Source organism: Perca flavescens, chromosome 4 (genome assembly GCF_004354835.1).
Source record: "Perca flavescens isolate YP-PL-M2 chromosome 4, PFLA_1.0, whole genome shotgun sequence".
Classification (NCBI taxonomy): domain Eukaryota; kingdom Metazoa; phylum Chordata; class Actinopteri; order Perciformes; family Percidae; genus Perca; species Perca flavescens.
The window spans coordinates 39,069,462-39,130,409 of NC_041334.1; the positions used below are offsets into that span (position 1 = coordinate 39,069,462).

Consider the following 60,948-nt stretch of genomic DNA (forward strand, 5'->3'; position numbering starts at 1 on the left):
AGTAGAAGTTACAGTGACAGCTTATTCGCAGTCCTTTTCAATGTTCTGGCAAGTGTTGTCAAGTTTCCCGCAGTTGCATGCAACAAGCAAAACATCATCAAAGTGGACAGGCAGATTCTACAAAGGCTCATCACAGCTTACAGAGCAGGTCGCAAGGTAGACCTGGAAAATATTCTCCAGCATGAACTCATGCCCATCCTGCCATCTCTGGCCGCAACTAACGGCAGTCTACATTCCACCAACAAATCTGTTTTAGCTAATATACTGACAAAACATATCCAACTCGGCAACTATGCCAACAAGTTTGCTGACACAGTGTTGAAGATGTACCAGAGGGTTGATGTAGTCTTCGACAGGTACCATGACGAATCCATCAAAACAGGCACAAGAAAGAAGCATAAACAGCGCCACCGACCAATACGCAGAGAGATCGTGAATGACTCTGTTCCACTTCCAGCAGACTGGTCGAGCTTCATGGCACTGGAAGAGAACAAAGCAGATCTCGCTCGACTACTTTCAAACCATCTGATAGAACACAGCCCAGAATATGAGCCAGTGGTTGTAGTGTCAGGTGGATTTGCTGAAGCGACCACTGTCAAGTCATCAGATCCAGAACTTGAAATCTCCTCTATGAGTGCTGACCATGAGGAGGCTGATACACGACTGATTTTGCACTGCATCCAGGCCCCTATGGACACAATAGTCGTGTCAGCGCGTGACACAGACATGCTTCTTCTACTTCTAGCACATCATGACAGAATTGGATGTACCCATGTCTACATGAAAGCTGGGACATCAAAGGATCCAAAGTATTTTCCAGTACATGACATTTGCAAGTTACTCTCTGATCATCATGTGGACACACTCCTTGCCTTCCATGCCATCACCGGCTGTGATAGTGTGTCTCAGTTTAGCAGTCACGGAAAGAAAACAGCCTGGCAGGTGTTCGAGCAACATCACACCAATCTTACTGGCCTTGGGAAGGGCCCTCTCACAGAAGATATTGTGAATTCAACAGAGAAATTCATCTGTAAGATGTATGGTGTGCCCAAGGTTGATACATGCAACAAAGCAAGAGTGAAGTTGTTTTGCAAAGGTTGTCCACAAGAGACTCTGCCTCCAACCTCAGATACAGTGACGTTTCATATCATGCGTTCACACTATCAAGCGACAATCTGGAACCAAGCTCACCTGCCACATCCTGATCTTCCTCCAGTGGATGAAATGGGATGGATGCACAAGGAAGGTCAATTAGTGCCACGGCTAACGTCTCTGCCACCTATGCCTAAAGCCTGCAGGGAGTTCACTTCATGTGGGTGTACCAAAGGATGCCTCAGCCAACGCTGCAGCTGCAGGTACACTACTGGTCAAATGTTTTAGAACACCCCAATTTTTTTTGTTTTTTATTGAAATGTTAGCAGTTCAAGTCCAATGAATGGCTTGAAATGGTACAAAGGCAAGTGGTGAACTGCCTGAGGTTTAAAAAAAAAGTAAGGTTACCCAAAACTGAAAAATAATGTACATTTCAGTATTTTACAAAAAGGCCTTTTTCAGGGAACAAGAAATGGGTGAACAACGTAAAGCTGTTCTGCAGCAATGGAGGTTGATCAAGCTTTGGAAGTTGGTGCTACCAATTGGTGTTCCAACTGGTCTGGATTACTTCCAACCCCCTCTGTTTGTATAAAAGTATTGTTGGAACACACTGTGGTACAGTACCCTCGTGAGCATTATTTGAACAGTATTGTACTGCAGAAAGTAATGTGGTGCCATAAAAATGGCGGGAAAAAGGCAATTAACAATGGAAGAGAGACAGACCATCATAACACTTAAGAATGTTGGTCTTTCCTACAGAGAAATTGCGAAGAAAGTCAAGGTGTCAGTGAGTACAGTATTCTTCACCATCAAAAGGCACTTAGAAACTGGGGGAGACTCTGACAGGAAGAGGTCTGGCAGACCCAAAGCCACAACAGAATCAGAAGACAAGTTTCTGAGAGTCAACAGCTTGCGTGATAGGCGGCTCACAGGACAACAGCTTAAAGCACAGCTTAATAGTGGTCGTAATAAGCAAGTCTCAGTTTCAACTGTAAAGAGAAGACTTGGAGCTGCAGGTTTGATAGGTCGAGTTGCAGCAAGAAAGCCATTGCTAAGACGTCAGAATAAGAAAAAGAGGCTTGCCTGGGCAAAGAAACACTGCCAATGGACTACTGAAGACTGGAAGAAGGTGTTATGAACTGATGAATCAAAATTTGAAATCTTCGGTTCATCACGCAGGATTTTTGTACACCGTGGAGTAGGTGAAAGGATGATTCCTCAGCGTGTGACATCAACTATCAAACATGGAGGAGGAAGCGTGATGGTCTGGGGCTGTTTTGCTGGATCCAGGGTCGGTGATTTGTACAGAATGAAAGGCACCCTGAACCAAAACGGCTACCACAGCATTTTGCAGCGCCATGCAGTACCCTCTGGTATGGACCTAGTTGGTCAGGGGTTCATCCTACAGCAAGATAATGACCCGAAACATAGGTCCAAGCTATGCCAGAACTACCTCAGGAAAAAAGAACAAGATGGTAAGCTTAAAAACATGGAGTGGCCAGCACAGTCACCAGACTTAAACCCCATTGAGCTGGTTTGGGATGAACTGGACAGAAAAGGGAAAGCAAAGCAACCTAAAAGTGCCACACATTTATGGGAACTTCTGCAACAGAGTTGGGAAGAACTTTCTGAAGAATATTTGATTTCCATTGTAGAAAGAATGCCATGAGTGTGTTCAGCTGTTATATCTGCCAAAGGGGGCTACTTTGATGAGTCAAACATTTAGAATACATTTTGGTTTATAAATTGATTCCATGATTTATTTTTTAACTTAAATTGTTCATTTGTTCTATTCTTTCATTTCAGAGTACAATAAGACATTGAACTGCATGAATTTCAATAAAAACCTTGAAAAATTGGGGTGTTCTAAAATGTTTGACCGGTAGTGTATGTGTATAGGGAATTAGCTGATGTTGATCATTGTGTACAACAATGTATAAATATGATAGACTGGTAGAGTATATATCATATAAGCATATCACCATGCTTTTGGATCTTATTTGATTGACAACTTCTTTATCACTAATGACCACCTTTTTCTCTATACTTGTATGATTTTCAAGCTGATTATTGACACTTGATCTAAATCAGGACAGGATGTTAAATTCCCCATGTGTGAAAACCTGTGAACATTTAATTAAAGTTTGTATTTGTTTGTACATTTGACCTCAAAACAAAATACAAAGTAAGTAAATGTAGCCTGATAATATCAACAATAATAGTAATAATAATAATAATTATTATTAGAATAATAACTTATAATAATTATTCATAGTTAAAAACAACTATTTTTGCAATATCTAAACAGTTTCTTCACATTACATCTCAAATCTGAATATGGCATTGAATTGCCCATATAGGAAAACTTACAAAAGCACATTTATTTCATGTTTGTACCTTGTTTAGTTAAAAAGATATACTGAAAAATAGATTTCAATCTGGCGGTGGCGGCCATTTTGAATTTCTCTCATTTTGGAACATTTTTGAGCTTCATATACAGCATATTTGGATTCAGCACCCCTTAATACCCCTAGAAATGTTGTATAATATAAATAATCACAAAATGCCTTCGGGGTTCTGATTTTGTGAAAGTTGACCCTGTCTATAACGAGCTATGCTTTGCCTGCAGCAGCAGCAGGGGTAGCCTGGCTTGTGGTTGTATTTTCATACGCTCCGTTGATCTGATTGGTTGATTTGGCCCGTCTATCACCAACTATAGGTGTTGATAGACGGATGGTTTATCTAATCAGCTAACCAGGATTTTCGCCCCTTCCCAAAAGTTCTCCAACGGAAAGTTCCCAGATGGATATGCCGAGCAAATGCGAAGCGATCCATCTGGAGGAGTCAGGTTAGTGGTGTGAAGCACTGCCACACATCACCACCAAGTCCTCGAGCCTGTAGAACCTTCCTTCCACTTCTCTCCCTGGTAGTGCCAAGAGAACTACAAAAGCTGGACAGACGAGGAGGTGTAGACACACACACACTCGCACAGTTCGTTTTTACCCTTTAGACCAGTGTTCCTCAAATGGGGGTACGTGTCCCCCTAGGGGTACTTAGGAGTACTTCAGGGGGTACGTGAGATATTTAACAAAATGTTTAATAGTTACAAGACTGTTGTCCAGAACACATTGATTCTCTTTATGTAGACTTTTTTTTTTTTTCTACCAAAAATGTGACATTTTTGTCGCCTTTTTTGGATCTATTCTTGCCTTCCTTCTACTGTGCTTCTACTTTTTAAGTTTCTCGCTTTTTTCGAAGTTATGTCACTGTTTTTGAAGTTTTTGATACGTTTTTTCGACCTATTCTTGCCTTCCTTCCTTCTTTCTACCGTCTTTTTCCAAGGTTTTGTCTTTTTTCAGTTTTTGTCTTTTTTTTCATTAGCATTTAAAAGGAGATGCCACCGTTTGTTGAAATAGGGCTTATCACGATCTCCCCTAGCTGTAGATAGGTGGGGTCTCCTCTAGCTGTAGATAGGTCTCCTCTAGCTGTAGATAGGTGGGGTCTCCTCTAGCTGTAGATAGGTGGGGTCTCCTCTAGCTGTAGATAGGTGGGGTCTCCTCTAGCTGTAGGTAGGTGGGGTCTCCCCTAGCTGTAGATAGGTGGGGTCTCCTCTAGCTGTAGATAGGTGGGGTCTCCCCTAGCTGTAGATAGGTGGGGTCTCCTCTAGCTGTAGATAGGTGGGGTCTCCTCTAGCTGTAGATAGATGAGGTCTCCTCTAGCTGTAGATAGGTGGGGTCTCCCCTAGCTGTAGGTAGGTGGGGTCTCCCCTAGCTGTAGATAGGTGGGGTCTCCTCTAGCTGTAGATAGGTGGGGTCTCCCCTAGCTGTAGATAGGTGGGGTCTCCTCTAGCTGTAGATAGGTGGGGTCTCCTCTAGCTGTAGATAGATGAGGTCTCCTCTAGCTGTAGATAGGTGGGGTCTCCCCTAGCTGTAGGTAGGTGGGGTCTCCCCTAGCTGTAGATAGGTGGGGTCTCCTCTAGCTGTAGATAGGTGGGGTCTCCCCTAGCTGTAGATAGGTGGGGTCTCCTCTAGCTGTAGATAGGTGAGGTCTCCTCTAGCTGTAGATAGGTGGGGTCTCCCCTAGCTGGAGATAGGTGGGGTCTCCCCTAGCTGTAGATAGGGGGGGTCTCCTCTAGCTGTAGATAGGGGGGGTCTCCTCTAGCTGTAGATAGGTGGGGTTTCCTCTAGCTGGAGATAGGTGGGGTCTCCCCTAGCTGTAGATAGGTGGGGTCTCCCCTAGCTGTAGATAGGGGGGGTCTCCTCTAGCTGTAGATAGGGGGGGTCTCCTCTAGCTGTAGATAGGTGGGGTCTCCCCTAGCTTGAGATAGGGGGGGTCTCCTCTAGCTGTAGATAGGTGGGCCAACACATTTTTTGTGCATGCATTGTTTTAGTTCGGTGCAACACCGGCAGAGTTGCCGCTAGTTAGCTTAGCGTAGTGAATGGAATCCTATGTTTCCGGTTAGCATGTTGTGAGTAAAAGTGAGCCAACAAAAGACCAAAAAAAACAACCTAATTACTTGCACTGAGACAAAAAATGTGTTGGCCCACCTATCTACAGCCAGGGGAGACCGTGATAAGAACTATTTCAACAAACGGTGGAGTATCCCTTTAAATGTTTCTTTAAGTTACAAGGCTGGGGTTTAGTAAATCTATCGCTGACAGCGCTGTACTGTTCCTCTTTATAGAAACTTTTTTTTTTTTCTACCAAACATTATTAGTGCTGGTCAGGGGGTACTTGGCTTAAAGAAACAATTCAAAAAGGGACATTATTGAAAAAAGTTTGAGAACCACTGATATAGACGGGAACGCGACAGTTGAGCGTTTTTAAGATTTCCACTCTGGAGGGTGGTTTCACTTTTTTTTGCATTTTTAAGCCACAAAAACGCCGTTGTCGTCTAAACGAAAGGCACATCTGACAAAATATTTTGTCGTTTTCACCCGCCAGCTTATTTGTGTAAACAGGACCTGAGTTGGTCCTGGGAGCAAGTAAAGAAAACTCTTGTGTCTTCACTTAACAATCCACACTCCTCCGTTGGGATGTTCCTGATTGGTTAATTACCAAAACACAGACGTCACTGAAAGTCTGCTGATTGATCAACTAAAATATGAGATCATATGCCAGTACAGTTTTACACAGGTGCTAGTCTGAACAGAAGTATGTTTTCAGCATAAAGCCTTGCATCTGACGTGTGTTGCCGTTCTCAAAATCCCTTCTTTTCGGGAAACGACAGCAAACATCGAGCTAGCGAGCTACACGCTACAGATGGCAAGTTTTAAACAAAATTTTGATCACGCAATAGGGCAGGCCTGCTTGGTTCTTTCAATGAATAATTGTAATGATTTACAAAGAATATGTTTAGGGCATTTACTCTTTAACTGGGAGGTTTTGGGGACTAGGGTTTAATCCCGGGAAAAGGGATTCCCGGAAAATCTGATCAAAACCATTTCCCGTTTCCCGGGAAAGGTTATGACGGGAAACGGGAAATAAAATAAATTTAAAAAAAGGCAAGGAGTGCGTGTCTATTCTTCTCATACGGTAACGTTGATGCAGACGACGGTAGCTACGGTAATACAGGCTCCCTAAATCATTACACAGGCTCAATACATTCATTCATTAAAGATAGGCCTGTCTCTTTGCAGTGCACACTGCACACAATTGTACATTTCTGAGGATCATTTTCTTTAATTTTGTTTGGCCCTGCCCTAATAAAGAAATATTTGGTTAACTTCGAGTGATTATTCCCATTTGCAGCCGTTTACACATCCTCAACAGCAACAGAATGGATTTCGATAACTTAATGGTTTAAGAATCATTCAGTGGTTTTTAAAATAGATTTCTATAAAACATTGACTATATAAGGGTTGCCTAGATTTTCAGAAGACATGTCCCAGACATCCCACCTGGCATTTCATAATGAGCGCAGCAGCACGCAGCTCACTTGATCACGCAGCAGAATTGGTCATTGCAAACTGTGTTGATGATTAACATAAACTGTGTTCTTTAGTCCTAAAAATGATACAAATAATATAAAAACTGTCAGTTTGGGATTTTGGGAACACATATTTGAATGATATTGATACATTACTTGGGCTAAAAACAAACCAAAAAAAACACAGCCATTTCCTGGCCATTTCCCGGGATTCCCGGAATATGGGCTGTCTATTTCCCGGGATCTGATTCATCTCATTTTCGGGAAAAATATTAAACCCTATTGGGGACCGATTGGTGGAGATTGCTGTGGACAAAGTACACACGGAGATACACTGGTAAGAGCTAATGAGGTTTAACCATGTTTCAGCTCATTAAAATAGCTCACGTTACTGTATTGTCATTGTGTACTGTACTGTACTGTATGTGGCCTTTTCTTTTGCGGGGTGCAAATGTTCCAACAAAACAAGTTCCTTCTTAAGACTATTTAGCAGAGCCACATCGCTGCCCAAGACGATTGTGATTGGTTCAAAGAAATGCAAATAATCCAGAAAGTTTTTTTTTCTCCCATCCCAGAATGTACGTGTAGTGAAGCCAGACCTTCCTCCACAGCGCTGTGGAGATAGGTCTGTTAATGCAAGACCACTCCCAAGCAGACTTGCCAGTTTGTCTGTTATGTGATCCATCTGTTCATCAGGGCTGGTTTTAGCCTGCTATATTAGGGTTGGCTTGTAGAAATAATAGGTGGGCAAGTTGGGAGGTTGGTAGCATAGAGAAGTGCATTAGTGGCCCAAGGTTCGCCAGCTCCAAACAACCAGTGACATGGCACAGACATTTGGCCTAGTCGTACAGCCTGGCCTGAACCTTCGGTCTCAACACATCCATGTGAAAGACTGTAAAAAGAATAAGGCCTGAATCATAGACTGTCACTGGCCTGAACATGTTGAGAAGAGGGGGTGGGCAATGGGAGACTTTGGACACGTGTTTAGGCTGCCCACCCAATCAGAAGTAGGCTACTAAGCTTATGTTCTTTTGGGTGGGGTGAAGCCAGGACTGACCGAAATAAAATGTTCTCATGAGTGTTAGTCAGACGTGTGTGTCAGTATCTACTGTCAAACTTACATCCAGTTCTGTTTCATATTTTGAGATTTTTATGGTTGCGTCGTGACATATTGAGGATTATGGACCGTGGTAAGGTGGAAAAACTGGGTGATCTGATGTAATGTGTAAGCCAAATGTGCCTACAGTTTAGGTTTTTGACTACTATGTACAAAGTATAATGTAGACAAATGGCTATAAACAAAGAAGGGCATAGATGATTTTTATTGTGATCCAGCCTAACATTAACAATATTTTTTTGCTTTTGTCTTTTGCTGCTTGTCATGCCTTGCAGGAACAGTAGATACAAAGGAATCAGTCATGCATGTTTCGTCCCCTGAGAATTGTGACATTGACATTTTAGAAAATGGAAGGACCGTCAAAGATGTCATAGACAATAAAATAAAAGAGCTTGGATCTATGGTGAGTATCAGAGACATTATGTCACTTTTTCAAACTATGAATCTCTGTGGAATTGTGTGAAAATATTGCGAGATAGATTTCAAAATGAAATGTTAACTTGGCTCTACTAGGACAATGAAGAGCCATTCTACGTGGCAAATCTAGATAGCGTGTATAAGAGACACCTCAGATGGCTTACTAACTTGCCTCGAGTCAAGCCTTTCTATGCAGTGAAGTGCAACAACACAGCAGCAGTTTTGAGGATGATGAGTGCTCTGGACACAGGTTTCGACTGTGCCAGCAAGGTACTGATGAACTATTTCAAAGATAATCTAGCTCTCCGTTTTCTTTGTTATCGAGAAAGGTTGTTTCCTTCTCAGCTGGCTCATTTGAAACATGTTTTGGTCAAACACAGGGTGAGATCCAGATGGCCTTGTCCCTCGGAGCGACACCTGATAATATCATTTACGCACATACAACCAAACCACTGTCACACATCAGATATGCCTGTGCTCATGGAGTAGATATGATGACTTTTGATAGTGAGGATGAACTCCTTAAAGTGTCTCGTTGTCACGCCAAGGCCAAGTAAGTGAACAACTAATGATACTTTGCTTCTACAGTACGTTGTTTAAATTCTTGTTAAAGCATTGATTGTCCCTTGTGTTGTCCTCAATGTCGTCCATGAACGTGTCATTCCGGGTCAAAATTGAAAAATGCATGGAAGCAATTGAACTTTTTTCGACTTTTTTGACGCATTTTTAATGCTTTTGCTGCTTTTTTAAACGTTTTTGTCCCTCTTTTCAATGTTTTTTTTTTTTTTTTTTTTTTAATTCATGGTCAATAAACCTAATAAAAAGACATCATACGTAATTTTTGAGTTTGAAAAAAAAGCAGATATTATGAATTATTTTGACTAATAGAATAGTTAAGATCAGAGGATGTTGAGTGAATCACAGACTGGTTTATGTCAAAGTTTGGTCAGGATGCTGTTTTGAAACCATTTAAAAAATGTTTTTTTTCAAATGCCATGAAATTAAATAAAACAGCCAAAACTCAATGGAAGTAATCATTATTCTTACCTGCGAAGAACACGGATGCATGAATGTATGTGTTGTATGGGTTCCATACAACGTACGTGCATGAATCCAAGTTATTTTGGGGCAATTTGGTTTTTAAGAAACTAGAGCTGCTCCCTCTTAGTCGTTTAGTTGACTAATCGGTCGTTCTGGTCTTAGTCACCTTAGATCTCTTTAGTCCATTAGTCTTGTTTGATGCTTTTTTCATGCTGAATGACTTATTTCCAAGAAACGTACTTGCACATCTCTGGTAAACACAAAAATTAAAGTGGTGCTTTTGCATGACTCTTTGCGGTGAAACTCAGATTTACAGATCTGTTGATTAAATCAACTAATTGATTAGTCGATACAATTGAATGAGTGTTAGTCGACTAAGAATGTCTTTAGTCAAGCGCAGCCCTATAAGAAACCCATATTTCTGATATAAAAAACTTTGAAAACGGAGGACAACACAACGGTTAACATAAAGTCTTTCAAATCACTTTCCAGACTGGTACTCCGCATCGCAGTGGATGACTCCAAGTCGCTGCTAAAACTCAGTTCAAAGTTCGGAGCCAGACTGGTGTCAGTCGGTAAGCTGCTGGAACGTGCTGGAGAGCTGGGCTTAGACGTCATAGGGGTCAGCTTTCACGTAGGCAGCGGTTGCACTGGAGGTTCGACGTTCAAACAGGCCATTGTAGATGCCAGACATGTCTTTGACATAGCGGTAAGTCATTGTCATAGAAGTCTCACATTGCCAGACCTTCCTCCACAGCACCGCGGAGGAGGCTCTGCCTTGTCCACACAGCATTCTAGGATGGGAGAAAAACATGCTCTGGTTTATTGGCCAGACAGAGCCACAGTGCCTCTGCTAAATAGTCTCAGGAAGGAACTTGTTTTGGTGGAACATGTGTACGTTCAAAAGTAGTTTTAGTCGTGCAACAGAAAACTCTGATTGGACAGATAGTCTAGCTAGCTGTCTGGATTTACCCTGCAGAGATCTGAGGAGCAGTTAACCATAGTCCTCACAAATCCACCGGAGGTTAGAACACCAACACAGAGACAGAGGAAGGGGATGGACATCCGGTGGAAATGAGGGACATCTGGCAGAAATTCTACTGGCACCATAGCAATAGAACACAAGAATTAAATTGAATTTCTTTGTTGATGATTTGCAGTTGTGTTGCAAACTGTCTGCCTGTGTTTAATTTGTATTTTGTACAACTTTATGCAAATATTGTTCTTTTAACTTCAATACATTTGTCCTTTTTAATACCCTTCCTGTCCAGTGAAAACCATGTATCTCCGTATTTGGTGAATTTGAATGTTTCTCAGGATGACGTGTTGCTTATGTGTTGAGAAAATTCTTATACAACACTTATAATTAAAGTCTTTAAAAAGCCTCTTGGTTGCGCCCTGGTAGCTCACCTGGTTGAGCGTGCGCCCCATGTACTAAGGCACGGTCCTTAGTGCAGCAGCCAGGGTTCGAGTCCGACCCACAGTCTGTGCTGCATGTCATCCCCCCCCCTCTCTCTCTCTCTCTCTCTCTCTCTCTCTCTCTCTCTCTCTCTCTCTCTCTCTCTCTCTCTCTCTCTCTCTCTCTCTCTCGCTCTCTCTCTCTCTCTCTCTCTGCTGCTTTTCTGATACCATGAAACGTTTTACTTCGCTACAAACATATGATGATCTTATACATTGCTGTAGATTAAACTGCCCAACTGTATGAAAAGGAGTTAAATTAGAAAGACATTAAACATCAACAGCATTAAAATGCAACATACACAATAATATAAATCCATTAAGGCTCTGACACACCAACCCGATTATCAGCCGTCGGACAGCCTGGCTAGGTCGGTGACTCGAGTCTGTTCGGTATGTTCCGTGCCGTCGGCTTTAATTTGGGCTGATTTGACTTGTTGAATCGGCCAGTGGGCAGTCGGACTCAATGACCAATCTGATTGGTGGAGTGCTAGCCCTTGACTAGCGAATCAGTGCACAAGAGGGTTAGTGTGTCAGAGCCTTTAGATATAACAGGAAAACACTGACAGGGAACATTTTACTGCATAGTGAGTACTGTAACTTTTGAAAATTTGAGTAAATGTTGCTGATAATACTTTTACTTTAATAAGTGTCTGAATGCAGGACTTTTACTTCTGAAATATTTTCACAGTGTGGTATTGGCACCTTTACTTGCTATTTACTTGCTATTGATATGACTGATGGATATCTTTTTCAGAATTTGCTGGGATTCCAGATGAGACTCTTGGATATTGGTGGAGGATTTTCTGTGATTGGGGACTTTCAAGAGAAATTTGAAGAGGTAAAATTGAAAAAAAAAAAAAAGATATACTGTGTATATATATACAATTGCAACAGTTCACCCAGAGAGAGGAGTACATCTGGATGAGTAATATAAAGTATCTATACTTAAGAGTTTGTACGGCACCAGTCTTGCATTGCCAGACCTATCTCCACAGCGCTGTGGAGGAAGGTCTGGCTACACCACTGATGCATTCTGGGATAGGAGAGAAAAACATTCTGGGTTGTTCGCATTTCTTTAAACCAATCACAATTATCTTGGGCGGTGCGTCTGCAAAATAGTCTCGGGAAGGAACTTGTTTTGGTGGAACATTTGCACCCCAAAAGAAAACGCCACATACAATATTTAATGAATATAACTGTTCACCATGTGTACTTCGTTCACAGCAATCCCCACCAATCGGTCGCAAAACGTTCCAGTTAGAGAGTAAATGCAGTAAACATATTCTTTGTAAATCTTTGCAATCATTTCCCGACCTGCCTTATTGCAAGACCAAATTTTCCTCAAAACTTGTCATTTTCAGCGTGTAGCTCGCCAGCTAGTTTGTTGTTGTTTCCCGAAGCAAAGGGATTTTGAGAACGGAGACGCACAGAGAGCGTAATGCGAGGGACTCACGCGCCTGGATGTCGAGCCTGGTCCCGCAGAATCCCGTGAAATGATCCCAAACTGTTAGCATCTCATTACGTGGTGGTGGCACGGAAGGTGTGAATATTCCATGTGGCCACCACGGAAAACAATGGCAATGTAAAGTCAATGAGAAGATGATGTAGCATTAGGAGCAACTACGGTAGCGAGTAGTATGAGAACCCGAAAATCCGCATAGGGAAGTTGGTTGGGGATGTGGATGGGTCAAACAACACAGGACTTTCACCCAGGGGACCGGGGATCATATGCCGCGTGTCACGTTTCCTAAACCCAACCGTCCCGTTCTTCTTTACCTAAACCCAGCTGTCCCGTTCTTCTTTACCTAAACCCAACTGTCCCGTTCTTCTTTACCTAAACCCAACTGTCCCGTTCTTCTTTATCTAAACCCAACTGTCCCGTTCTTTACCTAAACCCAACTGTCCCGTTCTTCTTTATCTAAACCCAACTGTCCCGTTCTTCTTTACCTAAACCCAACTGTCCCGTTCTTCTTTATCTAAACCCAACTGTCCCGTTCTTCTTTACCTAAACCCAACTGTCCCGTTCTTCTTTACCTAAACCCAACTGTCCCGTTCTTCTTTATCTAAACCCAACTGTCCCGTTCTTCTTTACCTAAACCCAACTGTCCCGTTCTTCTTTATCTAAACCCAACTGTCCCGTTCTTCTTTACCTAAACCCAACTGTCCCGTTCTTCTTTATCTAAACCCAACTGTCCCGTTCTTCTTTACCTAAACCCAACTGTCCCGTTCTTCTTTACCTAAACCCAACTGTCCCGTTCTTCTTTATCTAAACCCAACTGTCCCGTTCTTCTTTACCTAAACCCAACTGTCCCGTTCTTCTTTATCTAAACCCAACTGTCCTGTTCTTCTTTATCTAAACCCAACTGTCCCGTTCTTCTTTATCTAAACCCAACCGTCCTGTTCTTCTTTACCTAAACCCAACCGTCCCGTTCTTCTTTACCTAAACCCAACTGTCCTGTTCTTCTTTATCTAAACCCAACTGTCCCGTTCTTCTTTATCTAAACCCAACTGTCCCGTTCTTCTTTATCTAAACCCAACTGTCCTGTTCTTCTTTATCTAAACCCAACTGTCCCGTTCTTCTTTATCTAAACCCAACTGTCCCGTTCTTCTTTATCTAAACCCAACTGTCCCGTTCTTCTTTATCTAAACCCAACTGTCCCGTTCTTCTTTATCTAAACCCAACTGTCCCGTTCTTCTTTATCTAAACCCAACTGTCCCGTTCTTCTTTATCTAAACCCAACTGTCCCGTTCTTCTTTATCTAAACCCAACTGTCCCGTTCTTCTTTACCTAAACCCAACTGTCCCGTTCTTTATCTAAACCCAACTGTCCCGTTCTTCTTTACCTAAACCCAACTGTCCCGTTCTTTATCTAAACCCAACTGTCCCGTTCTTCTTTACCTAAACCCAACTGTCCCGTTCTTCTTTATCTAAACCCAACTGTCCTGTTCTTCTTTATCTAAACCCAACTGTCCCGTTCTTTACCTAAACCCAACTGTCCCGTTCTTCTTTATCTAAACCCAACTGTCCCGTTCTTCTTTACCTAAACCCAACTGTCCCGTTCTTCTTTACCTAAACCCAACTGTCTCGTTCTTCTTTACCTAAACCCAACCGTCCCGTTCTTCTTTACCTAAACCCAACCGTTGTGATCAGACATACCTGTAATTAGATTATAAATTTTTATTATTCTCTCGGGTTATTTGTCAATATTAAATCTATAAAGGTTTGAGAAGATTTTGTTATACGAGTTGGTTTACTTAATAGTTGTGTCATTTGAAAAGGTTTTATTATTTCTTTAAGTTTGTTTCTACATGATTTCTCCAACCAATTTCAATTAAAGTCACCTAAAAGAATGACTTCTTTTCCATCACATTGTTTAAGTAAGTTACCAAGAGAAATAAACAAATCCTTAGTAGCTTTAGGAGGTCGATAAATTGCTAATACACAGAAAGTCATTTGAGGAGACAAAGTAATAGTAGTCCCCACACACTCCAAGTTACAATCACTGATGTCCAGTTGTTTACTTTGGATGTGATCTTTTACGTAAATCAGCACACCGCCGCCTTTACCCTTGTTTCTGTCGAATCTATACAAGGTGTATCCCGACACTTTAACTATAGAAGAGGGAGTAGTAGGAGTTAACCAAGTTTCCGTTAAACAAAGATAATCAAGATTTGAATCTGTTAACAAATGTTCGATCTGCTCAGTCTTTAAAGCAATGCTGCGGATGTTTAAATGTCCTCCGAAAATTCCCTTCGGCTTTATTTTTGGATTCCAAAGCACGCTTGCGTGATTCACAGTCTGAAACAGTTTCATTTGCTGCTGTTTAAGTAAACCGGCAGTATTGGCAATTGCTGCTGGCTTTGCGTGGATCAATGATGTTATTATTTTCTCAGGAATGAACTTAGGAACCGATTTTGTCAGGGGGTTACCTCGTTTTCCCACGCTGGAGCCTTGGATATGGGTCAGCGACGCTTCCACTCCATGAATGGGAACAGCTGATTGTAGAGCATCCACACGATCTTGATAAGCCCGGGGTTTAGATGAATATCCCCACGTAGAAGTAGAACCGTGCAGAGAAAGACAGAATATCCTTGAGTCCGACTTGCTGGTACCATCCCTCTAGAGCAGCGCCCGCTCTCACGCAGCCGCCACTGATACATGCTCGCCCGTCATTTAAAATGTTTGAGTATATGGTGTATTGGCACCATGAAGCAAGTGGCATTGGCACGACTATATCTGCAAACGCCGTGGCCTGCAACAAAGTATGGCGTTCGCGTTCACGAGATCCCCACAGTTGCGTCAGTAGGAGAAACAACACGTACAGAGTTACCCGGAGATGTAATGAGTTCTCTGTTGTAGTGAGTTTGATTCGTGGGTTCCAAGATGCAGAAATTCCATTTGCAAAAAAATCATCTGGCAGTCTCCCAGTTTGTTTTAGGAAAGGTGCAGCAGCACCTGTCAAGCTACTGCCTTCCTCCGCCATTTTGCCCTTCAGACAATTATTCTGGAAATGTACTTCCGTTGATCCAGACTACTACTACACTTACCTTTGTTGCCTATAATGAGTGATACTGGTCACTTTAAGATTCCGCGAAATGTCTGAAATATCAAGGTGTAGGTGTAAACCCTTTTGAATATGCCCATTGTGGTTTTCCCTCCTAGTTTTCAGAAGTGATTAATGGAGCACTGGATGAATTCTTCCCGCCTGACAGTGGGGTGCAGATTATTGCAGAGCCGGGCCGGTACTACGTGGAATCAGCCTTCACACTGGCAGCGAACGTCATTGCCAAAAGAGTAGTCAGTGATGATATGGATGAACAAAGTGGTAATGTATAGATTTGTCTTTTGAAGCCACATGAATGTTGTGCATCCAGTATTAACACATTTACTAATGTTGGTTTGTATTTAAATGTATCTGCACCACTTCATCAAGAATCCTCTTCGGTAGAGAGCCATTCAGTCTCTGAGTGAGCACAATCCGGACTTGTAGCGTTGTAGTAATTCACTTTGTGCAGAACCATTGACTGTAAATATTAATGGTCAATGCATCCGGTTCGGCGAAGTGCTGGAAATGCGGAAGTGCCTTCAACCTGCATTATATCTGAATTCCTGCAGGCGGAGACTCCTTAAACCTGCAATATATCTATATTCCTGCAGGGGGCGACACATGCAGTTGCAAAAGGAGGTCGTTTTCTATAGAAAACTATGAGAAGGTGACCCACTTCTTAATTGATTTATGACCTCAGTAAACATTTTCACAATGAGTTTATTGTCTCAGTTGCTAGTTTTAAGTCTTCTGCAACACAGAATGATGTTCATTTTTTGAATTATGGTCTCGTTGATTTTAAAATCGGCGATAAAGCCGGGGGTGTTTTAGGGCGTGGCTATGATGTGATTGCCAGTGAAAGCGTGTAACGTAACTCCTCCCTCTCGTCTAAAATCCTCACATTCGCAACCAGGATGGCTGCGCCGGTAACGGCAAACTCAACAACTCATAGCAGATCTCCACAAACCAATGGGTGACATCACACGTGCTCTTCCATTAATATTAACAGTCTATGTGCAGAACCCAATATACCTTGCTGCAATTGCTTGACCAGAGATACTTTTATTATAAATTTCAACATTTTGCAAAAATAATGCATAGTTGCCATTTTAGTAACTTTCATTATTTTGCATGTATTTCTTCCAGACGGAGAGGAAAACAACCCTGGCAGAATGATGATGTACTACCTTAATGAAGGAGTGTTTGGCTCCCTGAGTTGCATTGTCTTTGACCCTGCTCACTCCAACTATGAGCCATATCTTCACAGGGTAAATATCAACCCTGTCACCACATAAGAAAGCCAATATTGGAGCATTCTATCTAGAAGTTTTAACGTTAGAAATGCAGCATACCTGTAAATCCCATCCCAATAATCCGAAATAGGCAAGAGAGAAAAAAATAGATTGTGGTAGAATATGATAACTAGTGATGTTCATTGTATATGTTAATGTTTGTGCTCTACACAGGTTGTTGAGAGCAGCGAGCGGAGATACCGGTCTGTTATCTGGGGTCCAACCTGCGACAGCTCTGACAAAGTACTTGACAACTACTGGATTCCTGAGTTGCGTGTGGGGGACTGGCTTCTCCTCGACAACATGGGTGCTTACTCTGTCAGTGCGACGTCTGACTTCAATAGCTTTGAAAGAGCGCACATTTACCCTGTTGTGACAGCTGAGACCTGGCACTCCTTAAACCTTTCTCACACCTTCAACTACCGTTAATGAGCTGGTAACACATAGGTTGGATATTGGTTTAATACACGTCCGATAGGGATGCTATTATTATTATTAGAGATGGCCCGATACCATTTTTTGCTTCCCGATACCTGAACTTGTGTATCGCCCGATACCGAGTACCGATCCGATACCAGTGTGTCATATATTTTATTATGTTTTAACAACTGTATTCCACTATCCCTGTATGGATGTGATATTATTTCTATCTTTGTGAAACATGAACAAACACAAACAATGAACGCCACAGAACTTTCTTTTATTGTCCAGTTTGACAGTCAGTTATAACGGAAGAAGAACATAAATAATCTACTTTAACGTAGATTTTCTTTAGGGCTTTATTACGTGGTATCGGATCGGTGCATAAACTCCAGTACTTCCCGATACCGATACCAGCGTTTTAGGCAGTATCGGAGCCGATCGGAACATCTCTAATTATTATATGTCTAACCGTTAAGCTACAGTAAGAATTTTGATTGATTAATACTATCACTTAAACAGTTAAAACAATATTATTAAAACACAAATAAAAACATTATTAGAATACATTTTTGCGTGATAAAAGATAAAATAGGCTATAAGCTATGTTTCCATCCACACGTTTTTATCCAAATTAAGTGATATCGAATGAAATATCGGCTCAAAGGAAATATCTTCGGTCTCATCGGATATTATCTTGATCGATATATACGGTTTATGTGATAAACGCTGATGGAAACGTTATTTGCCGAATAAATAATTAATTGCGATTAAGTTTTAGGTCATTTCATGGTTGCAACCCGCCACGAAAGGAAGAAGTTTTAGTTCATTTCCGCCCAGTATTTCCACTCTGTTTGCACACATGGCAGGTGGCAACAAAGACATGATGTAAGTGGACGAATGAGGAGACGAGAGACTTTTTGAATTTCATTTACGTTCCCACACCACAGACCGCCTCCGTTGTCGTCGGGCATTTACGTGCATCTGCATCTGCATCATCATAGCAATGTGTTGCTAACGTCGTTGTTTTCTTATTATAGCTCGATATGTCGCTACCAGCACTATTACAACTTGTGCAATATTGATCATTTGTTGGTAGATGGCGCGATCCATTTTGTCTAGCAAAACTTTGTTCGCAAATGTTCGCTTGAATGTTGTGCGATTCCGTGCAAAAATGAACGGAAACACCTTAAAATGTCTCAAATCAATTCGATATGCCAATTTGACCGCAAAACAGCACGTGTGACGTCATAACGCAACAGGTTTTTATTTGCTTTAAAGCCTTTGGATGGAAACACACTTTCACCACACTTTTTTATTTGCATGATTTCTTTTTACTGAACTTCAGATAATTCGATTGACAAGTGGATGGAAACTTAGCTATAGGCTACATTTACATCTATTTCTTTTTAGTTAACTTGTTGGTGCTAACTTGGCACATGCCACTCTATTGTTAAGGACTGGTGGGTTAAATCGGTTGTCCTACACACAGAGTATGTCAGGTGGCCACAGAGCTGACAACCCCGCAGGTAGATGCGATGGAGACAGGCTGAAGCAGGATTTATGCTTCTCTGGCGGCTCCATGCAGAGCTTTCACCGTAGCCTACGTAAAGGTCAATTTATGCTTCTGCGTTAAATCGACACTGTGGGTACGTACGTGGCGATGCTGACCCTACGTGGATACAGCGCTGTCGACGCAGACCACAACTGTGATTGGTCCGCTTGGCAGGGTTCCTGGTTCTCCTTCTCCATAAACAACATGAAATCAAGGAGAGGGTTAACTTTTCCTGTTCCAGATTTCCGACCGTCAGAAAGAACAGGAGAGACACTTTGTTTCTGTCTCAGACTCGGGCCCAGTGGGCCGGTGTTGTGACAGCAACTAAGCGTCTGCTATGGCCGTGTTAAAGGCACACGATGCAAGATTTGTACCTTAATATAACAGCGTCTGATTCATTTTGATTGTAAACAAACTCGTAGTAGGGCGAATCATCCCGATAGCAAAGCAGGGGGGGTACGCCGCTGGCAAAACCAGCAATGCAGGTTTGAGAGGTGGCGCCCCGCCAAATCTTGCCTTACAGAACAACGTCACATACATCAACAACATATAAGAAGCAGCCTCCGTGGAAGACACTAGAACGCATTTCAAATGTGAATCATGGCAGAGTCGACGAAGACAGCGCGGTCGGAAGAGTCAAGGAAAAGAAAACGAGAAACTGACCGCGTGAGGAACCGGATAAGAGTCCCACTCGGTCAGGCTTTCACTCGTTGGCGAGAGCTAAAAAGCAACAACGGTAACGTTAAATACAAGTACTCCACAGCGACTCTAGGGGTCGCCGTTTGAAAAAAAATGGAAACTGCATAGTATGCCTTTAATAGTAAATGTAGGTATGTCTTTGTGAAACTTAAATGTTTCTTGTAACAGAATAATCGCAATCGCTAAAGTAGCGTTTGCTGTTCATAAACGTAACCAGGCATGACATTTATCTGATTATAGTTAAAGTTAATTAAAGTGCCGATTGTTTGATGGAATATTTTTGATAGACCTATGTCTAATGGTGCGTTCTTTTTGTCCACCGAAGTCGATCTACGAGGAGTTTTCCGGAGTTACAAACCGGAAGTTACAAAAAGAACGCCCCCGAGGTCGTATATAGACCCCGAGTTCACTTTCAAAGATGGCTACGTCGTGCATCACACGTAGTAAACATTGTGGTTTCTACAGTTTTAAGCATTTTTGTGGTTGTTTTAACCAAATGAAGAAGTGGTACACATAGTGCTGAATACTGCTACCTATAGACATGTCTCTACAGTCTTATTAGGAGTTAAACATAGTGCTGTATACTGCTACCTATAGACATGTCTCTACAGTCTTATTAGGAGTTAAACATAGTGCTGTATACTGCTACCTATAGACATGTCTCTACAGTCTTATTAGGAGTTAAACATAGTGCTGTATACTGCTACCTATAGACATGTCTCTACAGTCTTATTAGGAGTTAAATATCGCCTGATTAGTTATTTTGGAGCTTGTGCAGCTGAAATTGTCTAGAGACGCTCGGTTTCTATATGACAACAATGGCTTTAAGCCGAGTCTGGAGCAGAAAGCAGAGCAGTAGCCCAACGTTAACGTTAATCAAAACGTAATTTTCATCAAACTGTGAAATATATGTGTGTAATATGTCAATAACTGGGTGAATAGAATCCTAAATGTTACTAAAAATGTTACAAAAATCCATCTTTTCTCCGACTCGTAGTATCGTGTGACAAAAAGAACGCAACAACCCCGCGGTTATTCGTTTTTCGACACGGATGTGACATCACACTCGAGCTACTAGTCGCGATTACACGACAAAAAGAACGCACCATAATATCCTTGTTTAGGCTATATTTGGAAAACAGACTGTAGCCTATAATTAACACGATTTACAACTGGGTTATATATAAAATAAAGAAAGTATCTCTCATGCAATTATCCTTATGACTCTACATTATTTTACTTGCACTGTGTGAACCAAAATCCAGTCATTTTTACTTAGGTGAAATATGTAGTAACATGTAGTTTTGCACTTGCCTTTCATGAAACCTAAGGACACTTCACAGAATGACTGTGGCTAAGCTAAGGGAGATTGTAGGCTGTGGTGAATAGGTGGTCTTTCAGGAGCAGGGACGTCGTTAGGCCTATTTTAGGGGGGCTGAAGCTACCCCAAAATGTTCCTAAGCCCCCTTAAATAATAATTGCAAGTAACTGGGGGATTCATCTCGTCTCGTCGCTACTCTTTGGTCTGAACTCGCTATGCACCCTCCCCCCCACACATACACACACCGATACACACGTTAATGGTGAAAGGAAGAGTGATTAAACCTAGTGTGATACAGAGTGAAATTGTAAGTTTTTAATTACCTGCTTACCTTTTGCTACGTTTTCTTGAGGTAAAGGGAAGGGGATATTTTGGTTTGCTATGGAAAACTAAAGTCTAGCTAGAGTGAACGAGTGAAATACAAGAAATGGTAATCACAACTCTTTATTCATTGCCAATAATATAGCCTCTCTCTATAGTAGGCATATTCTAAAACAATATCAATCCCCATACAATGCTGTTGTCACTGAAAACTAAATGTCATAGGGTCCCTGTTAATGCTATTGTACCGTTGAATCCTTCAATTCATTGAGCAGATGAGATGGATATTGAAAGATATTTCAGCAGAGAGAGAAAGAAGCAGGAGATTGGCAGAGCAGTTGATTCTGATTGAGGTCAGTAGTGGTCTATAGGTCTAAGGATTGTTTGGTTTTCTTCTAACAATAAGCATTTGTTGACAGGTCTAGGTACTATGCATAGCCTAAACTAAATTATTTCATTATATTTATTATATATGCTAGCTATATTTTAACCAATTTAACTTTCTGCATACATTGGCTGTGATAAATTAAATAAATATGTACTGTAGATGTTGCCTAAATGTAGGCTAGGCTAAATATGAGCACATAACCACAGATACATGTGAAAATAAAATGAAAGCAATCCTACATACAGTACATACAGTATATACAGTAATCATTACTCCAAATCTTGTATTCCTTCATCAGGTTATTGTATTTAGACTGTAGCCACTTTAAATAGGATCCGTATTAATATCTTACATGATAAAATATGCAGTGATGCCTATTTTGTTCTTTTTCTTGTACTGCTATTTGTCATATTTGTTTAACTTACCAACTTATTAGCTGTCTGGCCTCTGTTTGACTGTTTTTGGACATTTTGGATGTTGTTTCATGTGACCAATTTGCATTTTGAAGTCATGAAATTAGCATCAAGGTTTTGTTTTATCTTAAAGGATAAGACAGAAGGAACAGAGTAGAAATGGAAGAAGAGGATATGTCTGTCACTTTTGACTTGTTAACATATTGGTTTCTTGACTGGTGGTTGACATACACATACAGTATCTCACAAAAGTCAGTACACCCCTCACATTTTAGTAAATATTTCATTATATCTTTTAAAGGGACAACACTGAAGAAATGACACTTTGCTACAATGTAAAGTATTAAGTGTCCAGCTTGTATAACAGTGTAAATGTGCTGTCCCCTCAAAATAACTCCACATACAGCCATTAATGTCTAAACCGCTGGCTACAAAAGTCAGTCCACCCCTATGTTAAATTCCCATAGAGGCAGGCAGATGTTTATTTTTAAAGGCCAGTTATTTAGGGGCCTTCACCATACCTAGAGATTGGCATGGTTTTATGTCGGTTAGCCTAATAGCTGGTTTGATTTGCATTGAGAGATGATTTTATGGAAAGTACCCCTGTGATGTGGGAGCAGGGAATTAGGGATGGCTGAAGTGAAACTGACGTTCCGAAGCTTTGTCGAGATCCCGAAGCGCAGATGTTTCGAAACACTGATTCAAAGCGTGATTCAAAACACCCATGTCACATGACTACGGCTAAATGAAACATCGGAGTGTTTCACAAGTGTTTCAACAGGTGGCATGAATCAGCGTTTGATTGACAGGGTCGGGAACACACAATCGCACATCAGTATAAAAGTTAAGTCAACGCATCTTGACCTCGTGGGTTTTTGTGAGAGGAGTTTGATTTTGAGATAGTGGATTTTTGGTGATATAGTGACATTCATAGTGCAAGTTGTTTAGTTATATTTAGGCTTACATTTAAATTTACACATTGACTGTTAGGCTAGAGACAGACAGAGTATACATAGTGACACATTAACATATTGATAGGTAGATACATATATAGATACACTGATAGATAGATATAGATAGAGATATAGATAGATAATTATGATTGAAATATAATAAACTGTTGGGACATTCATATTTTTGAATAAAAATCTATAAAGAATTGAGACATTGTGGCTTGCACTCATTGATCTTGCTTTTAATCTTTTTCTGTACTATCTTTTTCTCTTCTTTACTTCCTCCTGATTTAAACAGACGTTTTTTCTCATTAAGAAATTGCTTTAACTCTGGAGTAACCCAGGGCTTATTATTAGGAAACATCTTAATAGTCTTTCGGGGGATGATCATATCCACACAGAATTGCACATACCCCGAAATAGCGAACGCTGCGTCATTGACGTTATCAGTCCCGTCAGTAACTACGTTCCAGTCTGTGCACTCCAGGCAGTCCTGAAGAGTCTCCGTCGCAGCAGCAGACCAGCATTTAACCTCCACCTTTTTCGCTTTCTCACTCCGTAGTTTGGACACATAGGAAGGCATCAGCTTAATCATATTATGGTCCGAGTTCCCTAAACCAGGCAAAGCCTTAGAGTAAAAGGCATCCTGGATGTTTCCATAGCAATGGTCTAGGCAAGCTTCATTACGCGTGGAACAGGTGACATATTGTTGATACGTAGGTAAATGTTCCTTTAGGCTGCATAAGTTAAAGTCACCCATCACAAAATTGGCTGCGTCGGGGGCCTCTTCCTCCGCTTTAGCTACAAGTTCCTGAATCATAGTGGCAGCAGCCAATGTGTCGGCTGAGGGCGCAATATACACAACAAACAGTCTGATTTGGTGTATTTCCCTAGGCAGATGATAAGGCCTTAGGCAAAGCGCTAGTAGTTCAATATCCTTCGTGCAGATCTGATGCTTCATCGTAATATGACCAGGATTACAATATTTATTGTTGATAAACGCACACACACCTCCACCTTTTCTTTTCCCGGAGTTCAGGTTACGATCCATCCTCACCAGCGTGTAGCCCTCTAGGTCGACCAGCGAGTCAGGATCCCCCTCAGTGAGCCAACTTTCTGTCAGGCAAATAAGGCAGGATTGCCGGTAGTCAGTGAGGTGCTGTGTGCAGGCCCGCAACTCCTCCGCTTTATTCCTTAAGCTTTGGACATTGCCGAGCATAACCGATGGGAGTGATTGTCTGTAGGGTTGTCTTTTCACTCTTTCCCGGATTCCTCCTTTCCTGCCGCGTTTCCTTACTTTGGGGTTGTTGTCCCTGACACATTCAGGTGGAAGCAATGATGTGTCGTTGGAATGAAAACGTGGTACAGGGGTTTTAAGACTTAACAGAAAGTCTCTTGTGTAGGTGATTTGGGCTTCCAGGTAATTGTAGCCAACAGCTTCTTTGGCATGATTGGTTAAAAAAGTGATCAAAATCACCAGCAGGATGGCTGTGTTCAGCTTCATTCTGAACCCTAAACTCTCATCTATCTAAAAACTCAGTTTAACCGTCGATATTCCGACGGATTGTCAACAAATATTAAAACAAACAAAACACAGCTGACAGAGCGTGCAGAAGACCGTGTCGCCGCTCGCGCATGCGCCATGCATGTATACATGTTTATTGGTCTGTCTGTGGTGTCTATATGTTTAGAGAATATGTCGTGACAAGAGTGCAAAATGAATGACCACATGAATTTCCCCTTGTGGGATAATAAAGTTTACCTTGATTTCTTTTATTAATATTCTTTTGTCATGACCAAAATAACATTATGCACAGTGAGGAGCCTACAGGTTACAAGCTTCACATATTAGAAAAATACAATAATAAAAAATGGCTCATTGTCAAGGTTGTTTTAGATCAACACCTGCAAGTGACCACTAGGTGTCATCGTTGAGACGGGTGTCGGATTGTTTCGAAGCCTCGACACAATATGGCACATTTGCTTCAACGGTTTCATTGTTTCACGAAGCCTCGATCTGCCCACCACTACAGGGAATGTGGACCCAAACGCAGAGAGAGGCAGGCAGGCAGGAGATGGATGCAACTCAGGAGTTTAATATCAACAGAAGGCGACAGTACAAAGACTGGAAAACACACGGGATAACAAATCAGCGGTCAAAACAAAGACAGAAGCAAACTGACACTAACACAAGGCACAGGGAAGCAACGCAAGGGCACGGATACAAAACCAACTGACAAGAGACAAGGGAAAACACAGGGGCTAAATAGACTAGGGAACGAGCAAATCAGGAACAGGTGAGACAGCAGGTGAAAAACATCAGGGCTGGGCAGGACAATCAACAAAGGCGGGAAAACACCGAAAGTAAAACTAGACATGACAAGACAGAAAACAGACTATCAAAATAAAACAGGAAGCAGGGAAGACAGAAAACATGATTCAACTAAGCGTAGGAACTTGCCACAACACTAGACCACACAAGGGAGAACAGAGAACACAGGAATGAACCAAAACACACAATACACAACAGAATACATCAACACAATAGAGAACAGAAATATACAGAATATACAAACACAGAAAACATACAGAAATCAATAAGGCAACAGAAATGAACAAACAGGCAACAGAAATGGGACAAAATGCAAAGCAAAACACTGAAACCATAACAACCCCATGCCAATCTCTAGGTATGGTGAAGGTTATGTGATGATGTGGGGTGGGGGGGGTATGGTGAAGGGTATGTGATGATGGGGGGGTATGGTGAAGGGTATGTGATGATGTGGGGGTATGGTGAAGGGTATGTGATGAGGGGGGGGGTATGGTGAAGGGTATGTGATGATGTGGGGGGGCTATTTTAATTCCAAAAGCCAAGGAAACTTTATCAGGATGCATAGTATCCTGGATACATGAAATAACTGGCCTTTAAAAATAAACATCTGCCTGCCTCTATGAGAATTTAACATAGGGTTGTACTCACTTTAGTTGCCCGCGGTTTAGACATTAATGGCTGTATGTGGAGTTATTTTGAGGGGACAGCACATTTACACTGTTATACAAGCTGGACACTTAATACTGTCCCATTAAAAGATATAATGAAATATTTACTGAAATGTGAGGGGTGTACTCACTTTTGTGAGATACTGTAAGTGTAGCTCTAATACAGTAACGAAAGATGTGAGTGCAAAGATTTTGGGGCTGCAACACTAAAGGCTCTGTCTCCGAAGGTACAGAGTCTGGTGTGGGGAACGGAGAGCAGGCCAGCGTCTAAGGGCCCCAGGTTTCGGGGTGGGGGTTTGTGGATGGAGGAGGTCAGAGAGGCGCCAGGGGCATGGAGGGGTTTGTAGGTGAGAAGGAGGATTTTATATTTGATGCAGGACTTAATTGAGAGCCAGTGAAGGTGGATGAGAGTTGGAGTGATGTGCTGCCGGTGATTTCATTCATGAGCATTATCTTCACCCAGTCCTTTTTACCTTTTGAAATGCCTGTAATGACCAGTAAAACCAGTCACATGTAGCTTTCTACTTGCCAAAAAATGTGATTGCAGCCTCTACTTCTTTCTGACTATGTTAGCTGAGCTTGTGCTGAATACAAAAAAAGTCATGGTACTTAGATTTGGTCAAATTCACAACAACATCAGAGCATGACAAAATCATCTGTCTGAAAACACCCTCGGACCTCAGAGGTTTAAGGTCCAGGCCCGACACACAGAGAGGCAGATTAAGGAGCAGTTTAAGAAGCTTCGCCATTTTCTAGAAGAGGAGGTCAGGATCTCTGCTTTAAGGCAAGACAAGGCAGCTTTATTTGTATGGCACATTTCAGCAACAGGGCAATTCAAAGTCCATCCATCCATCCATCCATCTTCGTCCGCTTATCTGGTGTCGGGTCGCGGGGGGAGCAGCTCCAGCAGGGGACCCCAAACTTCCCTTTCCCGAGCAACATTAACCAGCTCCGACTGGGGGATCCCGAGGCGTTCCCAGGCCAGGTTGGAGATATAATCCCTCCACCTAGTCCTGGGTCTTCCCCGAGGCCTCCTCCCAGCTGGACGGGCCTGGAACACCTCCCTAGGGAGGCGCCCAGGGAGCATCCTTACCAGATGCCCGAACCACCTCAACTGGCTCCTTTCGACGCAAAGGAGCAGCGGCTCTACTCCGAGCTCCTCACGGATGACTGAGCTTCTCACCCTATCTCTAAGGGAGATGCCAGCCACCCTCCTGAGGAAACCCATTTCGGCCGCTTGTACCCTGGATCTCGTTCTTTCGGTCATGACCCAGCCTTCATGACCATAGGTGAGGGTAGGAACGAAAACTGACCGGTAGATCGAGAGCTTTGCCTTCTGGCTCAGCTCTCTTTTCGTCACAACGGTGCGATAGATTGAATGTAATACCGCACCCGCTGGCGCCCGATTCTCCGACCAATCTCCCGCTCCATTGTCCCCTCACTCGCGAACAAAACCCCAAGGTACTTGAACTCCTTCACTTGGGGTAAGGACTCATTCCCTACCTGGAGAAGGCATTCCATTGGTTTCCTGCTGAGAACCATGGCCTCCGATTTAGAGGTGCTGATCCTCATCCCAACCGCTTCACACTCAGCTGCGAACCGATCCAGTGAGTGCTGAAGGTCACAGGCCGATGATGCCATCAGGACCACATCATCTGCAAAGAGCAGCGATGAGATCCCCAGCCCACCGAACTGCAACCCCTCCCCACCCCGACTACGCCTCGATATCCTGTCCATAAATATTACAAACAGGATTGGTGACAAAGCGCAGCCCTGGCGGAGGCCAACCCTCACCTGAAAGGAGTCCAACTTACTACCGAGAACCCGGACACAGCTCTCAGTTTGGTTGTACAGAGATTGGATGGCCCTGAGTAGAGACCCCCTCACCCCATACTCCCGCAGCACCTCCCACAGTATCTCCCGGGGGACCCGGTCATACGCCTTCTCCAAATCCAGAAAGCACATGTAGACCTGTTGGGCATACTCCCAGGCTCCCTCCAGGATCCTTGCGAGAGTGAAGAGCTGGTCCGTTGTTCCACGACCAGGACGGAATCCGCATTGTTCCTCCTCAACCCGAGGTTCGACTATCGGCCGAACCCTCCTTTCCAGCACTTTGGAGTAGACTTTACCAGGGAGGCTGAGAAGTGTGATACCCCTATAATTGGCACACACCCTCTGGTCCCCCTTTTTAAAAAGGGGAACCACCACCCCAGTCTGCCACTCCTTTGGCACCGTCCCAGACTTCCACGCAATGTTGAAGAGGCGTGTCAACCAGGACAGCCCCTCCACACCCAGAGCCTTGAGCATTTCTGGACGGATCTCATCAATCCCCGGGCTTTGCCACTGTGGAGTTGTTTGACTACATCAGTGACTTCCGCCTGGGAAATCGACGACAATCCCCCATCATCCTCCAGCTCTGCCTCTAACATAGAGGGCGTAATATTCGGATTCAGGAGTTCCTCAAAGTGCTCCTTCCACCGCCCTATTACCTCCTCAGTTGAGGTCAACAGTGTCCCATCCTTACTGTACACAGCTTGGATGGTTCCCCGCTTCCCCCTCCTGAGATGGCGAACAGTTTTCCAGAAGCACTTTGGTGCCGACCGAAAGTCCTTCTCCATGTCTTCTCCAAACTTCTCCCACACCCGCTGCTTTGCCTCTTTCACGGCAGAGGCTGCAGCCCTTCGGGCCCTTCGGTACCCTGCAACTGCCTCCGGAGTCCTCCGGGATAACATATCCCGGAAAGACTCCTTCTTCAGTCGGACGGCTTCCCTGACCACCGGTGTTCGTGGGTTACTGCCCCTTGAGGCACCTAAGACCCTAAGACCACAGCTCCTCGCTGCAGCTTCAGCAATGGAAACTTTGAACATTGTCCACTCGGGTTCAATGCCCCCAGCCTCCACAGGGATGCACGAAAAGCTCCGCCGGAGGTGTGAGTTAAAAGTCTGTCGGAAAGGGGCCTCCTCCAGACGTTCCCAATTTACCCGCACTACACGTTTGGGCTTACCAGGTCTGTCCAGAGTCTTCCCTGACCCAACTCACCACCAGATGGTGATCGGTTGACAGCTCCGCCCCTCTCTTCACCCTCTTCCACCAGTGTCCAAAACATACGGCCTCAGATCAGATGAAACGATTATGAAATCGATCATTGACCTTCGGCCTAGGGTGCTCTGGTACCAGGTACACTTATGAGCATCCCTATGTTCGAACATGGTGTTCGTTATAGACAATCCATGACTAGCACAGAAGTCCAACAACAAACAACCACTCTGGTTTAGATCAGGGAGGCCGTTCCTCCCAATCACGCCTCCAGGTGTCTCCATCATTGCCCACGTGTGCGTTGAAGTCCCCCCAGCAGAACAATGGAGTCCCCCACTGGAGCCCCATGCAGGACTCCAGTCAAGGTCTCCAAGAAGGCCGAATACTCCGAACTCCTGTTTGGTGCATATGCACAAACAACAGTCAGAGTTTTCCCCACAACCCGCAGGCGTGGGGAGGCGACCCTCTCGTCCCCACCGGGGTAAACTCCAACGTAGCGGCGCTCAGCCGGGGGCTTGTGAGTATCCCCACACCCGCCCGGCGCCTCACACCCTGGGCAACTCCGGAGAAGAAAAGAGTCCAACCCCTATCCAGGAGTATGGTTCCAGAACCGAGACTGTGCGTAGAGGTAAGCCCCACCAGATCTAACCGGTAGCGCTCCACCTCCCGCACCAGTTCCGGCTCCTTCCCCCACAGAGAGGTGACGTTCCACGTCCCCAGAGCCAGCGTCTGCTACCCGGGTCTGGTCCGTCGAGGCCCCTGACCTTCACTGCCACCCATAATCCCGACCCCAGCGGTTCCTCCCACAGGTGGTGGGCCCATGGGCTGGAGAGATGGGAGCCACGTAGCTTGTTCGGGCTGTGCCCGGCCGGGCTCCGTGGCAAACCCGGCCACCAGGCGCTCACCGACGAGCCCGCCGTCTGGGCCTGGCTCCAGACGGGGGGCCCCGGGCTTCCTCCGGGCAGGGTCACTCCATCTCTACCTTGTTTTTCCATAGGGTTTTTGAACCATTCTTTGTCTGGCCCCTCACCTGAGACCACTTTGCCTTGGGAGACCCTACCAGGAGCACAAAGCTCCAGACAACACAGCCCTCAGGTTCACAGAGGCACACAAACCTCTCCACCACGATAAGGTGATGGTTCAATTCAAAGTGCTTTACATAAAACATTAAAGAGCAGTTAGAAAACGATTAAAAACAAATTAAAACATTAAAAGATAAGAATAAAATTGATAATGCACTATAAGAATTTAAATAACAGAGATAAAATACGCGAATAAACGTTACAGTGCAGTATAAGAAATTAAACATTAAAGAGCAGTTATCAAGTGTCAAAGAGTGTCATCATTGCAACTTCAGTATAACAAATGAACAGTTATTTAAAGAAAGGCAACATCAAAAAGAAAGGTCTTTAGCTTTGATTTAAAAGAACTGAGAGTTGCAGCGGACCTGCAGTTTTCTGGGAGTTTGTTCCAGATATGTGGAACATAAAAACTGAACGCTGCTTCCCCCTGTTTAGTTCTGACTCTGGGGACAACAAGTAGACCTGTCCCAGACCATCTGAGAGGTCTGGGGGGTCATAGTGTAGCAGACCTGTCCCAGACCACCTGAGAGGTCTGGGGGGTCATAGCGTAGCAGACCTGTCCCAGACCACCTGAGAGGTCTGGGTGGGTCATAGTGTAGTAGACCTGTCCCAGACCACCTGAGAGGTCTGGGTGGGTCATAGTGTAGTAGCAGATCAGAAATGTATTTTGGCCCTAAACCGTTTAGTGATTTATAAACCAGCAAAAGTATTTTGAAATCAATTCTTTGAGGCACTGGAAGCCAGTGTAGAGACTTCAGCACTGGACTGATGTGATCCACTTTCTTGGTTTTAGTGAGGACTCGAGCAGCAGCGTTCTGAATCAGCTGCAGCTGTCTGATTGATTTTTTAGGGAGACCTGTAAAGACACCGTTACAGTAGTCAAGTCTACTGAAGATAAAAGCATGGACAAGTTTTTCCAAATCCTGCTGAGACATAAGTCCTTTAACCCTTGAAATATTTTTAAGGTCGTAATAGTTTGACTTTGTAATTATGTTAATGTGGCTGTTAAAATTCAGGTCTGAGTCCATGACTACACCAAGATTTCTGGCTTTGTCTGTTATTTTTAACATTGTCGTTTGAAGCTGAGCGCTGACTTTCAATCGTTCCTCTTTTGCTCCAAAAACAACCACCTCCGTTTTTTCGTCATTTAATTTAAGAAATTTCTGGCACATCCAGTCGTTAATTTGTTCAATGCACTCAGTCAGTTGTTGTATTGGACTATAGTACCCTAACGATGAGGTTATATAAATTTGTGTGTCATCTGCATAACTATGGTAACTTATTTTATTGTTTTCCATAATTTGAGCCAGTGGAAGCATGTAGATGTTAAACAGGAGAGGCCCCAGTACTGAGCCTTGGGGAACTCCGCATGCAAGGGAGGAAGAGGAGCAGAAGAGTCAGGATGAAGGGGAAGTTTGAGACTCTGAGCAGAGAGATAGCAGCTCTTTCAGACACAGTCGGAGCCACAGAGGAGCAGCTGAGAAGTGAAGACGGCTCTCAGGAGCTCTGATAGACGAGGCCAGTCTATATCCTCGAAATTCCATCGGATTTCACTCATTTATGCCAGATAGCCGTTGCCTTGGGCTTCCTTTGTGTTGGCATTTTAAACTCCGGTAAATTTCTGAGGACTCTGGTTAACTGCTCCTCAGATCTCTGCAGGGTAAATCCAGACAGCTAGCTAGACTATCTGTCCAATCTGAGTTTTCTGTTGCACGACTAAAACTATTTTTGAACGTACACACGTTCCACCAAAACAAGTTCCTTCCCGAGACTATTTAGCAGAGGCACCACAGCTTTTCCCGGTGCTTAGCACCACCCAAGACGATTGTGATTGGATTAAAGAAATGCCAATAAACCATGTCATTTTAGTTTTAAATCCTACTGTAAAAATGATAATTTATTGTATTTATTGTATGTGTTGTCATGCTTTTGTTAAAATAACATTTCCACCATAAGATCACAGTTTAAAAGGGACATTTAATTAACAGTAGAACTTGTGTTTACACTCTTACTCTTAAGTAATCTAATGCTCTCAGACAGAAACTCTACAGTGGATGATAAAAGAAATTCACAAATATAATTTTAAACTGGAAAAAAAGTATCCTACGGTGGATTGCAGGTGCAGTAATATTAATTTATGTTACAAAATATTCATTATTGCGCTGTTGTCCAACAGAAGTGTTACCAGATCATTAACGGTAGTTGAAGGTGTGAGAAAGGTTTAAGGAGTGCCAGGTCTCAGCTGTCACAACAGGGTAAATGTGCGCTCTTTCAAAGCCATTGAAGTCAGACGTCAAACTGACAGAGTAAGCACCCATGTTGTCGACGAGAAGCCAGTCCCCCACACGCAACTCAGGAATCCAGTAGTTGTCAATTACTTTGTCAAAGCTGTCGCAGGTTGGACCCCAGATAACAGACCGGTATCTCCGCTCGCTGCTCTCAACAACCTGTGTAGAGCACAAACATTAACATATACAATGAACATCACTAGTTATCATATTCTACCACAATCTATTCCTAGCTCATGTCTGACATGGCATTTTACCATCAGGCCAGATGGTAAGTGACTATTATTTTAAACGATTCTCAGTTACTGTGCATAAAGATGATATCAGGTTGGGTCATTCATTTAGAGCCTATACTCTTAACCCAACGTAACCGTAACAGGAAAATGAATGAACCAACCGCTGGGTCAAAGTAACCCAACCAGCTATTCAGCTGCAAATGAACCACTCAGAACCTTTTTGACCCAATATGAGCAACCCAACCGTGTGTTTACAGAAAGAACCCATCACTGTTTTGTGTGTAGTATCCCAAGCAATTACTTCCATTATGCAACAATTCCAAAGCCAAAGTTAAGTGCTAATTTAGGAGTGTCCTCTTTAGGTGGACAGTAAGCTTGTGGAGGTCGCAGGCTGGCTGTGTTCTGTCACCTACATTTAATTTTTGCTTTTCTCTAAACCACAACCACGATCTTTCCGTAATCATTACAATGTTTCTTGTCTCACCATACCTTGGATGTAATCTGGTGTTTTGCAGAACCGTCCAATATTGGCTTTCTTATGTGGTGACAGGGTTTATATTTACCCTGTGAAGATATGGCTCACACTTGGGGTGAGCATGGTCATTGACGATGCAACTCAGGGAGCCATACACTCCATCATTAAGGTAGTACATCATCATTCTGCCAGGGCTGTTTTCCTCTCCGTCTGGAAGAAATATATGCAAAATAATGAAAGTTACTAAAATGGCAACTATGCAGTATTTTTGCAAAAACATTGAAAATATTGGAAACTTATACAAAGCAATACAAATGATGTTTTTATTATCTATGTCAACCAATTGCATCTTGGGTTCTGCACAAAGTGAGTTACTACAACGCTGCAAGTCAGGATTGTGCTCACTCAGAGGCTGAATGACTCTCTACTGAAGAGGATTCTTGTTGAAGTTATAAAAAATAAAAATACATGCAAATATAATACTGGATACACAACATATATGGCTTCAAAAGACAAATCTATACATTACCACTATGTTCATCCACATCATCACTGACTATTCTTTTGGCAATGACGTTCGCTGCCAGTGTGAAGGCTGATTCCATGTAGTACCGGCCCGGCTCTGCAATAATCTGCACCCCACTGTCAGGCGGGAAGAATTCATCCAATGCTCCATTAATCACTTCTGAAAACTAGGAGGGAAAAACACAATGGGCATATTCAAAAGGGTTTACACCTACACCTACCTACACCTAATATTTCAGACATTTTGCGAACTCTTTAAAGGTGCTCTAAGTTGGGTGATGTCACTTCTTCTTGAATCCGAATTATTGTCAAACAAAATGGAAGATAGCCCAAGCATGGAAATAATGCTCCTCAAATACAAACGTGGGCGAGGGCGTTCAGCAATCGCAATCGAATCAACAGCCACGTGCAATTCAGCTTGCAGGTGAAGAACACAAACAACGAAAATCACCAGTTAACTTAATTTAAATTAACAAGACCAGGCTTAAATGAACTGACAACATAAGTTATACAACTTACTGTTCTCAAGGACATACACACACAATCTCAACTGGCTAGTTATCCTTGTGTGTCTGCGCTATTCTCCGACATGCAGTGCAGACTGTAGTTACAGTATCGCCTGAGGCCTTTTGGGGGAGCAACACTTAGGTTTTAGTTCGTGATCTCCCTGCAGGGGAAACAGTCTTAAACATCTTTTTACTCTGCAAACAAAAGTGCATTGGGAGTTGCACCTGGAATTGCCTCCAGCCTTAAAATAAACAAGAAGAACTTTGCTATTAAAATGTGAAAAGGTGAAGTGAAAAACATGCAGCTGTTACTTGCATCTATTCTGAATAAAAACAAAGATTGCAGCCAGTGGCCAAGAGCAACTTTGCTCAAGATGCAAAGGCATGATACTGTCAGCTATTTAGCATCAATCAATAGATTGACTATTAATAGATTGATAGACTCTCGCTCAAGGGTTAAAGACGACACAAGGGTTAACAAACAGCCATGTATATCGGCTCTTCCAGTCTCTCCACTGCTGGCTGTTCCGATTTAACTAATTAATTAAACTGCCTTGTTTTCTTTTTGCCATGGCTATACGATGCTAACTGCAGAATGGATTTCAGGGACTTCGTGCGCCGATTATTGGCCTCCAACGTTTATATTTTTTCTATGAATCTTTGAGTTAACATGAACTAAACATGAATTGACTTTGCACTTCTGTGCCGCCACACCTTGATGCATGTGACAAGAACAGCATGTATAATATAGTAGATAGTATGATATATAGTATAGTCATCTCTATTCAAGTGAATTAGGTTTAAATCACCATCATCCATGAATGAATAATATTTTTGCAATTTTACACATAATAATCCACAATGATCACATTACACAAAACTGAAATTGACACACTGTTAATATTTTTAGAGATCCCCCTGCCCCCCCCCTAACAAATTTCACAAATCATTTTATTTTCAATGTCATCACAACTTTTATCGCAATTTTTTAAAAAATCTCCTGCAAAATCAGGCATTTTGGGCCGCAACAATATTAAAAAAAGGCAGTGAAATCTTCAAGGGACTGATTAAAGAAGCTTTGAAACTAGCGATTGAGACCATAAACACGTTATGAAAATTCATCTAAAATGTCCTTAGGCATTGTACACAATTACACAATTGTAGTATGCATTTAAAAATCTATTGATAGGGCGCCTGGGTAGCTCTCCTGGTAGAGCGTGCGCTCATATACAGAGGATCACTCCTCGACACAGGTTTGTCTCCAACCTGTGTCCCTTTGCTGCATGTCATTCCGCTTCTCTCTCCCCTTGTATGTCTTCATCTGTCCTATCAAAAATGAAGGCCTAAAATGCCAAAAAATATTATTTAAATAAATGTTGTTTTTACATCCATTGATAGTCTTCTACATAGTCCTTACGGGAAAACAGGAAAGGATTGTTTTTATATGTAGTAAGTAGTTCTGCGTCATTCTGTACATGTCTTTTTTTTTTACTTTTGTTTGTTGTTTGTTTGACCTGAATAATTGAGTTGTAGACCATGAACAAGCACTAGCATTGTATATTTTTTCCATTTTACCTCTTCAAATTTCTCTTGAAAGTCCCCGATCGCAGAAAATCCTCCACCAATGTCCAAGAGTCTCATCTGGACTCCCAGGAAATTCTGAAAAAGATATCAGTCATATCAACAATCAAAATGGGAAACTGTTAGCAGCAGCCAGTGGTGGAAGAAGAACATCTTTTTTATTAAAGTGCTAATACCACACTGTGAAAAAAGTTCACTAGAAGTAAAGTCCTGCTTTCAAAATCTTACTAAAGTAAAAGTATTATCAGCAACATTTACTTAAACTTTGCAGTACAATTTGAAGTTTTGCAGTATAATTTTCCCTGTCACTGTTTCACTGTTATTCATGATGTTTTAAGAATCATATTATTATTGTAATGTGCATTCATTTTACTCCTGTGGATGTTTAATGTATTGCAACACAAATGCAAAAGCAACAAGACAAATACAAAAGCCACAACACAAATACAACAGCCACAATATGAATACAAAAGCTACAACATGAATGCAAAATCAACAACACAAATACAATAGCTACAATACAGTAAGGGTTTCAAATGACATTTATTTATACTTCTTGACCTGAGCTGGTATTTGACACAGTAGACCATCATATCCTGATTAGGAGGTTACATGATTGGGTGAGCATATCAGACATGGATTTAGACTGGTTTTCATCGTGTCTCACTGACAGAAGCTTCTCCGTCTCTATTGGAGTCATTGTGTCTGATTCACTGTCTTGTAGTTTTCCTAGGGCTCAGTTCTGGGGCCCATGCAATTTTCTTTATATTTGCAGCCATTGGGACTAATAAACGGATATAATATTGCACACCAGTTTTATGCGGATGATATGCAGCTTTATTTCTCAACTGCTCTGTCTCAATGCTATTAAGGATACATTTTTTTTTTTTTTTTAACACCCATTCAAAGTGCGCATTTATTCTCAGTTATTCTCCACCTCCCAGCTGCTTAAGCAGGAGGTGAATACAGTCAGCCATCCAATTATAATGACCTCATCCACATTGTAAAAAGCATTTAAATATTGAGCCATGGCATTGAAAATCCTTTAGATAATAACATAAACCCATCATTTCTGTAGCCTACACCAAAACAAGAACTACTGGAACGCCTTACACCCAACTCGCTTTCCACACTCCACACCGCTGTCTTCTGACAAAAAGTCACCATCGATGTTGTTTTCAGACACTTTTAATAACAATCTCAGCCTGTCAGTGGCAAAAAAAATTGAGGGTGCACAATTACCCCCAGCTGCAATTAGGTTACCTTGCAGCCTGGTTTGCGCAAGCCCGTCACTGTGATCTTGATTAATACTGGGCCAATCTGAAAGACTTTTGGTCACATCAGTCTAATAGACACAAATGCATGGGGAAATGGGGTCCAGATTGAAAAAAAAAACGAAATTATCCTTTAAGACCGTGGTGATCAACCTTTTGAGTCTGTAGCACCAAGACTTTAGAAAGCTCTGCTTCCATCTTTACGGTCTGCTATTCCTGTGGACTCTTTTAAAATCAGATTAAGACAGGAATTTGGTTGACCTACCTGTACTTTATTTTTTTATGTTTTACTATTAATTTTAATAATGTATTGCGTCTTATCTTGTATGTTTTTATGCAAAGCACTGTGATTTCTATCTGTAAAAGCACTCTATGAATTTTACTACTTACTGGTTTGCAACACAACTGCAAATTGTAAAGAGATACATTAACTGACAAAAAACATTACATTAAATTGTTCTATTGCTAAGACGATGACTTACCGCTATGTCAAAGACATGTCTGGCATCTACAATGGCCTGTTTGAATGTTGAACCTTCAGTGCAACCGCTGCCTACGTGAAAGCTGACCCCTATGACGTCTAAGCCCAGCTCTCCAGCACGTTCCAGCAGCTTACCGACTGACACCAGTCTGGCTCCGAACTTTGAACTGAGTTTTATTAGCGACTTGGAGTCATCCACTGTGATGCGGAGTACCAGTCTGGAAAGTGATTTGAAAGACTTTATCTTAATCAATGCTTTAACAAGAATTTACACTCAACGTAGGAACAAAAGTATCATTAGTTGTTCACTTACTTGGCTTTGGCGTGACAACGAGACACTTTAAGGAGTTCATCCTCACTATCAAAAGTCATCATATCTACTCCATGAGCACAGGCATATCTGATGTGTGACAGTGGTTTGGTTGTATGTGCGTATATGATATTATCAGGTGTCGCTCCGAGGGACAAGGCCATCTGGATCTCACCCTGTGTTTGACCAAAACATGTTTCAAATGAGCCAGCTGAGAAGGAAACAACCTTTCTCGATAACAAAGAAAACGGAGAGCTAGATTATCTTTGAAATAGTTCATCAGTACCTTGCTGGCACAGTCGAAACCTGTGTCCAGAGCACTCATCATCCTGAAAACTGCTGCTGTGTTGTTGCACTTCACTGCATAGAAAGGCTTGACTCGAGGCAAGTTAGTAAGCCATCTGAGGTGTCTCTTATACACGCTATCTAGATTTGCCACGTAGAATGGCTCTTCATTGTCCTAGTAGAGCCAAGTTAACATTTCATTTTGAAATCTATCTTGCAATATTTTCACACAATTACACAGATATTCATAGTTTGAAAAAGTGACATAATGTCTCTCATACTCACCATAGATCCAAGCTCTTTTATTTTATTGTCTATGACATCTTTGACGGTCCTTCCATTCTCTAAAATGTCAATGTCACAATTGTCAGGGGACGAAACATGCATGACTGATTCCTTTGTATCTACTGTTCCTGCAAGGCATGACAAGCAGCAAAAAGACAAACGCATACAATTAATACGTATTGTAAAAGGCAGGATCACAATAAAAAAAATCAGCCTTGTCCTTCTCTGTTTATAGCCATTTGTCTACATTATGCCATGCTAATAGTAGTGAAAACCCCAAACTGTAGGCACATAGGCATATTTGTCTCACCAATTATATCACACTAAACATCACCTAGTTTTTTCATCTTACCACAGTCCATGCTCCTCGAGTAGTCGCAACCCAGAAAATTTCAAAATACTGTAAGAGTTATCGCAGCAGTCATATGAAACAAATATATGGACGTAAGTTTGACAGTAGGTACTGACACACACGTCCAACTAACATCCATGAGAACAAGCTGATTATATTCAGTCAGTCCTGGCTTTACCCCGCCCACTATATCAACACCAACAAAGAATATATTTACCTTGAAATGAATTTCCGTACCACATTTAAAGGTCTCTATAATCATTTTACTAAGACACACAGATAAGGCGTTATGCCATCTGCCAGAGGAGGAAAAGCTGTTTATTCTGGTTGTTGCAGCCTGCAAGTGGTTATTGGGGAAACAATGACATCAGCCTGACCTGTCATAGTCAGGGGGGCGTGGCAGTTAAAGGATTAGCACTAAATAAAAATAATTATTTATACTGTGAACATTGCACACTCAATCCTCTTTGTTTTAAAACACTGTACATGTCTTTAATTTTTTTTAAATATTATATTTTTTAGAATTCCGTGGTGGTTTTCTTGGCATGCTGGTTCACTCTTTACTTACTTAAAAGCCTATTTATGAAACTGAAACTAGTTATTTACTTGTTGACTGTGTGAGACCCCACAGCACCCTCAGTACAGAAAGAGATGTCAGATGAGGACTCCATAAAGACACCAGAGATTGGTAAGTAAAGTGAAAGACACTACATGTATCGTTCAAAAAATGTCAGTACCAATACTGTGACTTTGATACCGGTTCCTAAACCATCCTTTTTTCGATACCTGTTTTATGAAACCGAAAACAAATTACATTACACATTACGGCACAAATCTTTTTATGTGTTTTTAAGCTCCTACTACGTGAGTCCCATCTCTGTGTGTAATGTAGAGTTTTTCCTGCGTGTCTCTATGACGTCAAGGTCAAGGTCAAGGTAAACCTTATCATCCCAAGTAGGAAATTCATCTGGTCACCATTACACGCTCCATTGTTATACAGCCTAATGCATAACATTAAAAACATCAATACAAAACATTAAATGAGAGAAAAACAAGGACAAGACAGACAAAGCAGTAAGAACATTGAAGAAACATGACAAGCATGTATGAATAAGTAAATAGTTGAGTGCTGATATATGTACAGTATGCTCGTTTAAAATGCCTAAGAGTTTTTAAGTCTATGTGCAGTCTGCTGTAGGCACAAAAGACTTGCTGTACCTTGTAGTCCTAATTTTCCTTTGCAGGAGTCTGCCACTGGACCTGTTGCTGCTATGAAATTCTGATGAAGAGGGTGGGTTGAATCATTTAGAATTAGTTTGGTCTTTTTTAAACTAAGGTCATTGTACAATTGAGCTACAGATACCTGATCAACTCGTATGATCTTACTGGCTGTTTTGACTATTTGTTGCACTTTCTTCTGGTCCTTGATATACATTACGTTACCAAAGGCACAAATAAGGCCAAATGATAAGACACTCTGCAAGAGAGCTTTGTAAAACATCTGAAGAATACAGCTGTCTATTCTAAAATGATTGAGTTTCCTTAGAAAAAACATCTTCTTCTGCAACTTTTTGGACTTATTTTGTGCACCTTCATTAAATGTCAGTTTATTGTCTATTTCAACACCCAAATATGTGTATGTTGTGACCTGCTCTACCACTACACCATTTATATTTGAGGGTGGAACTATAATTCGTTTTTTATTAAAATCTATGGTCATCTCCTTTGTTTTCTTCGCAAGGAAATTATCTGTACACCATTTAATAAAACCCTGCACCTCCGTGTCAAAACCCTCTAGGGATGCAGTATTAGACTTTACAAAACCCAGTAATGCTGTATCATCAGCGTATTTAAAATAAGTGTGGTCTGAGGAGGTTGCTTGGCAGTTATTGGTGTATAAAGTGTATAGAATAGGGGACAGAATGCACCCTTGTGGTGCCCCTGTGTTTATGGCTTTTAACAATGAGACACATGAGTTGAATTTGACTTGTTGACTGCGGTTTGTCAGAAAGTCAAAAATCCACAAAACTTATCCTGGGTTAACCCCGAGGTGTACCAATTTTTTTGCCATCAGGTGGGGTTGGATTGTGTTGAAGGCACTGCTGAAGTCTATGAACACAATCTTGACAAGACTCTTTGCCTGTTTAAGGTGCTGATATATGTTGTTTGTCAAGGTCAGCAGTGCATCTTCAACCCCTCTCTCTGCACGATATGCAAATTGTTTGGGTCTAAGGATGGTGTGACCTCACATAAAAGCTGTTTCAGAATTATTTTTTCAAAACATGTCATTGCTGTAGATGTTAGGGCAACAGGGCGCAGGTCATTAAGTTCCCTAGGTTTATTGTTTTTGGGTCCCGGCACGATCAGAGATTTTTTTTCCATAGACAAGGAACTACACCAGTGTCTATTGACAGCTGGAACAGCCTTTGAAAGGGCTGTGCCAAGTGATCTGCACACACCATTAATGTCCTGCTGCTAATACCATCAGGCCCACCAGCTTTACAGGGATTCACATGTCTAAAGTAAGACTTAACATCGTCTATAGAAATGACAATGTCCCCACACTTCATACTACTGAAATCTTCATAAATCAATTCCTGTTCAGCTGTAAATCATGAATGTCAAATCTACAATAAAACTCATTTACATTATTGACCATTTCAAGTTTGTTTTCCACTGCCATGAGATGTTTCTTAGGCTTGTATCATGTGATTGCCTGAACCCCCTGCCATGCTCTCCTAGCATCATTTCTAAAAAAGTTCTATAATTTATGTTTATATGCCGCTTTACAGTCCCTGATCATACTTTTTATGTTTTACTGCACAGTTTTCTCTTCTCTATTTCCTCCAGATTTGAACATTCGCTTGTTTTGGTTAAGAAGTTGTTTTAGTTCTGGGGTTACCCAGGGCTTGTTGTTGGGAAACATCTTATCAGTCTTTTTGGGAATGATTGTGTCCTCGCAGAATGTTATCCACCCTGAGATAGCAAGCGTTGACGTTTTCAGTCCCGTCGGTCACTACATCCCAGTCCGTGCGCTCTAGGCAATCTCGCAGTGCCTCGGATGCTGCAGCAGTCCAGCTCTTAACCGATACCTTTCTGACTTTCTCACGCCGCAGCCTGGACACATAAGCAGGCATCAGTTTGATCATGTTGTGATCTGAGTTCCCTAAACCGGGCAGTGCTTTAGAGTAGAAGTCTATTTGGTTGGTGCCTAAAAAGTATCAAATTCATTCATTCATCATATTACCTTGGAACGAAGCCAGGGACAAGTGAGTTTTTATAGTTCATCACATATATATATATATATATATATATATATATATATTTATATATATACACGATAATATGCCTCTCAGCTTTGTCTTAAGGACTTGTTTGCTCACTGACAGGATGCATCCCCCTCCCCAGCCAGCCTAAGCCAACTAAGCAACTCCAGCACCTGAGAAGCATTTAAGAGTTACTAGACAGATAGAACTAGAGTAGAGAGATTACACATTGGTATAGTACAATATTTAAGAGCCAAGGGCTTATATGGGCAAAAACAATCATCGCATCAACCAATGGAGTTCAAAAAAAGTTATTGGGTTGTGGTCTGTATAGACCAGAGGAACACTACCTTAGCCAACATATACTTTAAAATGTTGGCAACATTTGCTCTCTAAAGATGTCATTTAACTTTAGAAACCTCCCCACTCCAACCTGTCACCCAGTCTCACCTCAGCCTACGATCCTAGGAGCAAATTTATTAAAATAGAAAGAACAGGAGGATCTGCCAAAGAAAACAACTTGGGAACGGTGAGAGCTTTAACAGTTTGCACCTCCTGACCCAAAATAATCTACCCAAAATATAACTCCACCCTGTCTCATCACCACACATTCGTAACCTTTTGTTTGACAAAAATGGAAACTGCATAGTATGCCTTTAATAGTAAAGGTATGTACTTAATTGTTTCTTGTAACAGACTAATCGCAATTGTGGCTAAAGTAGTGTTTGCTGTTCATAAACGTAACCAGGCATGATATTTATCTGATTATAGTTACAGTTAATTAAAGTGCCGATTGTTTCTGATGGAATATGTTTGGTAGACCTATATGTCTCTTATCCTTGTTTAGGCTATATTTGGAAAACGGACTGTAGCCTATAAATAACATGATTTACAACTGGGTTATATATAAAATAAAGAAAGTATCGCTCATGCAATTATCCTTATGACTCTATATTATTTTACTTGCTCTGTGTGTACCAAAATCCAGTCATTTTTACCAGTTAAAATATGCAGTAACATGTAGTTTTGCACTTGCCAAAAAGTGATTACACCTCCTACCTGGAAGACATTATACAACATCTGAAAACCTCCTCCTGTTGCCTTGATATTCTACCAACAGGTCTTTTCAAAAATGTTTTGAATTGTTTGGCTACAGATCTTCTACAGATTGTAAATACATCTCTTCTTTCAGGTATCTTCCCACAGGCCCTGAAAACTGCAGTCATCAAGCCACTCTTAAAAAAGAACAATCTAGACACATCACTAATGAGCAACTATAAGCCGATATCAAACTTTCCATTTTTTGGTAAAATCATAGAAAAAACAGTTTCTCAACAACTCAACATTTTCTTGTCACTAAACAACAGTTTTGATGCCTTCCAGTCAGGTTTTCGACCACATCACAGCACTGAAAAGGCTGTTGTAAAAGTCTTTAATGACATCCACTTAAACACAGATAGTGGCAAAATTTCAGTGTTAGTATTACTTGATCTCAGTGCTGCATTTGATATGGTTGACCACGACATATTACTAGACCGATTGGAAAACTGGGTTGGCATTTCTGGCTCAGTACTAATGTGGCTTGCTTATTTAAAGAATAGGGACTACTTTGTGTCTATAGGTAATTACACATCTGAGCATACAAATATGACGTGCGGAGTTCCCCAAGGCTCAGTTCTGGGGCCTCTCCTGTTTAACATCTACATGCTTCCACTGGTTCAAATTATGGAAAACAATAAAATAAGTTACCATAGTAATGCAGTTGACACACAAATTTATATAACCTTATCGCCAGGGGACTAGTCCAATACAACAGCTGACTGAGTATAACTCTTCCTGATTCTTACAGTGCATATGCTCTACTGCTTGCTCCTGCTTCTGCTTGCATATTTCTGCTGCAAAGCCTAAGAGTAAATCATTTTCCTGGGAAATGGGAGGATGACTAACGGGCAGGGCACAGCGCCCTGAGATTTGTGATGCAACCAGCTGGCCTGCATTACCACCCAGGCAGAGCGCCTCTTCAACCCCTGTACTTAGTAGGACACAGCCGTGGACAACTGCAAAAGGGAAAACCACCAACAAAATGCCTCCCCAACAAATGAGTGTGCAGGTGAAGAACAGATTTGCTCCTCTGCTGCAGGACCCTGGACATGACCTGGATTACGTCTCGTCACACAGCAGGGTAAGGACTGAGAGCAATTCTAAAAGTAAAAAGCTACAGGGAAAGCTAATGACTGGGCCCCAAACTCTGATTGTGGGTGACTCTGCTGTGAAAGATATAAAAAGCAGTAAAAACAACAAAATACTCTGTTTTCCCAAAGACATGGTGTCTGACTTGACCCAAAGAATCCAGGATATCATAGCAGCACACCCAACTGTGAAGAACATTATACTGCATATAGGGTCAAATGATGTTGTAAAGCAAGACTCTGAAGTGCTGAATCATGACTTTATGAATCTGCTGAACGCAGTCAGCTCCCTAAACGCAAAGGTGTTTATCAGTGGCCCTATACCGCCAGTCAGAAGAGGAGCTGAGAGATTCAGCAGACTGCTGGCACTGAACAGATGGCTTTCAAATGCATGTACCAACCATTCTCTGCAGTTCATTGACAATTTTAACATTTTCTGGGGCTGCAGACATCTTTTTAAAGCAGATGGACTCTTCCTTAACAAACCAGGAGTAAAGCTGTTCACCTCTAGCCTACTTTACTTTCTGCGCCACACATCTGCTCCCTTTGCCAAGGACACGAGACAAGATGAACCAAAACAAGAGGAAGACACAACAAAGTGCGGCAGTGATCCACTACAGCCCCCACCTGAGCAAAGATTTGACCATGGGAGACCACAGAGCGGAGATGAGAAATCTCAACACCCCTTCTCACCCGTCCAACACTCCTCAAACCCCTTTGACAACCACGAAAGCTTTGAGGACCTCTTTAAGGATACGTCGCTCTCCCCTCTTTCCCCGATCCCCATGTTGGAGTTCACTGACCAGATGAAGCAGCTGGTAAATGCTGGAACCAAGTATGCCCCCCTTCCTTCTCCCATCGTAAAACGCCAGGCACATATCCCTCCTCAAGGACAGCAGTTAACTCCTTCTCCCCAAACGGATAAGGATGCTTATGTGCAAAATGCAGCAAGCATTAACTGATATGGGCCGGGTCCAGGCTGCACGCCTAGTAGCATTTATGACTCTTTCCAAGACAAGCCTGGGCCCTGCTTATTAGATTCTTCCACAATTTATGTTGTGATCGGTAATAGAAAAAGAATGGTGAATAAGCACGTAACTGCAAACTTTGCAAATTTAGCATCCATTCCTCGTCAGCCACAGTCTGTCCCAAAAAATGAAAACACACTAACACTAGCCCTACTGAACGTTAGGTCTTTGGCAGGAAAATCATTTTTAATCAATGATTTTATTATCAAGCACAATCTTGATTTTATGTTTTTAACTGAAACCTGGTTGGACCATAATAACAGTGCTGCTGTTCTCATTGAGTCAGACCCCCCTAACTTTTTGCTAAATTTTGCTTCTTTTGAATATGTGGCTCTTCAGCTAAGATCCTCCCCTCAAGCTATACTTGAATAAATATCTACAGGCCACCTAAATACTGTGCAAACTTCTTTGACGATTTTAATGAACTGCTGTCTATAATCTGTATTAACTTTGACCGTGTAATTATTGCTGGTGATTTTAACATTCATGTTAACAACCCCGAGGGACCAAAGAACTGTGTTGTATTTTTGAGAGCTATGGACTGACTCAGCATGTTACACAGCCCACGCACAATAAGGGGCACACACTGGACTTGATTATCTCAAAGGGTCTAAACATTTCCAAGGTTGTGGTGACTGATGTTGCTCTCTCTGATCATTCCTGTGTTTTCTTTAAAGGCACTATCTCTGTGTCCAAAAGTGTTCAAACAAAGTTAATTAGAAAACGGTATATCACTGAAAACACCAGTGAATCATTCATTCAGCTTTTCTCCTCTACACCCGCCCTCACTGGGGCCTCAGTGACTGAGCTTGTAGATAATTTCTGTAAAAAAAACGCCGGTAAAAACTGTAAAATTATGAATGTTATTGATGCTATTGCTCCCACTAAGGTCAAAGCTGTCTCTAGCAAGAAAAGATCTCCATGGAGAAATGTTATAGTTGTGAGAACAGAAAAAAGAGTGTCAAAAAGCTGAACGCAGTTGGCGAAAATCTAATCTCCAGATCCATTATAACACTTATAAAGACAGACTTCGCATTTATAATCTGGAACTAAGAAATGCAAGGCGGTCCTTTTTCTCTGACATTATCGCCAGAAACAATAATAATTCACGTGCTTTGTTTGCTACTGTTGATAGATTAACAAACCTTCCAGTACCAATAGCATCTGAACTGTTGTCTACCAAGGCTTGCAATGACTTTGCCTCCTTCTTCATAGACAAAATTCAAATGACATCCACTTAAACACAGATAGTGGCAAAATTTCAGTCTTAGTATTACTTGATCTCAGTGCTGCATTTGATACGGTAGACCATGACATATTGCTTGACCGATTGGAAAACTGGGTTGGTCTTTCTGGCTCAGTACTAAAGTGGTTTGAATCCTCTTTAAAGAATAGGGACTACTTTGTGTCTATAGGTAATTATACATCTGAGCATACAAATATGATGTGCGGAGTTCCCCAAGGCTCAGTTCTGGGGCCTCTTCTGTTCAACATCTACATGCTTCCACTGGCTCAGATTATGGAAAACAACAAAATAAGTTACCATAGTTATGCGGATGACACACAAATTTACATAACCTTATCGCCAGGGAACTATAGCCCAATACAACAATTAAATAAGTGCATTCAACAGATTAATGATTGGATGTGCCAGAACTTTCTTAAATTAAATGAAGAAAAAACGGAGGTGGTTGTTTTTGGAGCAAAAGAGGAACAATTGAAATTCAGCGCTCAGCTTCAAACGACAATGTTAAAAACAGACAAAGCCAGAAATCTTGGTGTAGTCATGGACTCACACCTGAATTTTATAAGCCACATTAACATAATTAAAAAATCAGCCTATTATCACCTTCAAAATATTTCAAGGGTTAAAGGACTTATGTCTCAGCAGGATCTGGAAAAACTTGTCCATGCTTTTATCTTCAGTAGACTTGACTACTGTAACGGTGTCTTTACAGGTCTCCCTAAAAAATCCATCAGACAGCTGCAGCTGATTCAGAACGCTGCTGCTCGAGTCCTCACTAAAACCAAGAAAGTGGATCACATCAGTCCAGTACTGAAGTCTTTACACTGGCTTCCAGTGCCTCAAAGAATTGATTTCAAAATACTTTTACTGGTTTATAAATCACTAAACGGTTTAGGGCCAAAATACATTACTGATCTGCTACTACACTATGACCCACCCAGACCTCTCAGGTGGTGTGGGACAGGTCTACTACACGATGACCCACCCAGACCTCTCAGGTGGTCTGGGACAGGTCTGCTACTACATTATGACCCACCCAGACCTCTCAGGTGGTCTGGGACAGGTCTACTACACTATGACCCACCCAGACCTTTCAGGTGGTCTGGGACAGGTCTACTTGTTGTCCCCAGAGTCAGAACTAAACAGGGTGAAGCAGCGTTCAGTTTTTATGCTCCACATATCTGGAACAAACTCCCAGAAACCTGTAGGTCCGCTGCAACTCTCAGTTCTTTTAAATCTAAGCTAAAGACCTATCTTTTTGATGTTGCTTTTCTTTAAATAATCTATTTTATTAACTTTAATTTCTTATACTGCACTGTAACTTTTATTCTTATACGGCACTATCAATTTTATTCTGTCTTTTAATGTTTTTAATTTGTTTATTAATGTTTTTAAATTGTTTTTAATTGTCTTCTAACTGCTCTTTAATGTTTTATGTAAAGCACTTTGAATTGCCCTGTTGCTGAAATGTGCTATACAAATAAAGCTGCCTTGCCTTGCCTTGCCTTGCCTGGAGTGCATTGAACAAATTAACGACTGGATGTGCCACAATTTTCTTAAATTAAATGACGAAAAAACTGAGGTGATTGTTTTTGGAGCAAAAGAGGAACGATTGAAAGTCAGCGCTCAGCTTCAAACGACAATGTTAAAAACAACAGACAAAGCCAGAAATCTTGGTGTAGTCATGGACTCAGACCTGAATTTTAACAGCCACATTAAGACAATTACAAAATCAGCCTATTATCACCTTAAAAATATATCAAGGGTTAAAGGACTTATGTCCCAGCAGGATTTGGAAAAACTTGTCCATGCTTTTATCTTCAGTAGACTTGAATACTGTAACGGTGTCTTTACAGGTCTCCCTAAAAAATCACTCAGACAACTGCAGCTGATTCTGAAGGTTGCTACTTGAGTCCTCACTAATGGTGTGGACACACCGAGCCGATTATCGGCTGTTGGACAGTCTGGCGAGGTCAGTGACTTGTCAGTCTGGGGGCTGTCGGCGTTCATTTTGGCCGACCTGACATGTTCAGTCGGAAGCAAGGCAGTTGGGACTCACCCGGTAATGGCGAGCGGAATGAGGTGACTAGAGTCTCTCAAAATCTGACGAAAATCTTTTAAACTGACCTTTGTTGATCTGAAATGAAGACAGATTCAGCAACTGCATGGACTATTTCTCGTTTAAAATGTTTTCAGAAACATGTTTCATTGAACTATTTTACTACAATATATGATCGTATTCTGAATGGCCGCCATGAATTTCCGGAAAAAACAAACCCATGTGACTCATTCGTCCAATCAGCTGCCGGTTTTCATTTCTTGGGCAACAATACAGATTAGCGCCGCCTGCTGTTATAGAGATGTATTACGTCTCATCTCCTCTCATCTTTTTGGTGTGTTCTGTGGCGCTTTTTGGACCAACACGGGGAGACTGATCATTTCGACTGGCTTTTCTGTCAACTGTCAGCCGTCGGCCTTGTGTGTCCTCACTAAAACCAAGAAAGTGGATCACATCACTCCAGTACTGAAGTCTCTACACTGGCTTCCAGTGCCTCAAAGAATTGATTTCAAAATACTTTTACTGGTTTATAAATCACTAAACGGTTTAAGGCCAAAATACATTTCTGATCTGCTACTAAACTATGACCCACCCAGACCTCTCAGGTGGTCTGGGACAGGTCTACTACACTATGACCCACCAAGACCTCTCAGGTGGTCTGGGACAGGTCTACTACACTATGACCCAACCAGACCTCTCAGGTGGTCTGGGACAGGTCTACTACATTATGACCCACCAAGACCTCTCAGGTGGTCTGGAACAGGTCTGCTACACTATGACCCACCCAGACCTCTCAGGTGGTCTTGGACAGGTCTACTTGTTGTTCCCAGAGTAAGAACTAAACAGGGGGAAGCAGCATTCAGTTTTTATGCTCCACATATCTGGAACAAACTCCCAGAAAACTGCAGGTCCGCTGCAACTCTCAGTTCTTTTAAATCAAAGCTAAAGACCTTTCTTTTTGATGTTGCTTTTCTTTAAATAACTCTTCATTTGTTATATTTCTCCAACGCGGGTGTGACAATAGATTATCCATACAAGGACCACGTCTGTGAACTGGTCAGATTTAGTCTGTGAACTAGGTCAATAAGAAAGACATCGTCTCTGAACTTGTCAGATATTTCTGTGAACTTATCAAGAGACAGACTGTGAACTGTCCCGGATTTAGCAAGGTTTACAGAGATTAAATTAAGCTTTGTTGCGACGGCTACATCATAGGGAAAAATAGAACTTCTAACGAAAACACCAAGTAACCGGAGCCAAAAGGACCTCTGGTCAGAAATTTCTTTTATTTTGTTTTATTTATTTTTTTTAAATCATTTTAACCTGCTCTTTAATGTTTTAATTTGTTTTTTAATCGTTTTCAAACTGCTCTTTAATGTTTTATGTAAAGCACTTTGAATTACCCTGTTGCTGAAATGTGCTATACAAATAAAGCTGCTTTGCCTACCTTATTACTGAAAGGTTCTTTCTGCCTCAAATTATTAATAATAATAACAATAATAATAATAATAATAATATAATAACAACTTGTATTTATATAGTGCCTTTCATGAAACCCAAGGACACTTTACAGAACTACTGTGGCTAAGCTAAGGAAGATTGAAGGCTGTGGTGAACAGGTGGTGTTTCAGGAGTTTTTTTTTTTAAATGTGTCCAGGGATGTAGCATTGCAGATATCTGCAGGGAGGGTGTTCCAGAGGGATGTGACTGCAACACTAAAGGCTGCAGGGTAAATCCAGACAGCTAGCTAGACTATCTGTCCAATCTGAGTTTTCTGTCGCACGACTAAAACTACTTTTGAACGTACACGTTCCACCAAAACAAGTTCCTTCCCAAAGCTATTTTGCAGAGGCACCGTTGCTTTTCCCGGTGCTTAGCACCGCCCAAGACGATTGTGATAGGATTCAAGAAATACCAATAAACCAGAGCACGTTTTTCTCCCATCCAGGAATGCTATTTGGATTAGCCAGACCCTCCTCTGCAGGGTCGCAGTGGAGATAAGTCAGGCAAAGCGAGACTAGATGAGGCCAAACACCTGGGCAACCTGAGCTTTAACATCTGGAACGAGATGAAGGAGATGCTCTCCCACACTCCTCTGATTCTGGATCCAAACACTGCTTATCCAGAACTTATCCTGTCTCACAGGGATGTTGAATGTGAAGACAATACAGGCTGGTTTGTTAGTGTGACAATGTAACTTGTAAATAGGTTCCTATTTAATAAATCCTTGCATAAATGGGGACAGCGCCGACTGCTGGCTTTAATGTCACATTGCAGCGCAGTGCTATCCAGAGGTGTCAAAAGTATTCACATTCAGTAGATGTATAGTTACTAGGGTTTGAAAAGACTTCTGTAGAAGTTGAAGTATCAACTCAAGCTTTTTACTCAAGTAAAAGTGTAAAAGTACTGGTTTCAAAACTACTTAAAAGTATAAAAGTAAAAGTAATGTAAGGGGGAAAAAATACCATTAAGGACAAAAGCTTAGCCCGCCCCACATGGGCCTAATATAGAAAAAAAAATGTTTTGTGGATGTCCACAAAAAAAAATAATGACTAATGTTATATCGCAAATGGTATATGTTTATACTTCTCATCCAACCACAATCAAATTCACGCTATCTGGATGGAGCGATTTATCTGGATAGGGTTTTTCTTTTGTGTGTGTTTTTTTTTAACAATGACAAGCTGGAATGAAAATAAGCCAAACAGAAATAGGAGTAACAAGGCTATTTTTAAAATGTAAGGAATAGAAAGTACAGGTAATTGCCTGAAAATGTAAGGAGTAGAAGTAAAAAGTATGCTGTAAAATAATGACTCGAGTAAAGTATAGATACCCAACATTTCTACTTAAGTAAGGTCACAAAGTATTTGTACTGTTAGCTGGCTGTCTGCTGGGTAGCTTAACCTACAATAATACATCATAATTTATATTTTGTATTAATAATCTGAATCTCAAGAGTAGGCCTAGCTAAAACTGTCAACCATGTCAAATGTCACGGTGTAAAAAGTACAATATACAGCCGGCGGTCGCCTGTTTCGTACGATATCATAGGAACGGTTGTGGATAACTATTCGTACGATATCATACGAACCTGTTCATGAGAATTCGTGACGACTTCCACTGACAAGACTGACCTGCTGACCGCGTCTCCGTAATCAGGCCAACAGTGACGTTGAGTGACGGACTACTTGCCTGTCATTCTAGGTATCATTCTCTAACTTCTGATTCTTCTTCTCCGCTATGTCTCGTTCAACTCTTTTGGTTTTATTATTTCTTATGTCATTCCAAGCATGTAAAAACATAGTGTGTGCATTAGAGTAGGGTGTCCACGAAAATAGCTCTGCTAGTTTTTGTTAACATGAAAGTCCCCACTTTGTGAGCTGTGTGTACGTAGCTGCTGTATTGTGTGCGTCCGTGCATGCGGGCGTGCATATGTGTGTGTGTGTGTGTGTGTGTGTGTGTGTGTGTGTGTGTGTGTGTGTGTGTGTGTGTGTGTGTGTGTGTGTGTGTGTGTGTGTGTGTGTGTGTGTGTGTGTATGTGTGTGTGTGTGGATTTTCTTAATAGTGACATGAAGGTGCATATGTGAAAAACAAATGGACAAGCTGTAAGGAATTTCAGAAACTTTGTTAATGTAGCCTTGGGAAAAGTCTAAGTGACTATTATTTTAAACAATTCTCAGTTACTGTGCATTAAGATGATATCAGGTTGGGTCATTCATTTAGAGACTATACTCTTTTTTTATTTTTTTGTTTTGCCATAGGTGTTATACAAATGATTACAAAAACCCACAAACCTTACATAACCCAGATGAGTGTAAGAGACATGTAACATACAGTATACAAAGACTATCTGACAGACATCAACAGAGCTTGTGAACACAAAGAACATAAAACATACTGTATTAAGACACTATTTGACTAAACGCTACAGGGGACAGTTTACAATGGGGTAGGGGGAGGTGTGTGTGTGTCTGAGAAGCTACATAATTATATAAAATCCTCCAAAAAACAAAATAAAAATGTCTAATTGAACTCAATATCGGCAGATACACAAAATGATTGGCTTCAGATATGGATCTGAGCCAAATAAACTTGTTGGGATATCCATAATGTTGACATCAGACCCTCACAAAAAATCATAGTGGTTAAAGATGGTGTATTTTATTTTTAAACACTTAAATATAAAATCTAGTTAGTAAGTAATCTAATGCTTTCAGACAGAAACTTTACAGTGGATGATTATATAACAAAAATTCACAAATTCACAAAGTCATTTTAAACTGGAAGCAAAGTATCCTATGGTGGATTGCGGGTGCAGAGATATTAATTTACGTTACAAAATATCCTTAAGGACAATTATTGCGCTGTTGTCCAACAGAAGTGTTACCAGATCATTAACGGTAGTTGAAGGTGTGAGAAAGGTTTAAGGCGTGCCAGGTCTCAGCTGTCACAACAGGGTAAATGTGCGCTCTTTCAAAGCTATTGAAATCAGATGTTGCACTGACAGAGTAAGCACCCATGTTGTCGAGGAGAAGCCAGTCCCCCACACGCAACTCAGGAATCCAGTAGTTGTCAAGTAGTTTGTCAAAGCTGTCGCAGGTTGGACCCCAGATAACAGACCGGTATCTCTGCTCGCTGCTCTCAACAACCTGTGTAGAGCACAAACATTAACATATACAATGAACATCACTAGTTATCATATTCTACCACAATGTATTCCTAGCTCATGTCTGACATGGCATTTTAACATCAGGCCAGATGGTAAGTGACTATTATATTTTATTATATATTATTATAACAACTCTCAGTTACTGTGCATAAAGAAGATATCAGGTTGGGTCATTCATTTAGAGCCTAAACTCTTAACTCAACGTAACCGTAACAGGAAAATGAATGAACCAACCGCTGGGTCAAAGTAACCCAACCAGCTATTCAGCTGCAAATGAACCCCTCAGAACCTTTTTGACCCAATATGAGCAACCAACCGTGTGTTTACAGAAAGAACCCATCACTGTTTTGTGTGTAGTATCCCAAGCAATTACTTCCATTATGCAACAATTCCAAAGCCAAAGTTAAGTGCTAATTTAGAAGTGTCCTCTTTAGGTGGACAGTAAGCTTGTGGAGGTCGCAGGCTGGCGTTGTTCTGTCACCTACATTTAATTTTTGCTTTTCTCTAAACCACAACCACGATCTTTCCGTCATCATAACAATGTTTGTTGTCTCACCATACCTTGGATGTAATCTAGTGTTTTGCAGAACCGTCCAATATTGGCTTTCTAATGTGTTGACAGGGTTGATATTTACCCTGTGAAGATATGGCTCATAGTTGGGGTGAGCAGGGTCAAAGAAAATGCAACTCAGGGAGCCAAACACGCCTTCGTTAAGGTAGTACATCATCATTCTGCCAGGGCTGTTTTCCTCTCCGTCTGGAAGAAATACATGCAAAATAATGAAAGTTACTAAAATGGCAACTATGCAGTATTTTTGCAAAAACATTGAAAATATTGGAAACTTATACAATAAAAATGATGTTTTTATTATCTATGTCAACCAATTGCATCTTGGGTTCTGCACAAAGTGAGTTACTACAATACTTCAAGTCAGGATTGTGCTCACTCAGAGGCTGAATGACTCTCTACTGAAGAGGATTCTTGATGATATATATATACGTTATAAAAAATAAAAATACATGCAAATATAATACCGGATACACAACATATATGGCTTCAAAAGACAAATCTATACATTACCGCTTTGTTCATCCACATCATCACTGACTACTCTTTTGGCAATGACGTTCGCTGCCAGTGTGAAGGCTGATTCCACGTAGTACCGGCCCGGCTCTGCAATAATCTGCACCCCACTGTCAGGCGGGAAGAATTCATCCAATGCTCCATTAATCACTTCTGAAAACTAGGAGGGAAAAACAAAATTTGCATATTCAAAAGGGTTTACACCTACACCTAATATTTCAGACATTTTGCAAACTCTTTAAAGGTGCTCTAAGTTGGGTGATGTCACTTCTTGTTGAATCCGAATTATTGTCAAACAAAATGGAAGCTAGCCCACCCCTCCCTCCTCCTCATCCCTCCCCTTTCTGCGCACTAACCCCCTAACCCCCACCCCCAAATCCTTCTTATCAGTTATTGGCTGGAAGACTGGACAGGCATCTAGCAGATAGTGAAGAGATGTTTGCTGTATGTGACAAAACACGCTTAGAACACCTTTAATACAAAGAGACTAACAGTAATCAGTATCACGCATTCAGGGTTTTTCCTGCATAGAGAAAGTTTTGGTGCCCCCCAAACTGGTTTTTAGCCAACACCAAAGGAAAATCAGCAGCCAGCCTCCCTCTCATCCACATATCATCTCATATTTGATGAAAAGGCAGCTAAGCTGCATTGTTTTTACTGGACCTGAACCTACCTTTACACTATAATGGTTAAACTGCAATTAATCTGCGGTTCACACGCATGGTTCATTACACTACTTTATATTCCTCATCACTGAAAATGTATTGATCAATAGAATGTATTTCAAAATAGAAAACATTTTTTTCTACTTTTCTACAATGTTTTGTATTCATAACACAGTATTATTGTACAAATTAGCTACAACAGTAATTGCAGTTACCCTAACTCATTTCCAAATATTTCAACTTAGTAGCAGAATGTGCTCCTTGTGAATAAAGTTACCATAAAGCCTTGTTCAAATTAATTAAACAAACTGGACTTTGGGCTACAGTATTGAAAAATTTGGGCCCAGGTCCCAGATGTGAAAGTCCCCTTACTGCATTATATTCCATTTAAAAAATATATATTTTTAATTTTTACTCTCCACAAGAATTTTGTGTTTTCCTTGAAATAAATAAACACGTTTTCACCATAAATTGGTGCCTAATAATGTATCAAAATGCAGGAAATTAAGTCTTTTTCGATCAAAATTACCTGGGGGGTGGACCCCCAGACACCCCATTTAATATGTCTCTCCCCGAAGGCCCATTCTGTACCAGGAAAACCCCTGCTCATTACAGGCCACAAAGGTAAGGTTTCTGCATGTGTTTCTATGAAATATGAGCCATGTCATTGGAGAGCCTGGAACAGTGTTCGAACTGCGTGCGCTTGCGACTTACAATGACTTACAAAGATACATAACAGCTACAAGTGTATGCACTATACAGCATTTACCCTATTATACTTTATCGACAGGAACTGATAGGTCAAACAGCAAACAGCCAGCCACAAATAGTCTATAAACAAAGAATCAGGCTGTATTTGAGATTTCACATGAACAACTGTTTTCTCAAACAAGTTACCAGTGTTTCCTTTAGGATTATTTTTAGCAGTGGGGGCAGGTCCGTATCCGTACCCCCCCCCTCCCCATGAAACTGAACTGACACTTCGCTGCAACACAAACTAATATATTTATTCACCTCTATTCACACACAATGAGGCATATTTTCAGTTGTTATTGAACTTTATTTTTTGAGGAACTATATAGGCCAACTTTGATCTTGACATACAGGCTAAGCATTATGTAGCACATAACAATAAACCCACTATTAATTACTTTCTCTTAATGCAATGTAACTACTTCAGCATGGAAATAATGCTCCTCAAATACAAACGTGGGCGAGGGCGTTCAGCAATCGCAATCGAATCAACAGCCACGTGCAATTCAGCTCGCAGGTGAAGAACACAAACAACGAAAATCACCAGTTAACTTAATTTAAATTAACAAGACCAGGCTTAAATGAACTGACAACATAAGTTATACGACTTACTGTTCTCAAGGACATACTAACACAATCTCAACTGGCTAGTTATCCTTGTGTGTCTGCGCTATTCTCCGACATGCAGTGCAGAATGTAGTTACAGTATCGCCTGAGGCCTTTTGGGGGAGCAACACTTAGGTTTTAGTTTGTGATCTCCCTGCAGGGGAAACAGTCTTAAACATCTTTTTACTCTGCAAACAAAAGTGCATTGGGAGTTGCACCTGGAATTGCCTCCAGCCTGAAAATAAACAAGAAGAACTTTGCTATTAAAATGTGAAAAGGTGAAGTGAAAAACATGCAGCTGTTACTTGCATCTATTCTGAATAAAAACAAAGGTTGCAGCCAGTGGCCAAGAGCAACTTTGCTCAAGATGCAAAGGCATGATACTGTCAGCTATTTAGCATCAGCATTTAGCAATAGATTGACTATTAATAGATTGATAGGCTTTCTCTCAAGGGTTAAAGACGACACAAAGGTTAACAAACAGGTTTCCAGTCTCTCCACTGCTGGCTGTTCCGATTTAACTAATTAATTAAACTGCCTTGTTTTCTTTTTGCCATGGCTATACGATGCTAACTGCAGAATGGATTTCAAGGACCGATTATTGGGCTCCAACGTTTATATTTTTTCTATGAATCTTTGAGTTAACATGAACTAAACATGAATTGACTTTGCACTTCTGTGCCGCCGCACCTTGATGCATGTGACAAGAACAGCATGTATAATATAGTAGATAGTATGATATATAGTATAGTCATCTCTATTCAAGTGAATTAGGTTTAAATCACCATCATGCATGAATGAATAATATTTGTGCAATTTTACACATAATAATCCACAATGATCACATTACACAAAACTAAAATTGACACACTGTTAATATTTTTAGAGATCCCCCTGCCCCCCCTAACAAATTTCACAAATCATTTTATTTTCAATGTCATCACAACTTTTATCGCAATTTTTTACAAAAGCTCCCGCAAAATCAGGCATTTGGGCCGCAACAATATTAAAAAAAGGCAGTGAAATCTTCAAGGGACTGATTAAAGAAGCTTTGAAACTAGCGATTGAGACCATAAACACGTTATGAAAATTCACCTAAAATGTCCTTAAGCATTGTACACAATTACACAATTGTACTATGCATTTAAAAATCTATTGATAGGGCGCCTGGGTAGCTCTCATGGTAGAGCGTGCGCCCATATACAGAGGATCACTCCTCGACACAGCGGCCGCAGGTTTGTCTCCAACCTATGTTCCTTTGCTGCATGTCATTCCGCTTCTCTCTCCCCTTGTATGTCTTCATCTGTCCTATCAAAAATGAAGGCCTAAAATGCCAAAAAATATTATTTAAATAAATGTTGTTTTTAAATCCATTGATAGTCTTCTACATAGTCCTTACGGGAAAACAGGAAAGGATTGTTTTTATATGTAGTAAGTAGTTCTGCGTCATTCTGTACATGTCTTTTTTTAACTTTTGTTTGTTGTTTGTTTGACCTGAATAATTGAGGTGTAGACTATGAACAAGCACTAGCATTGTATATTCTTTCCATTTTACCTCTTCAAATTTCTCTTGAAAGTCCCCGATCGCAGAAAATCCTCCACCAATGTCCAAGAGTCTCATCTGGACTCCCAGCAAATTCTGAAAAAGATATCAATCAGTCATATCAACAATCAAAATGTGAAACTGTTAGCAGCAGCCAGTGGTGGAAGAAGAACATCTTTTTTATTAAAGTGCTAATACCACACTGTGAAAAAAGTTCACTAGAAGTAAAGTCCTGCTTTCAAAATCTTACTAAAGTAAAAGTATTATCAGCAACATTTACTTAAAGTTTGCAGTACAATTTGAAGTTTTGCAGTATAATTTTCCCTGTCACTGTTTCACTGTTATTCATGATGTTTTAAGAATCATATTATTATTGTAATGTGCATTCATTTTACTCCTGTAAATGTTTAATGTATTGCAACACGAATGCAAAAGCTACAACATGAATGCAAAATCAACAACACAAATACAATAGCTACAATACAGTAAGGGTTTCATTTTTTTATTCATACTTCTTGACCTGAGCTGGTATTTGACACAGTAGACCATCATATCCTGATTAGGAGGTTACATGATTGGGTGGGCATATCAGACATGGATTTAGACTGGTTTTCATCGTGTCTCACTGACAGAAGCTTCTCCGTCTCTATTGGAGTCATTGTGTCTGATTCACTGTCTTGTAGTTTTCCTAGGGCTCAGTTCTGGGGCCCATGCAATTTTCTTTATATTTGCAGCCATTGGGACTAATAAACGGATATAATATTGCACACCAGTTTTATGCCGATGATATGCAACTCTATTTCTCAGCTACTCTGTCTCAATGCTATTAATTAAGTTTTACACCCACTCAAAGTGCCTCATTTATTCTCAGTTATTCCCCACCTCATAGCTGCTTAAGCAGGAGGTGAATACAGGCAGCCATCCAATTATAATGACCTCATCCACATTGTAAAAAGCATTTAAATATTGAGCCATGGCATTGAAAATCCTTTAGATAATAACATGAACCCATCATTTCTGTAGCCTACACCAAAACAAGAACTACTGGAACGCCTTACACCCAACTCGCTTTCCACACTCCACACCGCTGTCTTCTGACAAAAAGTCACCATCGATGTTGTTTTCAGACACTTTTAATAACAATCTCAGCCTGTCAGTGGCAAAAAAATTGAGGGTGCACAATTGCCCCAAGCTGCTGCTTGGTTCGCGCGGACCCGTCACTGTGATCTTGATTAATACTGGGCCAATCGGAAAGACTTTTGGTCACATCAGTCTAATAGACACAAATGCATGGGGAAATGGGGTCCAGGTTGAAAAAAAAAACGAAATTATCCTTTAAGACCGTGGTGATCAACCTTTTGAGTCTGTAGCACCAAAACTTTAGAAAGCTCTGCTTCCATCTTTACGGTCTGCTATTCCTGTGGACTCTTTTAAAATCAGATTAAGACAGGAATTTGGTTGACCTACCTGCACTTTATTTTTTTATGTTTTACTATTAATTTTAATAATGTATGGCGTCTTATCTTGTATGTTTTTATGCAAAGCACTGTGATTTCTATCTGTAAAAGCACTCTATGAATTTTACTACTTACTGGTTTGCAACACAACTGCAAATCATAAACAGATACATTTAATGACCAAAAAAATGAAAATAAAATAGTTCTATTGCTAAGACGATGACTTACCGCTATGTCAAAGACATGTCTGGCATCTGCAATGGCCTGTTTGAACGTCGAACCTTCAGTGCAACCGCTGCCTACGTGAAAGCTGACCCCTATGACGTCTAAGCCCAGCTCTCCAGCACGTTCCAGCAGCTTACCGACTGACACCAGTCTGGCTCCGAACTTTGAACTGAGTTTTATTACCGACTTGGAGTCATCCACTGCGATGCGGAGTACCAGTCTGGAAAGTGATTTGAAAGACTTTATCTTAATCAATGCTTTAACAAGAATTTACACTCAACGTAGAAGCAAAAGCATCATTAGTTGTTCACTTACTTGGCTTTGGCGTGACAACGAGACACTTTAAGGAGTTCATCCTCACTATCAAAAGTCATCATATCTACTCCATGAGCACAGGCATATTTGATGTGTGACAGTGGTTTGGTTGTATGTGCGTAAATGATTTTATCAGGTGTCGCTCCGAGGGACAAGGCCATCTGGATCTCACCCTGTGTTTGACCAAAACATGTTTCAAATGAGCCAGCTGAGAAGGAAACAACCTTTCTCGATAACAAAGAAAACGGAGAGCTAGATTATCTTTGAAATAGTTCATCAGTACCTTGCTGGCACAGTCGAAACCTGTGTCCAGAGCACTCATCATCCTGAAAACTGCTGCTGTGTTGTTGCACTTCACTGCATAGAAAGGCTTGACTCGAGGCAAGTTAGTAAGCCATCTGAGGTGTCTCTTATACACGCTATCTAGATTTGCCACGTAGAATGGTTCTTCATTGTCCTAGTAGAGCAAAGTTAACATTTCATTTTGAAATCTATCTCACAATACTTTCATACAATTACACAGAGAATTATAGTCTGGAAAAGTAATAAGATGTCTCTGATACTCACCATATATCCAAGCTCTTTTATTTTATTGTCTATGACATCTTTGACGGTCCTTCCATTCTCTAAAATGTTAATGTCACAATTCTCAGGGGACGAAACATGCATGACTGATTCCTTTGTATCTAATGTTCCTGCAAGGATATGACAAGCAGCAAAAGACAAACGCAAAAAATGAATATGTATTGTTAATGTCAGGCTGGATCACAATAAAAATATCCGCCTCGTCCATTGTTTATAGCCATTTGTCTACATTATGCCATGCTAATAGTAGTGAAAAAACCCAAACTGTAGGCACATAGGCATATTTGACTCACAAATTATATCACACTAAACATCACCTAGTTTTTTCATCTTACCACGGTCTATGTTCCTCGAGTAGTCGCAACCCAGAAAATTTCAAAATACTGTAAGAGTTATCGCAGCAGTCATATGAAACAAATATATGGATGTAAGTTTGACAGTAGGTACTGACACACACGTCCAACTAAGATCCATGAGAACAAGCTGATTATATTCAGTCAGTCCTGGCTTTACCCCGCCCACTATATCAACACCAACGAAGAATATATTAATCTTGAAATAAATTTTGAAGGTCTCT

At 41.3% G+C, this 60,948-nt stretch overlaps 3 protein-coding genes across 3 annotated transcripts; 1 reads left to right on the forward strand and 2 right to left on the reverse strand.

Moving 5' to 3' along the window:
- Positions 1–8,113: 8,113 nt before the first annotated feature.
- Positions 8,114–17,428, forward strand: LOC114554722 (ornithine decarboxylase-like). The gene is made up of 9 exons (XM_028576725.1): positions 8,114–8,211; positions 8,414–8,541; positions 8,652–8,825; positions 8,936–9,108; positions 10,089–10,305; positions 11,812–11,895; positions 15,720–15,882; positions 16,750–16,871; positions 17,070–17,428. The coding sequence occupies exons 1-9, from the start codon at positions 8,202–8,204 to the stop codon at positions 17,322–17,324; spliced, it is 1,326 nt and encodes a 441-aa protein (XP_028432526.1). The 5' UTR covers positions 8,114–8,201; the 3' UTR covers positions 17,325–17,428.
- Positions 17,429–32,150: 14,722 nt separating this feature from the next.
- LOC114554723 (ornithine decarboxylase-like) lies at positions 32,151–51,599 on the reverse strand. The gene is made up of 9 exons (XM_028576726.1): positions 51,561–51,599; positions 38,330–38,457; positions 38,046–38,219; positions 37,763–37,935; positions 37,451–37,667; positions 35,689–35,772; positions 33,612–33,774; positions 33,171–33,292; positions 32,151–32,530 (listed from the first exon to the last, which is right to left on the reverse strand). The coding sequence occupies exons 2-9, from the start codon at positions 38,429–38,431 to the stop codon at positions 32,276–32,278; spliced, it is 1,290 nt and encodes a 429-aa protein (XP_028432527.1). The 5' UTR covers positions 38,432–38,457; positions 51,561–51,599; the 3' UTR covers positions 32,151–32,275.
- Positions 51,600–52,863: 1,264 nt separating this feature from the next.
- LOC114553758 (ornithine decarboxylase) lies at positions 52,864–60,455 on the reverse strand. Its single transcript, XM_028575097.1, has 8 exons — positions 60,354–60,455; positions 60,070–60,243; positions 59,787–59,959; positions 59,475–59,691; positions 57,802–57,885; positions 54,220–54,382; positions 53,774–53,895; positions 52,864–53,118 (listed from the first exon to the last, which is right to left on the reverse strand). Exons 1-8 carry the CDS (start codon positions 60,453–60,455, stop codon positions 52,864–52,866), a joined length of 1,290 nt encoding a protein of 429 aa, XP_028430898.1.
- Between the last annotated feature and the right edge of the window lie 493 nt (positions 60,456–60,948).

What these genes read in the sequence shown, in the direction of transcription:
- LOC114553758 (XM_028575097.1), bottom strand. Translation starts at nt 60,455, where the DNA reads ATGCATGTTTCGTCCCCTGAGAATTGTGACATTAACATTTTAGAGAAT. An exon ending in CGTTGTCACGCCAAAGCCAA is followed by an intron (nt 59,692 to 59,786) that starts GTAAGTGAACAA and finishes ATCACTTTCCAG; the next exon opens with ACTGGTACTCCGCATCGCAG. An exon ending in ATGAGCCATATCTTCACAGG is followed by an intron (nt 53,119 to 53,773) that starts GTAAATATCAAC and finishes TGCTCTACACAG; the next exon opens with GTTGTTGAGAGCAGCGAGCA.
- LOC114554723 (XM_028576726.1), bottom strand. Translation starts at nt 38,431, where the DNA reads ATGCATGTTTCGTCCCCTGACAATTGTGACATTGACATTTTAGAGAAT. An exon ending in TGATGTGGATGAACATAGTG is followed by an intron (nt 33,293 to 33,611) that starts GTAATGTATAGA and finishes TATTTCTTCCAG; the next exon opens with ACGGAGAGGAAAACAGCCCT. An exon ending in GTGAGCCATATCTTCACAGG is followed by an intron (nt 32,531 to 33,170) that starts GTAAATATAAAC and finishes TGCTCTACACAG; the next exon opens with GTTGTTGAGAGCAGCGAGCG.
- LOC114554722 (XM_028576725.1), top strand. An exon ending in TAAAAGAGCTTGGATCTATG is followed by an intron (nt 8,542 to 8,651) that starts GTGAGTATCAGA and finishes TGGCTCTACTAG; the next exon opens with GACAATGAAGAGCCATTCTA. An exon ending in CGTTGTCACGCCAAGGCCAA is followed by an intron (nt 9,109 to 10,088) that starts GTAAGTGAACAA and finishes ATCACTTTCCAG; the next exon opens with ACTGGTACTCCGCATCGCAG.